The sequence below is a fragment of the Chenopodium quinoa genome, unplaced genomic scaffold (genome assembly GCF_001683475.1).
Source record: "Chenopodium quinoa cultivar QQ74 unplaced genomic scaffold, ASM168347v1, whole genome shotgun sequence".
NCBI classification, from domain to species: domain Eukaryota; kingdom Viridiplantae; phylum Streptophyta; class Magnoliopsida; order Caryophyllales; family Amaranthaceae; genus Chenopodium; species Chenopodium quinoa.
This window is the reverse complement of record NW_018744517.1, coordinates 1,582,816-1,654,904: the sequence shown is the minus strand read 5'-3', so window position 1 is coordinate 1,654,904 and position 72,089 is coordinate 1,582,816. Positions and strand designations below refer to the sequence as shown.

Below are 72,089 nucleotides of genomic sequence, written 5' to 3'. Positions count from 1 at the left end.
AACCGTCGCCCTCCCGCATGGTGACAAGTGTCACAGGTGCCACGTGGCCAGCCACGTGACACCTGTGAGGGGCAAATGATTAGGGTAAATATAACCCCTGCCACGTGGCCCAATGAGGGCCTGACACGTGTCACCCTCGTACAGGCCCAAGGGGATCCTATTTGAGGATGCCACGTGGCATTGAACCCCCAATGGGGGAGCAGATTCTCATCTGCTATAAATAGAGGAGTCATTCTCATTTATTGACATCCATAAATACATACACAAAACCCGAGCAGTACTAATTGCGGAATCTCTCTGAATCAGTGAGAAATACCTATTTACTTTACGCACGTTTACCCATCCGTAATCATACTAACTTGATCGTCGGAGGCGGAACTCCACCCAACCGGAGTTTCGTGGTTTTGCAGGTACAGAAGTCAGGCGCGCATACTCCGTATTGTAACTCTCCCGAGGGACCAAAAACACCCGAAACACTATGAAGGGCTATCTAGAAACCAATCCACCCAAAAACATGTTTTACGAGGGGTTTTTCGTTTTTGACGAAAAATTTTAAATCTTTAAACCTTGATTAATTATTATATATTAATGTTAGATTATGTGTATGGTTACATCATTAATCTACTACAATAATAACCCTTATTAAGCATGTTTATGAAGTCATATTTGGTGCTTTATTTTGTGAGTTCATTTTTCACATAAACTTGCAATTTCACATTTTGCAAAGTAATTGCTTCAAGTGTGAATGTTTATGGTGAATTTTTAATTTTTGACGTCCCTAAAAGTGTTAAAGATCCAATCTTTAATTGTTTATTTGGTTAGAACTTTACTTTCTAAATTCCATGTTGAACTAATTTTGGATTTAATCATTTATTTTAGTTGATTAAAGTCTTGAAAGTTCAAAACTTGTGATTGAAATTTAATTAATCTTCATATTGGAAGATGTAATTTTTCAAGTTTGCACAAGTTATTGTAGGAAATTTTTCATTGGATGATTGTGTTTATTTTTCCAACCCCTTTAATTTTGTCAAATCTCATTATTTATTTATGTATGGTTAAATTAATTGTGAGAATAGCCCTTCAATTTTGTAGCATCAAGATGAACCAAAAATAATTTAAAGAATGGTTCTTGAATTGATTTTGGTTTGTGCGCTAAAATTGAATTTATTTAATTTGGACTTGATTTATTTTAATTACTCAAAATTGTACCTTCAATAAATTTAGAATCAATCTTAATATCACACATAAATCAAGATTAAATCCCGAGCTAAGAGCACGCAAATCGAGGCAAAGACCGACCAAGCACACCCTTTGGCTAGCTGGGCGGGTCACACAGCCCACATGTGGTTGCCAAGGTGCGTGTTTGGGCTACCATGCTATGATGGTGCGCTTGACTGTGATGTGTGCAAGCTCGGTGCACTCTTTGAGGCTGCAATATGCGGCAATGGGCAGCGTGGCTTGCGAGTGCTAGCAGGCCAGCCACACGCTGCCAGCGCCAGCAACGTGCTAGCATATTTAGCATGATGCAAGGCTACTGGTGCTAGCTGGCGTGGCATGCGCTGCTAGCTAGGCATGTAAGCACCCATGCGCGTAATGTCAAGGCACTTGGCTGTTTGGTAAGAAGCACATCCCCGCACACTCTAGGGCCTTTGAGGCCATGTCTTGCTTGCACGCAAGCACACTGTTGTGGCAAGCATCACGCGCAAGCGATGCTGTCAGCCACTCCCACGTGCTTGGTGTAGCAAGGGGTGTGCGAGGGGTAGCAGCCACGCATGACAGTTGCACCTTCGTGCCTAACACACCGAGCCTCGGAGCTTGGTGCCAGGCACTCGGGCATCGAGGGGCTATACAATTTTCCGTTCTTTGCCGTTTTAATTATTTTCTTAAATTTTTCAACGAGGCTAGGCCTCGATTTTGCCGGCACTTGCAAAATAATTTGGCAAAATTTGGGTTAACCTGCCTAATTAATTGGATTAATTAAGTTGGATGCGGAATTTAGTGGGAGCTTTGTTAATTAGTTGAGCTAATTTTATTGCGTTTTAATCACATAATCAGTTAACAACTTTGACTAGTTTTATTAAGGCGCGTTAATCAGATTAACCACCTAAGTTAGTTACTAGTTTCCGCGTGTTATGCATTGTTACTTGTTTTTCATTGTAAAATGCATGGGCCATTCACATATAGTGAATGGATGAATGGAATGTATATTCTATCACAGGTTTTATGAAAATGGCAACTAGTGGGGCCCGATTAGGATAGTAAATACGGATTGCAATTCGTTATGTATTTTTGAAAATCTAAATATAGTCTGCGTACCGTTGCGTAGTTTTGTACCTTAATATTTATATTAGTCCTAGTCGTAATTACTAGTAATTACATATTTGGTAGAGATGTCTCAAAGACGACGTTTGTAAGGAGACAAGCCAAGAGGATGCATGAAGACTTTAAGAACTCATGGGGTCATGCTAGTTGCCAAATGCATCTTTTACTTATGTTTTCTATATATATAATCATGTTTATATATGAATGAATTGAATGGTATGTTAGATGCATGTTTAGGATTTCGAATGTTGCAATGATTAATTAAGTTCACTTAAATCAACCAACATAGAAACCCTAAGTCCTTATAAAATTAAGCTAATTTTGCCCTTTCAAGAACAACACTTACAAACTAATGCGCGTAGTAATTCAAGCATGAATTAAAGAAAAGATGGAACTTTGTTTTACGGCGCATTAGATGCTTAATTATGCCTTAAAAAGTATAATAGTCTAAACACATAAAGAAATGGTTCTTAAAGTTATGAGATGATGTGTGATAAGAAATATAGGAAACAAGGAACAAAGAAAAGGGATAAGATTCCTTTTCTACCCATGAGTTCATGTCATTGTAGTTAACATAATAACTTGTTATTTTCACAAGTATCGGATACTGCTTGAGTGTTCCACTTTGAAAGTGACCTCAAACCATTGAAGTTAAGCTAAGTTATTGACTTATAATCTTAGAATGAAGTAAGTAGTGCTACATCAATTGTAAGGTCATTTGTTCTGTTTAAAGACCTTTTAAGCTAAGGCTGGAACGAATAATGGTTATTATGTTCCATAATTAGCAAGCGATCCATTTACACACGGAAAGAATCACATTCAAAGTAAAAGAGCAATAGTTGCGGGTTTTATTAGAATGGCATGGTTGTCTAAGCCACGAGTCAAGAATGCTAGAATATAAACAAACATTTCCCTAACATAAAAACTCACAAGGTTCAAGTCATGGACATGATTTGTGTTCCAAACATCTTTAGCAATGTCACATCGACAAGAACGTACTCAATGCTCTATTAAATAAACTTTTGATAGTTGATCGATTCAAAATCATTCTGAGATAAGCAAATCTTACTTGTTGAAATCGACAAAGAAAGGAGCTATTGTGCTTGGTATAGACAATTGACTCTGAAAGCTAAAGAGAATTCCATTACTTCAATGTCTCACAAGAATTTTAAAGAATATGGCTATATTCATCAAATGTGAACAAACTGGACCTTGAGTAGCTCAAAAGTTCAATGAAGTATAGAATCGAATTGGCAAGATATAAAAACGTCTAGATTAGATCGAGCGATGTTTGCTTGAGCCAAGAATGATCATATCAAAGTTATGAAATTGGAATTTCATAATTAGCTCCGCAAAGAATATAGTATGTTTTGACGGAGACCTCGATGCCATTTGGAAATGACTCAAATGATGATGGATCACATCACTTCCTATAAAGTTCTTATAGATTTGCACAAATGACTAGTGTTACACTAAATAAAATTGTCAAAGCTAAGAAAGGGCACCATATTTAGTTATGGATAGAAATAGTTTCTAGCGTCTTTTCAGGTATATGTCTAGGGCTCTTAGCTCAGTAGGGGATCACTGGCTTAGTGGGAGCTAAGTGGCTCAATAAGGGCTAAGGTAGCTCAAGTGGGAGTTAACTATTTGTTTCACAACGAACTTTTACCCAAAGACTATATACATGTCTCTTTGTAAGCATTCAAGTAAGACTATGGGCATTACTTCCACAACCTAATTGAGAACATAGTATTTGTTGCTCTAAGTGGTGTCTTTATGGAAAGTAACACATTTCCAAAACGACAAGCGGGAGGAAAGTGAACTCGATGACTATCGAGATTAGCAAAAAACCTAAACTGAGAATCTCCGAAGACTTTAGAAGGGCTTCATGGGAATGATTGATCAAGAATACTCAAAGGACTTCACAAGTGCCTTAAATGAGAATTCAATCCTCACAAAACTTTAATTTAGAAGTGTTGGAGTAAGATCAATACAATCAAGGGCTTTAAAAGCACCTTGAAACTCGGTGCTTGATGCAATTACCCCGTATAGGTATAGAATTCACCAAAGGCTTGGACTGAATCCTGTAAATTTCTATTAAGTTAGAAATAAACCTAAGACTTACAAGAATACTATTTACTATTGGATGGTAAGGGAATAATTTCTTGTAATTTAGCTACGACGAATCCAAAATTCCGAATAATGGTTAGAGGCCATAAAATCCAAAATAGACTCCATGTTTGAAAATCATGTTTGAAATTTGCATGAAGGGTGAAAGACCCATCAATCGCAAATAAGTTTTCGAGGAGAAAACTGACAAATGTGGAAATGTATATGCATACATAGCTAGGATTTGAAAGGATTTTCGACTATGGACCAAGAAAAAGGCGATACTTAGTACATAGTGGGATTAAGATCTATTGGATAGACTTAATAAAATGTTTGAACGAGTAAAGAAATTTACCATGTTAAACATGAAGGACCTGAAAAGGCTTTCGACCCATATGTATAAAACTAAGTAAATGGTTGAACTAAGTATAAGCTAGAAAAATACTAAGTCAAACAAGAAAGACTCTAGTAGATACTTTCAATCGTATCACATAACAAACAGTTTAGCAAGACTTGGTGAAACTAGATGAGCTAAAAGGTTACATGAATGGAATGATATTGGGAATAATTCTGCAATTGAAACCATCATGTATGCTATGATATGGAGTCGTCACACAACTTACATGCTTAGAGCATGAGAAGCATAAAATACCAATCAATTTAAATCTAAGTAATGGATCGTTGGATTATGATCAAGAACATCTAAAGTACTTGGATAAGTAAAAGGGATGGATTCTTGACCCATGGAAAAAAATGTAATTTGAGAATTGATGTTGCAAGCACATCTTTAGCAAGGATCAGATCCTTACCAAGGAAGCCGTTTATAAGCACGAGCTAAAATGTGTCGTGGCTTTAGAATGGTAACATGAACATGCATCCATGTGTAATGTGCGGAAATTTAAGGTAAATTTCCATGATCACAAGTGATTAGGGTATGTGGGGAGCCGGTTTGTGTGGGTTTCTTGGGGAGAAAGGGGTGGATGGTTCACCGCCCCCCCCCCTTGTGGTCCTCACCTAACCTCTTTCTCTCCACTGGACACTTGTTGTTTGTTGATTCACACTCATTTTAATTTGTTTTTGAATTAAAAAAAATTGAACAGTGTGCATTTTAACCAACTCTCCCACATTGGTGGAAGATTAGATTTCAAGGCTCCCTTCCCTATAAATACCCATCATTTGGGATTGGAAAGGGACACTTGAGTTGTGAATTTTTAAGGATTTCCAAGAAGAGAATACCTTAATTCTAATACTCTAAGTTTCTTGGTCTAGCCCCGACTAACCTTCGGGGTAGGGACCGTTTGAGTCGGATCTCGAGGGTGAGAGCCATTGGAGGCTTTTGCATTTGCGGAGCTTACACTTTCAAGTACAAGCTCTATAAGGAGTGAAACACGCGTCAAGGGTATGATTGTCTTTCTCTCTCTCTCTCTCTTAGTTAATTAATTATGTGATTATTATTTAACATGCATGTTTAGTTATATTAATTTATGTGCGGGTCTTGGGAGGGTTTCATTTCGCGTAGTGTCGGACACTACAAACCCAACACTTTTGGAAAAGGAGCATCTTTCCAAAATGAAAAGTTGGAGGAAAATCGAACTTGATGAAGTTCGAGAAGGTGAGCAACAAAATCAACCTGACAAAACTGACAATCAAAGTGCTTTGGAAACAACTGTTGAAAATGGTCGAAGTCAAAATGACAAAGCAAATGCTCAATCTATTAACTGAGAATCAGAAAAATATCTCAGTGTTGTCTTAACCGAGAATCAAGACATCCTAGATATGGATGAAGATGAGCCGGCGACATACAAACAAGCTATGACGAGCCCTGACTCTGCAAAATGGCAAGAAGCCATGAAATCTAAGATAGACTCCATGTTTGAAAATCAAGTCTGGGACTTGGTTGATTTACCCGAAGGTTATACATCTATCAGTTGCAAATGGATTTTCAATTTGAAAACCGACAAAGATGGAAATGTATATGTATACAAAGCTAGATTGGTGGCAAAAGGTTACAAGAAAATTCACGCATTGATTATGATGAAACCTTTTCGCCAGTCTCCATGCTTGAGCCTGTCCGGATTATCCTAGCAATTGTCGCATATTATGATTATGAGATACGGCAAATGGACGTCAAAACTGCCTTCCTTAAAGGGATTTGGAAGAAATTGTGTACATGACACAGCCGGAAGGTTTTGTAGATCCAAACAATGCTGGGAAGGTATGAAAGCTTAAGAAGTCTATTTATGGACTAAAGCAGGCAAGCAGAAGTTGGAATCTGTGATTCAATGAAGCAATTAGTGAGTTTGGTTTTATCAAGAATACAGATGAGTCTTGTGTTTACAAGAAGGTTAGTGGGAGTGACATCGCATTCCTCATCTTATATTTCAATGACATATTACTCATTGGAAACTGCACTAAACTGCATTAATACCCATCTTATGAGCAAGTTAGATCTTGCCCAAGGTGGAGAATGCCCAAAGGTAAACCCTCTCTCTCTCTCTCTCTCTCTCTCTCTCTCTCTCTCTCTCTCTCTCCTCTTATTTTCTCTCTCCTTTAATTTTTCACCCTCCCCTTATAATTTACACACATCACCACACACACACACCACCACCACAGTAGGCCGCCAGCCGGCAGCAGCAGTAGCCGCGGGGAGGTGGCGTCGGCCACTCTCCCTTGCCCCTTGTTGTGCATATGTTTAAAAAATAAAATTCTCTTTTTTTGTTTTAAAATTATTCTAGCCTTGATTCAATTATTATTTTTGGGTTTTGTGATGATCTTTATGATGTTTGATTATAATTATTATGTATATAATTTTCAAATTTGGTTTTTGAATTAAAAATCCCCAAATTGAAAACCCTGGGTTTCTAAATTAATGTATGTTGATGGAAATTGATTGTAGGTGATTGAAACTAATAAATTAGATGTTTTTAAACATAATTACAGTAATTTTACATGTTTTTATAAAGTTGGAATTTTTATATAAAGGTTATAATTATATTTCTTGAAAGAAATTTTAATTACCCACTATTTGGGAATAAAAGTAAGGGTTTTTAATTAATTTTTAGCTTGTTTTAGAGGGATTATAAGTGATTTAAAGAATGTATATATTGCTGGAAATTTATATTGAATAGGTATTAATGTCTCTTTGTAATTTTGGGTTGTAGGATATTTCCAAGTGAATGATTTTGTGTAGTCGTGGCGATTTTGAGATCATATTCAAGGTACGTTCGCGTACTCGATAATTATTTAAGTGTATGAAGCATGCTAGGCTTTGTATAATTAATTCCATGGTAGTATCATGTTAGGTGTGAATTGGAATTGTGATTGGATTGATGTTGGTGATTAATTTATGATGTATGAATTATTTATGATGGATTAATGATTGGAATTAATTATATTGGCATGTTAAATGTGAACTACACTTTTATTATTGGCATGATTGAGAGCATATTTAATTTAACTAAATGTTTAATTTGGTTTGAAATATAAAAAGCGAATTTTATTGTAGTTTATATAATTTTTGTTGATGCTTTAAGCATGGGAATTGAGCTATCAAGTGTCTTAGTACACAGGAATAAAATATTGTGCAATGCCTATGTGCACTTAAGGTGTTCTAAACACTGAGGGATAGGATTTGCGGTGCTTTATGTTGGGTTTCGTAGTGTCCGACACTACGCGAAATGAAACCCTCCTAAAATCCGCACACAAATTAATGTAACTAAACATGCATATTAATTAATTAACAAGGAGAGAGAAAGAAGGAAAGACAATCTTACCCTTAACGCGTGCTTCGCTCTTTCTAGGAGCTCGTACTTGAAAGCATTAGCTCCGCAAATGAGCAAGCCTCCCACGGCTCCCGCCCTGGAGACCCGACCCGAACGGCCCCTACCCCGAAGGATAGTCGAGGCTAGACCAAGAAACTTTGAGTATTAGAATCAAGGTATTCTCTTCTTGGAGATCCCTTAAAATTCACAACTCAAGTGTCCCTTCCCAATCCCAAATGATTGGTATTTATAGGGAAGGGAGCCTTGAAATCCAATCTCCCATAAATGTGGGAGAGTTGGTAAAAATGCACTTTATTCAATTTATTTTAATTCAAAATCAAATTGAAAATTCAAGTGAATCAACAAACGCCAAGTGACAAGAGGTGAGCAAGGGGGTTAGGTGGGGACCACAAGGGGGGGGACCAAACTCCCCTTTCTCCCCAAGCAATCCACCAAAAATCGGGTGCCCACCATGCATGAGCTGGCCACGCATGAGCTGGCTGGCAGCCTGCCTTGGCTGCCAAGGCTGCCTCGCTGGCGCCTAGCACTATGGCTGGGCTTGCCAGCCAGCCCACATATGCATACACACAGCAAGCAGAACTCTAGCTAAAACGGTTAAACGGCAGGGTTATTTTTGGCCTACTCTTGAGGCAGACGCCATGGAATGATAAAAAAGTGTGACAAGTGCCAGAGATCTGGCCGGTTCATACACCATCCGGCTACAGACCTGACGACTATCTACAGCCCGGTTCCATTTGCAAAATGGGGCATGGACATCTTGGGTCCATATATGCCTGCCACAAGCGGGCGGAGGTACATTCTGGTGGCTGTAGATTACTTCACCAAATGGGTTGAGGCAGAGGTGGTCAAGGGCATTAAGACAAAGGATATCATCTCCTTCATTTGGAGAAACATCATCACCCGGTTTGGTCCCATGTGCAATGCACAACTGGGAAACTTCTAAGTGCCATGTGCAATGCACAACCAGGAAACTACCAATTCCCATCTGTGCAATGCACAACTAGGCACTCGTTTGCTCAAATTGAGTATAAGGCTAAAGTACCTAATTTAGTTATTCAAAAGGCCAAAGGCCAACAAATTTTAAACCGCATGCTCTAACCATGATCAGGCATCTGGCGACGCCCATTTGGGAGAATTTGTCGAAGAGAACATCTCCCTTCCGGGTGGTACATTGTTCTACAGGTCATAGACTCAAACGGCTTTAACCGGTTAGGTTAAAGATACCCATCGCCATTAGAATGACCTATCGAAATCAAGACACACTCGCTTATTGCCCCAAGGTAATACAGACGGTGAATTAATTCTTAATCTGCAGTCGACTTTTGCCAAAAAGCACTATATCCAGCTCCAACTTCCATAAACAAGGTCAAAACCTTGTTAAAATCAAGAGACACCCGGTTATTGCCCTAAGGCAATACAGGCGGTGAATTAAATCTTGGTCTTCAGCCGGCTTTTTCCAAAAAGAAATACAACCGACTACCATTTCCATTATCAAGGTCAAAACCTTGTCGCTTAATCCGCAATTGTTTAAAGTGCATACGTTCGGCCACAGGCCGCCTATAGCCAACTAACAGCATTGTTGGATACCCAAGGGGTAATCCTCAGCCGGTTAAGCGCATATTCTAACTTTGTTTTAGTCGACACAACCGACAAATTCAACGGGTTTTATTCTGTTTTAAAACGGTCAAGGACCACCTATTCGTTCATTCGAATGCTTATGGACGGTTGCTTGCTTCAAGTTGGTAACTATTAAGCAAACAATCATTTAGGGGCAGACAAGGCTAATGCATCCGGCATATCAATTCAAATTGCAACAAAGATTTCATTTCAGGAAAAAATTGCAGAAAATTGAAACAAAGTGGCAAAGCAAACCGACACTGTCGGCATATATATATAAATTTTTCAAATTCAAAATGATAACCGGACCCCTGTCCGGAGAAAGTGATACAAAATTACGCGGCACGCAGGCCAGATGAAAGTAACAGTTGAAAATAATAAAGCTATTGTTGTTGCTGCTCAGACGGCTGGTCCTGACCGGCAAGAGGGGCTTCTTGTGCTTCTTGGGTTAGGGCTTCTCCAGCCCCACCCGGCGCATTTTCCTCCGCATGGTCCTCCTCTATGTCGGCTCATTCCTCGAAGGGCGCCGACTTCTCGGTCCCGAGGACTTGAGCGTCAAATACCTCAGTTTTGTATCTTTACCTCAAGTCGAAGAAAGCATAGTCGGTGTCCGGGTGGATCATGGACCATGCCATCTTCATGCGTGCTTCGCAGTCACGCTCATTCTCGGTGACCAGCCGGTTCCGTTCAGCCGACAGTTGGTCTAGATGCTCCTTTTTGGTCTTACCCAGCTCGTCCCTTCAGCCGGGTGACCTCAGCTTTCAACCTAGTATTCTCTTTGTCAGCTTCCCCCAAGGCCTTGACATCTACCTTCAGTTGGTTAACTTGGAGTTGCCAATCTGCAGCATTCTTGTTGGTTGTGTCAGCAGCAGCCATGAGCTCCCGGATGAGTTCCTCCTGTTTCATCTCCCGGGCTTTAGTTTGGATTTCAAGCATAAGGGAGTTATATTGACAGACATCAATTAATTTGGTTGCCCCTCTTTGGGCATCCCTTACCTCCTCTTGCTTCTTCCGCAAGGGGGCTTTTAACCCATCAACCCTCAACATAACCTGCAAAGTCAGCCGGAAAAGAAGTTAGTTTAGTTGTATCACAACCATCCAATTAGCAAAATTGCCCAAAAGTACCCCATCCGGTATATCTGCAAAATTACCCAAAATCAACCCAACCAGTATTTTACCTCAGCCAGCAGTGAGGTTATGCAGTCAATGTTGACCTAGTTGATATCTGGTACCGCCTCTTTCTCGGACCGCGTGAGGGTCCTTAGCATTCTCTTGGCGTAGCTTTGCATGTCCGGCCAACGAGAAGCAGTATCTGCATCATGAGATATATTGGTTAAGTGTTGGGCATAAGCAGCTCCTACATTCAGCCGGCTTCCGGAAGAATCCCCTGACTGAGAAGCTTGGGACTTGACTCGAACCGGCCCAAGCGGCCAGGGGGGGTCAAAAGTGAGAACCGTACCTTGGTTATCAGGCTGAGGGGTGACACCACCCCCAGCCGCATTTAACCCGAGTGCAACAGCAAGCACCCAGTTAGAGGGAACCTCAGCTTCCCTAGTTTTGGCCTCAGCCGGCCCTGAGCTTAAGCCCAGATCGCGCAGACTTTTGCCTGCGAACGTAGGCCTCTTAGGAGCCGGCTGTATTCCGGCTGAGGCAGTAGCAGGGGCAGGCAGAACCCTCCGCCTTTGTGAAGCTGGTTGGGCAGGCTCCTCTCCCAGTCTCTTTAGCATGTTTCTTAGAGACCGAGGGACGTTTTGGCTCCCCGACTGCAAAATAAATCAAACCAACCGGTTATTATCAAGATGGGTTACAAGGCATACAGGCGGTAAAATATCAGCCGGTGCTTACCCCATCACCTTTTGCCTCAAGTTGGGCCTTTTTCTTCTCTAGCTGCTCCTTCCTAATTTCGGCGGTTGACTTAGCCGGCGTTTTTTCGGGAGGAGTCATTTCGTGTCCTTTCTCTAAAAATACAAAAGAAAATAAGTAAGAGCATTCAAACACCATACAGGCGGCATAATACGCCGGTTAAGCAATAAACCTACTTTTGCTCCAAAACGTGCTAAGACCGCAGGCAGAAAGGAACGCCACGTCTATGAACCAGTCCGAATGAGGGACCCAGAACTTGGGGACAATAACTTGTGTCCCTTCATTCAGTGGCATGGTATTCTTCTTAAGGAGCCCCGGCTCCATAATCGCATCCCAAGACCTCTCCGGTATCTTGGGGAGAGCGTATTTCTTTCCCTATAGAGTCGGGTTCTTATTGTACCGGCGCAGCCGGTGGTTAACAGACAAGGATGGAGAAGAGACCATGTAGAATTTGTTTTTCCGGTTGGTTCATTTTGATGGCTTCTCCAAAGTCATCATGTACTCCAGATGCGTTGTTAAGGTGTAACACGCATTCCAGCCGCTTGGGGCACGGCTCAGAAAGTGCATGTGCGAAAACGCCTCCTAGCTAGGCATCACATCCTGCATCTTGCGGGCGACAATGTATCCCAAAATGTTCACCCAAGAGTTGGGTGTGAGCTGCCAGACGCTTAGGTCGTAACCTCTTAGAATGGCCTTGATTGTATTGTGGAGTGGGAACTAGAAGTCGACTTTGAATGCCGCCTCATAACAGCCAAAGTAATTATCAGTGTGATCTAAGTCGTCATCCCAGACGACTGCAACATCAGCCGGTGGCACAATTACCTCCCATCCAGCGCCCACCAGGCGCTTCTCCAAGAAAGCCGGGAGGGTTGCATTTAAGGTCACAACATCCCGGGCGCTCATGTGCGCCTCTGTTGGATTATTTGTTGATGGCCAATTATACGCCTCCTCATCCTCTTGAGGGGCATCCGGCGTCATTGTAGACGCAGTGGAGTCAGATTGCTGGACGGTTTCCTCACAGCCTGAGCTTCTAGACTCTTCTAAAATCTCATCTCCGGGCGTGCTAGGTACGCCCGGTTGGTCAAAAGGAGCATCCTCAACCGGAGTTACGGCTGAATCATCTGATTGGTACTCGGGGTCAACAGCCGTTTTCCGTGTCTGAGCCATTCTATCCTGCACATGAATAGAGACGGTCGGATTCGTAGAAGAATAAGGGTGGTCCAAACACCCCCAGACAGCATCCTCAGTCCTAGACTCAGCCGTATCCGGTGAACGGTTGACATCTGCCCTAGGCTGTGCCGTGTGTGTGTTGGGAGAGTCCATTATTCTCTAACCTATACAACCAGGAAAAACTCAAAAAGTTGCGAAGGGCAGAGACGGTACCTTGAATTTGAGAAGAAGTTTGTAGAAGATTTTACTGTTATCTCAAAATGTGGCTTGCATATGTCACAGGCGGAAGAGTCCGATTGTGTATGTTTTGAAAGCTGAAATACAAAACAAAGCAGTCAGACGTTTGCAAAGAAAATCACTAAAAGATACCACAGACGGAAGTTTCCGGCTGTGGTTATTTAGAAAGTGATAAAGAAAGCAGATGGTCAAGCATTTTTGAAAGAAAATTGCTCAAAGATACCCCCCAGGCGGTATCTATAGAAAGAAGTTTATGAAGATGGCTCAAAGATACCCCAGACGGTATCTATAGAGTGCCTTTTTGAAAATTGCTCAAAGATACCCCAGACGGTATCTATGGGGCACATTTTATGAAGATTGCTCAAAGATAGCCTAGACGGTATAAGACCGACTAAGGGTCCATAAGATGCAGTTTTTGAGGAAAATTGCTCAAAAATACCCCAGATGGCACAAGACCGGCTGAGGGTCTTATGGATGCAAATTAAGAAAGAAATTGCTTGAAAATGCCCCAGACGGTATATTCCCGGCTGTAGGTCAATTGAATGCAATTTTTTAAGACAATTGTTTGAAGATGCCCCCGACGGAATATTCCCGGCTGTGGGTCAATTGAATGCAATTTTTTCAAGACAATTGTTTGAAGATGCCCCAAATGGAATATTTCCGGCTGAGGGTCTATTGACTGCAATTTTGAAGACAATTTTTTGAAGATACCTCAGCCGGTATACTACCGGCTGTGGGTATACTAAATGCAATTTGTGAAAGAAATTGCTTAAAAGTGTCGTAGACGGTATAAGACTGGTTGTGGTTCTATTGAAATCAAGAAAAGGAAATTGACTAAGTCAGATGGTACCTTGGAGAGGATCAAAGAAGTACTCAACCGGTATCCGCATGCGTTTGAAGGGAGAAGCTGGTTGCACGAAAGAGCAGCCGGTGTTAGAGCTTTTTTCTCTCAAGTAATTTTTTGTGAAAATACGCAAAGTAGCAAATGAGAGGAGGGGGTCTCCAATTTATAGGAGGGGGCAGAAGGCGAACCGTCACCTCCCCCTCCAATTCAAATTCGAATCCAAAAAAAATGGAGGGAAGGAGATGAACCGTCACCTTCCCAGAATGTGACACGTGTCACAGGCGCCGCGTGGCAAGCCACGTCACACCTGTGAGGGGCAAATGTTTGGGGTAAACCCCCCCCCCCCATGCCACGTGGCCCAATACCGCGCTGACACTTGGCAGCCCTTCAAAGGCCCAATGAGATCCAATCGGATGCTGACACGTGGCATTGTAACCCTAATGGGGGAGCAGATCTTTATCTGCTATAAATAGAGGAAACTCCTCATTTATTGCACATTCACAAATACTCACAAATACAAACGCAAAAACCGAGCAATATTAATTGCGGAATCTCTCTGAATCAGAGAGAAAAACCTATTTACTTTTCGCACTTTTCCACATCCGGAGACATACTTACTTGATCGTCGGAGGCGGAACTCCACCCAACCGAAGTTTCGTGGTTTTGCAGGTACAGACGGTCGGCGCGCATTCCCAGAATTGTAACTCTCCCGAGGGACTCCAAATACCCCCGAAACAGTAGGGAACATGTCTTTATTGTTTATAAGGCCTCTCGAAGAGCGAGACTGTGAAAATGCATGGTCGTGCTCAGATGGATTTGAGAAATCATCTGCTTATTGACAGTCAAACTCGGAAATCGAGAAACACTTCTAGACGTAAGAAGGATGATGAAAAATCTTACCTTATAGTTCACGAAGAGACATTAAGTGGCATAGGAAACGGGCTATACACAAATAGCACACTTGTATGGAAGGACAAGTGGGAGACTGAAAAGAACAGTGTCCTTCGAACAAGTGTATTATTCCGATATAGGGTTCGGAACTAATTAGGAAAGCTAATTATTCAGTGAGGTCAAGTGATCGAAATGCCTAGAAAGAGACCGCTTTCAATCAGTAATATTAATGTAACATTAATATTACAGCTTGCTCTTGACTGAACCCTTTGGGTCACACCCAATCGTGTAACCGAATCGAAGCGACGAATTGATCCAAAGGATTAAATGAGTCAATAGAGATTTTACGAACTAAGACGTCGGATACAGAGCTCCGAGCGTCGAAAGTCGAGTCGAATTTATGAGTCGACGAACGGAAAAATCAGTAAAACAATAAGTTAACGCGCGTGAAAATCCTAGCCTCAAAATGGCCTAGCCAATCCAGGGCTAGGTGGGCTAGCATGGCTAGCCAAAGCCCTTGTTGTAAGGCAAGGCTCGGTCGCAAGCCCAACATGCCGCATGGTCGAGCAAGCCTTATGGGAAAGGCGAGGCCAGCAAGGCCAGCCGCACATCGCTAGGCATACTAGCAGCGCCAGCTCGCTAACACAGCTAGCTAGCATCGCTAGCGTGCTAGCAAGTTAACAACGCTATCAAGGCGAGCAGCTAGCAAGCAATGTTGGGCCTCGCTAGCTGCTGCTAGCACCATGTGCCCAGCAGCCCGCAAGCACGCAAGGCTTGCTAGACCACGCACACTCGTAAGCCAGGCCAGGCAAGCACCAGGCCGCCAACTTGGCATGCCTTGGTGCCCAAGGCCAGGCGCCAATTGGCGTGCCATGGTTGGTGTGAGTGAGAGCCGGTTTGGAGTGTTTTCTTGGGGAGCAAGGGAAAGGTGGTCCTCCCCTTTTGGTTCTCACCTACTCCCTTGCTCACCTTATGCCACTTGTTATTTGATGGTTGTTTTGGCTTTTGAATTTAATTTAGAATTAAATTAAATCTTATTTTTGCCTTTTTACCAACTATCCCACATTGAAGATGATGGGAATTCATGGGGACATTTCCCTATAAATACCCATCATTGGGTATTGGGAATTTCACTTGAGTTGGTGAACTTTAAGGGATCTCCAAAAGCAAGAAAACCTTTGTTCGTAAACACTAAGTTGTTTTGGTCTAGCCCTGACTAAGCTTCGGGGTAGAGACCGGTTATGGTTCGGTAGTGAGGTTGTGAGCCGTCGAAGGTTCTCTCACTTGCGGAACTTGAAGCTTTCAAGTCTGAGCTCAACGGTTGAGCGAAGCATGCTTCTAGGGTGAGTATTCTTTCTCTCTCTCTCTTCTCTCTCTTCTCTTATATTTATGTTTATTTGCATGCTTTTATTTATGTTGTAATTATTATGCATGTGATCTGGTTATCGGGTTTTGTTTCCGTGCGGTGTCGAACACCGCAAGACCCAACAGATGTACACCATCTTGTTCAGGAACCTCCACCGTAAGAAAAAACAATTAAAGGGTGAGTGTATAGGACAAGAGGGTTGATTATTGCATAAGTTCACAAAGTATACTTGCTGACTTTCTGGCTAATTTTCTGTGTGTTTAAAGCTCGTATTGAACCTTTATTTATAGGGAATTATTGAGATTAGGGTTTTGGAGATTCTATAGCAACAGGTGGCGCACGCAACTTTGAAGGTTGCGCGCGGCTTCCGCGCACAAGTCAAGGAGTTGCGCTGCACAGGTTAGCGCGATTTCTAATCTTGAGCGTGGTTGTATGGTAAGATTCGATTAAGTTTCTTTTTAAAATTCTAAATCTTTCGCGAGCGCATCACTGAGAGTTGCGCTGGCCGCGCGGCTGCCAAGCGTGACTTCATGAGTTACGCCCGGATTTTCTCACGACAGCCCTAGATTTTAACCTAGGCGCTCTAACTCCGTCCGAAATTAGGTTTAATCTTTTGATTAGGCCTAATTTCTTATCCGGCTTAATATTAATGAGCTTTAGTTCATTTTGTTTGGGTCAAGCTAGTTAGTTTTATGTGTTTAGGCTTTAATCAGTAGTCCATTAGCATTCCTTACTCCAATCAAGCACAAAGATGGAATTATTTATCGTCATAGCACTTTTGATCGGGACAGGGGACCAAAAGGAAATGTCTACAGTAGCAACCGCTGACGTCAATATTGTCCACATGGCAATTTCACAAGAAAATTTTTCGCGCCTAAATAAAATATGATGTGATTATATTTTTCTTTGGTTTCAATCCTTTTAAAGCAAGGAAAAATAACATGTTCTCATCTTTGGTCATTGGGAAATAAAAACTGGAATAAATTTCATCTGACTATAGTGCATAGAATATATACTCTCCCAAAAAAATTAAACTTTCATATTTTCAAACAATTCTTTAAACTTCTTTGATCAAATTTCAAATTTAATTTCTTCTCATCTCAATTAATCTGTACTCTTGAATTTATGTATTTTTTTCGTCTACCACCAACTATCTGTATCTAATGCATTTTTCTCTTATACTTCATTGAATAAAATCTTTGACTTAAAAATTGCATCTTGAAGAAGAAATATTGCGAAGAAACCCTCGCTAATTTTAGTTCTGGTGCGGCGGATTCACATTAGTGGTGGTGGAGGTTGCAGTTCTATCTTAATTCAATAACAAATTAAAGGTTTGTTATCATTTATTTTCGCTAATTTTGGGCATATATAGCATGAATTAGATGATTCTATAAGAATTCTTCTTTAAGATTTATGGAGATAGAGATAGTTGGATAATTCATGAAGCTACATTCAAATTGGAGTTTTTCCATTTGGGTAAATGGGTTAATGTCGAAGTAGCCATTTCTCTTCCATTTGTTCATTTGAAAATAATATTTTGATACTTTGTGAGCTCTTTTCTATATGCGAGTATAATAGGTTTAATTTGCTTTTAGATTTAGATATAAATTTTTTGACGAGAATCATATCATACAACTCCATATATATATATATATATATATATATATATATATATATATATATATATATATATATATATATATATATATATATATATATATATATATATATATATATATAGGGTCGGGATCCGGTGAGAACAGGTCCTTATGTGAGAACACTACTAATATATGAGAACAACTCTAGGCCTTAGGATCAAACGTCATCAACGACTCACATCAAATGCGCCTCTATAATGGCAAAATAGTAATAAAACCAAACTTTTCCCCCTTTATAGAAAACTTCTTACTGCTCATCAGAAGAACTTAGGAGGAAGAACTTATGAGCTCCAATCACAATTTCAATGAGATTCAAGGATTTTGAGCACAAATCCATTCAATTTATGTCACATTTCAGCAAAAACAATAATCAACAAGCTTCATTAAACAATAAACAAGTAAGTGATGTTCTTAATTTTGGCTAGTAATTTTCAAATTTCATGCTCTTTATTTTCATATTTTCGTTAAAATTTTCAAATAGAGTGATCTTAATTTAATTTAATAAATTTTTTTAATTTGATGTTCTAACATTCAATTTTAGTGTTCTAAAATTTCGAATATGAATGCTCTTAATTTTGGTTATTCGAGTTTGATATTCTAACTTTTGCTTGATTTTTTACTTTGAGTGTTCTCAATTTAGGGTTTTCGTTAACATGTGCTATTGTTGTTGGCTCGTGTGAGATGGAGGTGGCTGAATTAGGTTGTTTGGAGGGTTGAATTGAGGAATTTGGGTGGTTTGGGATGCTATTATGGGATCGTGATTGGTGGTAATTTGTTAGAGGGTGTTGTTGGTGTGCTACAATGTGTGGCGTGGTTGTGAGGACTGTAGCAACAGCTTAGTGTTGGCTTGGAATGATGGCTGCAAAATTGCTGGTAGTAAGGCATGGTTGGTGGCGCAGATTTTAGGATGTGTGGCCTGCTGTGGTGTTATTGTCGTTGTTGTGCGTGTGATTGGGTAAGGTGAGGGTGGAGTTGTGGTGTAAGATAAGAGCTTTTGTGGAGCTTTCTGGAAAACCTAGGCTTCTGATGAGGGTCTTGATGTGTACAACATTGTATTGCGCTATTTTGACAAGTAATATATCATATATAGGTTGTTTGTCTCCTTTTAACAAGTAATTGCATTTTAAGCAGCCTCACCTTCCAATTTACTTAACATCTACTTTGTGCTTTCTGATAACTGTCTGATGGCTGAGGTTATAACTGCTGCAATGTTGCTTTATGGGGACTGCATTATTGTTAAACAGATATTCAGTGTTTGAAATATATAGTCTCAAACATAAACTTTTACGTTTGTTAAATACTTCATAGTTTTCTTCTTCAATCTGTTGCATCTAGTGTGTGTATCAGATGACTGAGACCTTGATAATTATTTCTCTGTGCAGCATCAAATAAGCAAATAATTAGTTACTCATTTGTAAAATAAGCAAACATTTCTTTGATCATTTGGGAAATGAGCAATCAAATTTTTGATCATTTGGGAAATGAGCAATCAATATTCTACTCATTTAGCAAATGAGCAAATAGTTAGATGCTCATTTGTCAAATGAGCAAATAGTTAGTTGCTCATTTGTCAAATGAGCAAATACTCTGACGCCCAGATGTTCATCTAGGAGAAGAGAAGTCAGAGCATGTCTCAGTCGGCTTCAACATCGACCTACTCAGACAGTTTCTGAAATGCTTCAATGAAGCACTCGGAAACGCAGCAAGGGAGCCAGTCACGCAGTGTGTCTGTGCACGTACTGGCCCTCATGTGATTAAGCAGGATCTGTATGTGCCCCAACAGCCATACACGCCGTATGGATCTCCATTCATGCAGTCGGCTCCTTTTGGGGGTCAGGCGGCGTACCAGGTCCAGCCTATGGACTGGCAGCTCCGGCTGCTAAACCTCGGATAACAGCCTTCGGCTTTCTCCCTAGAAATAACCGAGGCAGCACAGTCGTCCAAGGTTAAAAATGTGTTGGTCGGTACCTACGACGGTACCACCAACCCGGAAGACCACCTCATGGCATACACCAACCTCATGTACCTACAAGGGTTGGATGATGCCGCCTGGTGTAGATGCTTCCCGGCTACATTGAAGGGCATAGCCCAACGATGGTTTGGCAACCTGCCAGATGGGTGCATAAATAATTTCAAGACGCTTGCCTACCTGTTTGCGTCGAATTTCTCAATGAACATCCCTACCAAAAAGACAAGTCTCGACCTAGGGGCTATCCGGTACGGTGACAAGGAGGGACTTTGGTCTTATGTATGGCGGTTCAATCTGATGAGAATTTAGATTCAGGGGCTGTCTGAAGGATGGGTCAACATTTATATTTAACCTAGTCCGCAAGAGGATAGCTACCCTCCAGGAGGCGTTGATGGAGGCCGAAGCTTATATACAGGCGACGGAACTCTGCGCCGTCAAGCACTCGTCGGAACCCAAGAGTTCCGACAAGAGAGACAACCGGCCAACCCAGCCGGCCAAAAAGGAAGAAAAGAAGTCTAGGCAGCAGACCGCTCTGGTCAACCGTCCCAGAAGAAACAAAGAAAGTTGGAACCTTACGTCCCCAAGTACGAGTTCAACAAAGACTGCTCCTCCATCCTCATGGAGATAAGAGACCGGTTGACAATTAAGAAACCGGCTACAATGAAGAGCTCTGTCAAGAACAGAGACAAGAGCAAATACTGTCAGTTCCATGAGGATGTTGACCACGACACCAATGGCTGCTATAGCCTCAAGCGGCTATTGGACCGTCTGGTTGACGAGGGAGATTTGAAATCCTACCTAGTGAAGTCCAAGGGTAACCCAAAATCAGGCGGTGGACAACCGTCCAAAAAACCGGCTGCAAGCTCTGAAACTGATGAAGAGCACATCTTCACCATCGCAGGCGGTTTCGCAGGCAGGGGTCCTACCATCCGGGGTACCAAGGATAACATCCGAAAATTATCCAACCCAGAGGATGAGGGTCAGGCGTCGAAAGACACCCTCCCTGAGGTCTTCATCTCTGAGAAGGATCGGGGTACGGTCAGGCGGCCCCACGATGACCCCATTGTCATCGAATGCAAGGTAGCCAACCATCAAGTTAGCCGGATCTTAATTGATATCGGGAGCTCGTCTAACCTGATCAGCTACCAGTGCTTGACAAAGCTTAAGTACAAGCCTAGTAGTATGCGCAAGGCTCCCCACCCCTTAGTCGGCTTTGGGGGAGGAGTGGTGCATCCGGTGGGAAGGATTGACCTACCCATCTGGCTAGGAGAGAAGGGGGAAGGGAGACACATGGTCGTAAAATTTTTGGTGGTCGAGGAATTGACCGCCTACAATCTCATATTGGGTCGTCCTACCCTCAACGAGTCCAAGTCAATCATCATCCCATCCCTCATGATGATCAAGTTTCAGAGGGATGACGGGTCAGTCGGTGCCCTACACGGGGACCAAAAGACGGCTAGGGAGTGCTACCTCTCAGATGTCAAGACGACTGCTATTGTAGCCGGCCATAATAAGGAGCCCGTCAACCTTGATGATGAGGAAGTCGCGCCTGCTCCAAGGCATTCAGTAAAAAGCGAAAGGTGGACCAAATGGCCCCCGCCAAAAAAACAAAATAGCAATCACTAGCCGGGGTAAGGCCGGATGACTCCCGACCCCAGCTGGCTGGTGAGAGTGTTGATGTCGTCCTGGACGACAGCCGCCCAAACAGAACAGTCAAGGTTAAGACGGTTGCTTTTGAAAAGTTGGGGGCAGACTTGCTCCAACTTCTGAGAGAGTTCAAAGACATATTTGCCTTTGAAGTGGAGGAGATGCCAGGCGTCAGCTCGGATCTAGCCGTCCACAAGTTGGTCGTTGATCCTAAAATGAAGCTGGTTAGGAAAAAGAAGAGGCATCATGGCGAGGAGAGGTCTCAGGCGGCAGCCGCTGAGGTCAAAAAGCTCCTGGATGCCGGGTTCATTCGGCAATGCTACTACCCGGATTGGGTAGCAAATGTTGTTCTTGTCAAGAAGTCGAATGGTACCTGGCGGATGTGTGTAGATTACACAGATCTGAATAAGGCATGTCCGAAGGATTGCTACCCACTTCCTAAGATCGACAGCTTGGTCGACTCTACAGCCGGCCATGCCTTGATGAGCTTCATGGATGCCTACTCAGGCTTCCATCAGATTCCCCTATGGAGGAAGGATCAAGAGAAGATGGCCTTCGTTACTGATCAGGGGTTATACTGCTACACAGTGATGTCGTTTGGGTTGAAAAATGCGCATGCTACCTTCCAACGAATGATCAACACGGTTTTCATCAATCAAATTGGAAGGAACATAGAGGCGTATATTGATGACATGATATTCAAATCCAAGCTATAGGCGGATCACCTAGCAGACCTCCAAGAAACCTTCACCACACTCGGGCGGCACAAGGTCATGCTTAATCCCAAGAAGTATGTCTTTAGTGTTGAGTCTGGGAAGTTCCTCGGATTTCTGATTGATCAAAGAGGCATAGAGGCCAATCCAGAAAAGGTACAGGCGGTGATTGACATGAAGTCACCCCGCACTGTCAAGGAGGCCCAGAAGCTAACCGGTTGCCTTTACTTCTTCCAAGCAATTAGGAAGAGGTCTAAATTTGAATGGGGAGAAGAGGCTGAGGCGGCATTGCAGAGGTTAAAGCCCCCTGCCTAAGGAGGTTCTCTACATGTACCTAGCCGTCTCAGATCACTCCCTTAGTGCTGTTCTCCTTGCTTAGACAGACGGCAAACAGCTCCTGGTGTATTTCATCAGCCATATACTCATAAATGCTGAACTCCGGTACCCAATGATTGAAAAATTTAAGCTGGCTCTTTACAAAGAAGTCAAGCGGTTGAAGCCCTACTTCTTGGCTCATCCGGTGATTGTCTATACTGACCAGCCACTCAAGCGTCCAATGACTACTATAAAGTCATCCGGCAGAATGATCAAGTGGGTTGTTGAAATGCAAAGCCTGGAGATAACTTTCGAACCTAGGCGGTTAGTGAAAGGTCAGGCATTTGCTGACTTCATTGTTGAAATGACTAGGCCGGAACAGCCGGAAAATTCCGATCAGGTTTGGAAGTTATTTGTAGACGGAAGCTCTACCTTAAACGGATTTGGTGCAGGCGTAATTTGCAAATCTCCGGAAAGGGATACGTTTGAATATGCACTACGATTCAAGTTTCAAGCTTCAAAAAATGAAGCTGAATATGAAGCCTTGTTAGGCGGTATACGCATGTGTAAGGTGGCAAGGGCAAGAAAAGTGGACGTATGTTCTAATTCTCAATTAATTATTAACCAATTCAATGGTAACTATGAGGCCACCCATCCGGCAATGATCAAATACCTTCAGGCGGTCAAAGATGAGGCGGGGACACTTGATGAATTCCATCAAAGTCAGGTGACCCGGTCAGAAAATAATCAGGCGGATACTCTGTCCAAACTGGCCTCATCCGCCACTTGTGATACGCCTAGGTCAGTCTTTTGGGAGGCCATGGAAAAAAGAAGTATTGAACATGACCCCATTGGAATTCTTGACCGAAGCTCTACCTGGATGGACCCCATCTGGGATTATTTGGTAGACGGCACTTTGCCGAATGCCTCTTCAGAAGCGGCAGCACTTAAAAAACGAGCTCTGAGCTTCGAAATGTACAAGGGGGAACTCTTCAGAAAGGGTTACCTCCAGCCGTTGTTGAAGTGTGTTACCCCAAAAAGGGGAAAAGAGGTGCTAGAGGACCTGTATGCGGGCTTTTGTGCGTCACATATAGGCGGCAGGACTCTAGCAAAGAGGGTCAGGCGGCAAGGTTACTTTTGGCCCACCCTCGAGGCAGATGCCATGGAATTGGTGAAGAAATGTGACAAGTGCCAGAGGTTTGGCCGGCTCATTCACTGACCGGCAACAGACCTGACGGCTATCTACAGCCCGGTTCCATTTGCAAAATGGGGCATGGACATCTTAGGTCCTTATACGCCTGCCTCAGGCGGCAGAAGATATATTCTGGTGGCTGTAGATTACTTCACCAGATGGGTCGAGGCAGAGGCGGTCAAAGGCATCAAGACAAAGGATGTCATCTCCTTCATTTGGAGGAACATCGTCACCCGGTTTCCTATGTCCATGGTGTTTGACAACAGTCCTCAATTTGAAACATCTACCCTCAAGAGTTGGTTGGAAGATCAGGGGATCTCATACTGTTTTGCATCTGTTGGCCGGCCCCAAGCAAACGGCCAAGTTGAAGCCTTCAACAAGCTCATCTCAAACGGCATAAAAAAGTAGATTGAAAAAGCTGGTGGTCTTTGGGCGGATGAGTTACCTCATGTCCTTTGGGCCATCAGGACAACAGAAAAGGAGGCAACCGGTGAAACCCCATTTCTCATGACATATGGCACTGAAGTCGTCTTGCCTATTGAACTTTATGAGCCTACACTTCAAGTCATGCTCTATGACGAAGAGGCTAATTGGGAGGCCATACATCTAGCATTAGATTCACTCCCGGAGCGCAAGGGCAACGCCGCCTTGCGTCATGAGATATACCATCTGAGAATGACGAGGGCTTACAACAAAAGAGTACACAAGCGGCCCCTCAAAGTGGGGGACTTTGTGTTACGAAAAATGGAGGCAACCGGTAGGGCAAATGAACAAGGAAATCTAACCCTATGTTAGAAACAAGGCCATAACCTTGTCCCATACCTAACAGACTCGAATGGCACGCGTCTGGTCCTAGGCCGCCTGAGTTGAGCCAGGCAATACCGTTATGCAATGATGCGGATGATTGTGGACGGCTGCCTGCTTAGAGTCTGAACTAAGAAACCAACCGCCTAGGGGTAGACATAGCCAACACATCCGACATATCAAAAGAGTATCCAAAGCAAAATTGCAAAATTCAAAAATGGTAAAAATTGAAGAGAATTGAACTAAGGTTGCACAGAAAATCAACTCAGTCGGCATAGATACATCAAATACACGGCACGCAGGCCAGAAAAGTTGAATGACATAAAAGCTCTGGGCTAAGCCGGGTCCTTGGAGGCGGTCTCCGAGGCGGGAAGGGGGGCGATCTCTCCTTGCTCTTCAATTTGGGCCTCATCCCCTCCACTTGAGACGATCTCCGCCTGCATGGCCTCGATCTCTTTCTTGGCCCACTCTTCATAAGGCTCCGGAGCCAGCTGGTTCGACTCTTAGGCCTCAATGGCAAGATCGGCATATTTTTAGGCAAGTTCCCAGACGGCATATTCCGTTTCCGGATGCACCAAGGACCAAGCCAATTGCATTCGGTTGGCACAATCTTGCTCATTCTCCTAAATAAGACGGCTCTGTTCTGCTTCCAGCGTGGCTTGGAAGTTCTGACTGGCTGAAGACGCCTCCTTCTTTAGGCGGACGTTTTCGGTCAGCAGTGTAGAATTCTCCTTCTTGGTTCGTTCTAGGAGTTTAAGAGAATCCGACGCCCTCTTCACCTCCGCCTCAGCATTCTCCTTCTCCGCCTGGAGATTGTGGAGCTTTGTGTTGGCCTCGTAAAGAGACTTTTGGAGCATCTTGATGGAGTCCGCCTATTGCATGATTATGCCTTTAGTATTCAATTCATGCATAATCATGGAATATTGGGCAGCGTTATGAGCATTGGACGCATCCTGTTTAGCCGTCTTACCTCCTCTTGCTTGCGGGGGTAATCTTTCTTGAGCCCTTCCACGCGAAGCAAAGACTGCAAAAGCCTAAGCGGTGTTAGAAGGGGTCAGACGGCATAATAACTTAAACAGTTGGAAGAGCATATACCTCAGCCAGGCATTGAAGGTGTTGATCCCTGGGATCGCCTCCTTCTCTTCTATGGGGATGGCCTTCAGCATGGCCCGGGCGTACTGTTGTTCATCCGGCCAGCGAGGGGAGAGATCTGCACCAGAAAAAGATGGTGAGAAGGCAGCATAATTCCCTCCTATTAACTGTCGGCTTCCAGAAGAGTCTTCTTGCTTGAGCTGGGAGTGCGACTTGACCCGCATGGGCTTGCCAAGCAAAGAAGAAGTGAAAGGATCTATTATACCTTGTGTTATTGGGCGAGGATCATGATTGCCCTCAGCCGGTACCGAGGCACCGGATGCCCTAGGCGGCGCCACCCCCTTGGATGCCTCTGGGACATCCGGCTGCCTGGACGTAAGATCAAATCCCAGGCCTGTGTTTTTTACAGATTTACCCCCAACCGTCAGCCGACTGGGGACTGTCTGGGAGGAAGTCTTCCTCGCCTTATTTTGGGTAGTCGGCTCTTCCCCCGGCCGGGGCCTTATTTGCTTTGTAAGGGAGCGAGGCACCTTGCTCCCATCCTAAAATAGCGCGCAAAAGGTCAGCCGGCAAGTAGTCAAACGGAAGTTAAAGGAAAAAGAAACGAATAGCAATATACCTTCTTTCTTTCCGGCTAGGCAGCAAGTTTCTTCTCCGCATTTGCCTTGCGGATTTCAGCTACGAACTTAGCCGGTGTTTTGTCAGCAGGCAACATGGCTAAAGCTCGCACTGCAAAAAGGAACTCATCCGGTTAGAAGAATGATAGTTAAGCATAAATTATTTACAAACGGCAAAACAGGATCAAGCTCTAGCATGACCTACATTTCTTAGACTGAGTGCTAAGTTTACAAGCGGACAAGAATGCCTCATCACGAAGGTATTCGTGCTTTGGTACCCAGTTCTTGGGCACACTTATTAACTCCCCATTAGAGAGGTTGGTTGTGGTTTGCTCAAAAAGCTTTGCCTCTATTATTCTCTCGTAATCCTCATCCGGGACACGAGGCTTTTTGCATTTGTGCCCTAGAAGGTCTGGCTTCCGGTTGTATATCCTATACTCCCGGTTTTCCTCCTTGGTGGGAGCAGAAACTAGATAAAACCTATTCTTCAAGTCTGACCACTTGGACGGTTTGTCTAGGGTCATCAAGTACTGAGGGTAGGTGGTCAATGTATACCAGGCTCTCCACCCGCCTGGGCTTCTACTCAGATAGTGCATGTGGGCAAAGGCCTCCCAGCCGGGGTTAATGTTCTGAATCTCGTAGGCGGAGATATAACCTAGGATGTTAACCCATGAATTAGGGGTTAACTGCCAAATACCCAGACCATACCCTCGAAGAATTGCCTTGACGGTGTTGTGCAAAGGGAAGCGGAGACCGGCTAGAAACGCCGCCTCGTAACAGCCGAAATACCCGTCTGAATTCGGCTGATCGTCTTTCGAGACGATAGTGCCCATCTCAGCACCACGACTATTTTCCAATTTGCTCCAAGAGGACGTATTTTGACAAAGTCCTCCAAGTTTCTGGCCATGCTGGCCCTATCTTTGGCCGAGACAGCGATAAGGAAAGGGTCGCCCTTATTGTTTCATGTGGGCCTCTCCTCCTCCTCGCTATCCGCATCCGGTGTAAGAAGGTTGCTGCTGCTTCCACTTTGCTCTGAACCGGATGGGGAGGCGGTCTCTCCACTGCTCGCGTTTTTTGAAGGGTTTACTCGTTCAACCCTGGATGGAGAGGCGGCATCTTCACCGCCTTCCTGACCTAACCCCAGTATTCCATCACTAGGAGTGCTTGGGGTGCCATGCGGAGATCCCCTTGTCATCTCAGCCTGATTAGAGTCAGGCGGCAATTCTTCAAAGGTTTCCCCTTTGTACTCTGGATCAACGGTTGTTTTCCTAGTTCGAGCCATTGCGTCCTGCACAGAGACAGAGACGGTCGGTTTTGGAGATGAACAAGGAGAGTCCCAGTACCCAAAGGTGGCACCCCCGGTCCTAGACTCAGCCGTACCAGGAGACCGGCTGACCTTTAAATCGTGGTGTGCCGTGTGTGTGTTGGGTGAACCCATTATTCTAACAATATATACAGCCGGGAAAATTTTAAAAAAAACTCCAAAAAAGCAAGGAACAAAGGCGTTACCTTGTAGTTGAAAGAAGATGTTGGTGAAAGAAGTTGAGATTGTTGACCAAAGATACCCCACACAGTATCACTTTAAACAGACTGCAAATAGGCAAAAGAAAGCAAGGTTAATTACCAATGTTGACCAAAGATACCATAGGCGGAAGAAGTCAGTTGTGGTAGACATACAGAAGTAGTATGGAGTTTTTATAAAAGGTTGTCCAAAGACCCCCCTAGAGGGTATAAACCGGCTAAGGACTATTATATGCAACTTATGAAGAAAATTGTACAGAATTACCACAGGCGGAAGAAAGCCGGTTGCGCATCCGTTAAAACAATAAATCAAGAGGTTGTTCGCAGATACCCCAGACGGTATAAGACCGGTTGAGGTGTCAGCAAAGCAGCTTAGAAAGGAATTGCTCGCACATACCCCAGACGGTGTGAGACCGGCTAAGGTAACCGCAAAGCAATTCAAAAGAAAATTTTATTGAAGATACCCCAGACGGTGAAAACCGGCTGAGGATCTATTGAATGCAACTCACAATGAGATTGCTTGAAGATAACCCAGATGGTGAAAACCGGCTGAGGGTCTATAGAATGCAACTCACAATGCGATTGCTTAAAGACACTCTAGAGGTGTAAACCAGCTAAGGGTCTATTAGGTGCAATTAATCATGAGATTGCTTAAAGAAGCTCCAGACGGCATGAGACCGGCTGCAGCATTATCAAAAATCAAGATTGAAGAAAATGACAAGGTCAGACGGATACCTTAGTGAGACGGGCAAAGAAGTACTCAACCGGTATCCGGATGAATTGAGGTTGGAGGCTGTTTGCACGAAAAAGCAAGCGGGGTCTGGAGCTCTCTTTTTTCTCTCAAATAATTTCTCTCTCAAGTTTGGCAAAGTGAGGAATGAGAGGAGGGAGGTTCCTATTTATAGGAAATCCCAGAAGGTGAACCGTCACCTTCCCCCTCTTCAGTTTCAAATTCAAAAAATGGAGGGAAGGAGGCGAACCGTCGCCCTCCCGCATGGTGACAAGTGTCACAGGTCCCACGTGGCAAGCCACGCCACACCTGTGAGGGGCAAATGATTAGGGTAAAAATTACCCCTGCCACGTGGCCCAATGAGGGCCTGACACGTGTCACCCTCATACAGGCCCAAGGGGATCCAATCAGAGGATGCCACATGGCATTGAACCCCCAATGGTGGAGCAGATTCTCATCTGTTATAAATAGAGGAATCATCCTCATTTATTGGCGTTCATAAATACATACACAAATACCGAGCAATATTAATTGCGGAATCTCCCTGAATCAGAGAGAAACACCCATTTTACTTTCCGCACGCTTACTCATTCGGAATCATACTAACTTGATCTTCAGAGGCGGAACTCCACCCAACCAGAGTTTCGTGGTTTTGCGGGTACAGAAGTCAGGCGCTCATACCCAGTATTGTAACTCTCCCAGGGAACTAAAAACACCCGAAACATATATACTACCTCCGGTTTTTTTATGTGCAACTTTAAGGAATATTTGTGAGACATAAAATATTCCAAAGTTGCGCATAAAAAAAACCAGATGTAGTATATGTGTGTATGTGTGTGTTTATATATATATATATATATATATATATATATATATATATATATATATATATATATATATATATATATATATGTATGTATGTATGTATGTATATGTAGGGTCGGGATCCGGTGAGAACAACCTCCTATGTGAGAACTCATCCCATATGTGAGAACAAATCGCATACATTAGTGACAAGCGCACTTTAGGGCGCGCTTTAGAGCATATTTTAGGATGATTTTGGATGTATTTGGGGCCGCTTTGGCCGATTATTACCTTGTTATGCTTACGTTCCCCATATTACGTGCTTCACGGGTTTTCGGTTTGTTTTTGATGTGTTTTCTGGTAATATCAACCGAGTTTAATCGGATCCCGAGCCCTTGATGCGTAACCGAGCTAGCCTTGACCGGAGTCCGAGGAGTTAAGGAAGTTCAAGTGTCGTGCATTGATTACATAGCACAGGCAGCACGGCCGTGTTACCATAGGCACACCCGTGCTGGCCTATAAGCAAGCAACCCCAGGCAAGGCAGCACGGCCGTGCAAGCCAATAGCACGGCCGTGTCAGTATCCACGCACCCGCACGGTCGTGCAGGCCATTAGCACGGCCGTGCCAGATGTTGCCCGTGCCCGTGTCAGCTTCAGTATGAGCCCCGTGCTAGAGCATATTCAGCACGGTCGTGTCATTTTTAGCACGGCCGTGCCAGGAAGCTGCACGGCCATGCCATATATAGCACGGCCGTGCCAACTTGAAGAAGAAACCCGGTTTACTTACTTACAAGCTAGCACGGCCGTGCCAAATACAGCACGGCCGTGCTGATCCAGGGTTAACTGCGCGCTTGACTTCTCCGAATTAGAAGACGTATATAAGGCCCGACTTTAAGAGGATTAAAAGACAGTTTTTAGAGATAGTTTTGAGAGCCTTTGTAGAGAGTTATTGAAGAACGTTCTTAGTATTAGAGATTCATTAGTTTTCTTAGAGATTATTCTAGCGATTTTAGTTTTCTTGGATTGATTTGAAGCAAGATTTGTGAAGATTCTTTGTGTTATTCATTGACGACAGATATCAAAGTTCTGAACTTTTCCATTGATTCGCATTAATACAATTGGTATTATTCATTCTTGTTTATTAATCAAGCTTTATTATTCCTTAATCAGAATTCATGTTTATATCTATTATGCTTTTGGAATTCATTATTGCTTTGATTATGAATATGTGTGAGTAGTCTCCTAGCTAGGGTTTCGGGATGAAACCCAACCTAGGTAATCTATGTAATTGAGGATTGATTTTGATAAACGGATTGTGATTAAATTGATTATATGCGATTGCATGTTAATTCATTATAATAGGAGTAGCTAACCTAGAATCTTGAATTTGATTGCATGATATCCTTGATTTGAACAAGAGATTGTGAATTGAGTATTTCATTATTGAATGTGGTTTGATTATGTATCGAGTAATGTTAAGTGCATGAGAAATCCAAGCTTAGTATTGCCCGTTGTCTTCCTATCACATGATATTGATCAGACATATAGTCTTTGCATATCCCGTTTGTCTCTGTGATTCCTTGTTGCGTAGTTACCGATGGTTTGGTGAATTCCCGTTCTCCCTAGTGTCTTAGTTTATTGATTTATTCCATCTTATTAGTAGTATTTTAGAACACCATTTTCCATTGATTTCGAACTAGCTTAGGTTTAAGATTGATTTGCAATTACTCTCGTTCCTCGTGGACCGAACCTTTATTTGCCATTGTACTTGGTTATAGGGTGTTCGTATAAGTATTGTTTGATTGAGAGTTAGATTATAGCGACCGATTTAACCCTTGTCAAAATGGCGCCGTTGCCGGGGAGCGGTGTTTGTTAATTGCTTTTTGATTTCTTGAGTCTAGTTCATCGTAAAAATCACAAAAAGATTTTTCCCTTTTGGCTACACTTGTAGCCCTGCTATTTAATTGGTTTGGTTAGTGTGTATGCGCAGGTCTAAACAGAGAGAATTAATACCCTTCGATCCAGAAATCGAAAGAACTTTGAAGAGAAATCGTAAATCTCGATTGACGTCATCAAACTCTCAAGGAAAGGAACACAACACACAACAGGTTCCAATGGCAGACATACCGCGCCAACCCAATCGGCCAGCACCACGACCCCTTAAGGAGTTGGGAACTCCTGGGGCGTATAGAGCTTCAAGTGGGATTGCTCCACCCACTACTGAGGCCAATGATTTCGAGATCCGGCCGGCTATGATCACCCTCATCGAGAGAAGGCAGTTTAGTGGTGCCAAGCATGAGAGCCCTTTGGCTCATTTGAACGAATTTGAGAAGTACTGCAATACCATCAAGGTTAATGGGGTGAATCAAGAGTTCGTGAGATTGAAGCTTTTCCCCTTTTCACTTATTGGGAGAGCTCTCGAATGGTTAGAGAAGGAGGTGAAGCCGAACTCTCTACACACTTGGGATGATGTCACGACAGCATTCTTGGGAAGATTTTATTCCCAAAAGAAGACGGCCGATGCTAGAGCTTTGATCCAGGGATTTCGGCAAAGGAGTGGGGAGTCAATCTACGAAGCCTGGGAAAGGTACAAGGAGTATCAAAGAGAGTGCCCACACCACGGAATCCCAACATATCAAGTTTTACAGATTTTCTATGGAGGATTGAGTCCTCAAGGGAAGACCAGTTTGGATGCGGGAGCAGGTGGCCCCATTATGAACAAAACCGAAGAAGAAGTCATTGATATCATAGAAGATGTGGTACGACACCACATGGATTGGCAAGATGGAGAGCGAGAGGCCATGAGCAAGAGTGGAGGAGCGGTCTATTCGGTAGACCATCTTAATGCAATCGGGAATTTGACATCGCAAATTGTAAATCTAGGTAAGGAAATGTCAATTATCAAAGAGAAGCTCAACGATCCACCGCATCAAAATCTTCCATCCTATTCTAAGGGAGCAGGTATGCACTCTAACTCTAATAATATGCCTGCTGGATGTATATTCTGTGAAAACTGTGGGTCTTATGACCATGATACCTCTGCCTGTAACGTAGACTCCCAATTTCAATCCAACTATAATGATGGTAATGAGTGTGATAATGAACAAGTCAATGCCTTGTCTTATGATAATAGACCTAGGAATGACAATAACAGATATTTACCACCTAATCAAAGAGGGAACAATTATAATCAACAGGGTAATAATTCTGACTACCAACAGCAAAACCAGTGGGGAAACAGGAACCAAAGGGACCAAAATCCCCAAGGGTCTTATAATCAACATGGTAATTTTGGTAATCAGAATAATTACCAACAAAATGCAGGTAATCAAGGGCAATACAATCAAAGCATGAATGCCAATAACAGGGGAAATTGGAATAACAATGGTAACAGGAACAACTTCCAAAATCAAAATCCCCAACAGTCTAATGCGCGTGGCTCCCGAACCTCTAATGACAACTACAATGCTCAAGGACCATCGCAAAGGACTAGTTTGGAGGAGATGATGGAAGCACAGACCAAAATGTTCAACACTTTCATGGCCACCAGTGACAAAAAGTTTAATGAAGTGATGACACATAATAAAATGCTTGAAACCCAGATTTCTCAGTTGGCTAGTGCTATAAAGGATGGGGTTGGAGTGTCAAAACTCCCACCTCAAGGTATTGACCCTAAAAACTCTGTAAATGCTATCACCACTAGGAGTGGAAAGACATTGAGGGGGAGCGATGAAGTAGTACCCCCTAGGAGTCAATCTGTGACTACACCTACCACTAATACTGTTATAGAGAGTGAGGAGGAGAGGACCGGAGAGAATGATAAAACTGTAGAGGTCTTAAATGAAAAGGAAGTAACACAAGTCAAAGAGCCCAATCTATTGCAAAAACTTCCTTACCCCCATAAGTTTGTGAGACATAAGTTGGATGTTCAATTCGGTAAGTTTTTAGATACTTTGAAGCAAATTCACCTTTCCATACCATTCACCGACGCTATAAAACAAATGCCTAACTATGCTAGGTTTTTGAAAGATATTTTGAGTGGCAGGAGGAATTGTGATGGGATGGAAACTGTTAACCTCACCGCGAATTGTAGTGCAATCATTATGAACAAGATGCCTCCCAAATTGGGAGACCTAGGTAATTTCTCAATCCCTTGTGCTATTAATAAAATGAAAATTGATAATGCATTATGTGATCTTGGGGCTAGTGTTAGTCTTATGCCATATTCTGTATATCAAAGATTAGGGGTAGGAGAACTTCTTCCTACCAACATTACCCTACAGTTAGTTGATCGTTCGATCAAATTTCCTAAGGGTAAGGTAGAAGATGTTCCCCTACGAGTTGGGAAATTTGTGATACCTGTGGATTTTGTAGTTTTGGAAATGGATGAAGATAATCATATACCTATTATTCTTGGGCGACCTTTCCTACCTACCTCTGGTGCTCTCATTGATGTGAAGAGTGCCAAGATTTCTTTAAAGGTAGGAGAGGAGGTCCTTGAATTTGATCTAAACAAAAGCATGCAATATCCTTTGTCTACTTCCGAAAACTGCATGATGATTGACACTATTGATTCGATTGTCTCTAGTATGCATACACTATTGCTTTCTACTAACCATGATCTTGAGCCAAGTGATACCGATGAGAGCAGGTACATAGAGGAGCAAATGCTAGAGGAAGATGATGGTGATAACGGTTTTAAGGAAATTACACCCATGTATGCACTTGCTGAGGCCACCACAAAAGAGGTAAACGAGGCCCCTAAAATAGAATTGAAACCTCTACCATTACATCTAAGGTACGAATTTCTTGGCCCTAATTCAACTTATCCTGTCATTGTGAATTCTTCTTTAGATGCGGATCAAACTCGGAAGTTGTGTGATGTATTGAGAGAGCATCAAAGTGCCATAGGTTATACCATTGATAACCTCAAGGGTATTAGCCCCGCTATATGTATGCATCACATAACTCTCGAGGATGGTGCGAGGCCTTCTATTGAGAGGCAGAGGAAACTCAATCCTCAAATGGGGGAGGTGGTGAAGAAAGAGATCACCAAACTTCTTGATGCAGGTATCATCTTCCCCATTTCAAGCTCTAGATGGGTTTCCCCTGTGCATGTTGTCCCTAAGAAGGGGGGAATGACAGTAGTTGAGAATGAGAATGGTGAGCTCATCTCAACTAGAACGGTGACCGGCTGGCGGATGTGCATAGACTATAGACGTCTAAACGCATCTACCAAAAGGGACCATTTTCCCCTCCCTTTTATTGATCAAATGCTCGAAAGACTAACTAGGCACAAGTATTATTGCTTTCTTGACGGTTATTCGGGGTTTTTCCAAATACCTATAAACCCGGATGACCAAGAGAAGACGACTTTTACTTGTCCATATGGTACTTTTGCCTACAGGAGAATGCCTTTTGGACTTTGCAATGCACCGGGCACCTTTCAACGGTGTATGATGAGCATTTTTGGGGACATGTTGGAGGTCGAGATGGAGGTTTTCATGGACGATTTTTCTGTTGGGGGAGCCTCCTTTGATGATTGCCTAGTGAACTTGGGGAAGTGCCTACAACGGTGTGAGAGAGTGAATTTAGTCCTGAACTGGGAGAAGTGTCACTTCATGGTTGAAGAAGGTATTGTTCTCGGTCACAAGATCTCAAATGCAGGCATAGAGGTGGACAAAGCAAAGGTTGAAGTTATAGCAAAGCTACCACCACCGGTCAATGCAAAAGGGGTAAGACAATTCCTAGGGCATGCGGGGTTCTACCGGCGATTCATAAAAGATTTCTCTCTTATAGCCAAGCCTTTGACTGCCTTATTGCAAAAGGAAGTCGACTTCAAGTTCGACAAAGAGTGCCTACAAGCTTTTAACACACTTAAGAAAGCTTTGATTTCGGCACCGATTGTGCAAGGACCACGGTGGGACCTACCTTTTGAGTTGATGTGCGATGCTAGTGATACGACTATTGGAGGTGTTCTTGGGCAACGAGTTGAGAAGAGGGTTCACGTGATCTATTACATGTCCAAGACCTTAAATGAAGCACAAAGGAACTACACCACTACAGAGAAAGAGTTCCTAGCCATTGTTCATGCATTTGAGAAATTTTGGGACTACCTCATTGGTTCCAAAACGATTGTTTATACCGACCATGCTGCCATTAAGTACCTAATTTCGAAGAAGGAATCCAAACCACGCCTCCTCCGATGGGTCCTCTCTTTACAACAATTTCATATGGAGATCCGGGACAAGAAGGGAGCCGAGAATGTGGTTGCGGATCACCTTTCGCGCATGGAGAGGGAGCAACAAGAAGATGATGGGCTGCCCATTTGTGATGAGTTGAAGGATGATGTTTTATACCTCCTCAAGGAGAAGATTCTACCATGGTTTGCGGATTTGGTAAACTACTTAGCTTGTGCGGAGTTTCCCCCCGATTACTCCAAGCACCAACGGAAGAAGATTAGGAGAGATGCAAGGCATTACATATGGGATGATCCAATTTTGTTCAAGAGAGGTGTAGATGGTCTCCTAAGAAGGTGCGTTCCAGAGGAAGAAGTTCATAGTGTGCTGAAAATGTGCCACTCCGACCCTTGCGGAGGTCACATGGGGGCTAATAAGACAGCCCAAAAGGTTTTGCAATGTGGGCTATGGTGGCCCCATATCTTCAGGGACGCGTGGGCATTTGTGAAGACTTGCGATGCTTGCCAACGGAGTGGAAACATTTCCAAGAAGAATGAAATGCCTCAAAAACCCATACTTGAACTTGAGATCTTTGATGTGTGGGGCATTGACTTTATGGGACCCTTCCCTTCCTCCCGTGGGAACCAATACATACTTGTGGCTGTGGATTACGTGTCTAAGTGGGTGGAAGCAATTGCCTCCCCTACAAATGATCACAAGGTGGTAGTAAAACTCTTCAAGAAGATTATATTTCCAAGGTTCGGGGTTCCTAGGGCGGTTATAAGTGACAACGGGTCACACTTTGTGCATGGGGCCTTTCAAAGGATGCTTCGAAAGAATGGAGTACATCAACGGTTCGGGACAACCTATCACCCTCAATCTAGTGGGCAAGCGGAAGTCTCCAATCAACAGATAAAGTCCATCCTTGAGAAGACAGTGGCGAAGAATAGGAAAGATTGGTCCGATAAGCTTGATGATGCACTTTGGGCATACCGGACTGCTTTCAAGACCCCAATAGGCACCACCCCATACCGTTTGATCTACGGGAAAGCATGTCACCTCCCGGTCGAACTAGAGCACCGCGCTCAATGGGCTATCAAGAAGATAAATTTTGATCTAGCAAGCGCGGGAGAGCAACGGATGTTGGACCTTCATGAATTGGAGGAGCTTCGGATGGACGCATATGACAGTGCGAACCTATACAAGTCCCGATCTAAGGAGTTCCATGACCGGAAAATAGAGCGGAAGGTGTTCAATGTTGGTGACAAAGTCCTCTTATATAACTCTAGGATGAAGCTCTTCCCCGGTAAGTTGATGTCAAGATGGAGGGGTCCATTCACTGTCAAAGATGTTTTCCCTTCCGGTGCGGTTGAGCTTTATGATTCTAGTGGGTTGCAATCCTTCGTGGTTAATGGGCAACGGTTGAAGACATACTATGAGGGAGCCCATGTTGGTGTGATAGGTGTGTTCGAATGCGGTCACAAGAGTTGAATGTGACCACGTCAAGCTATCGACGTTAAACTTAGCGCTTCCGGGAGGCAACCCGATTTTCTTGCTTTTACTAGAGTAGTTTCTTTTGTTTTGTAGTTGGTTTAGCTCCTTTTTTGTGTGAGTTTTGTGTGCTCTTGTGTGTTTTTGTGCAGGTAGAAGATTGGTTAGAGGTCGGAATGAAGAGAGTGATGAGTGCCTTGAAGGAAAAGAAAACCTACATACTGCAGCAGACAGCATGGCCGTGCCATCAGACAGCACGGCCGTGCCATAATCCTGCACGGCCGTGCCAAACCTCAAAAGCCCACTGACATTCTAGCACGGCCGTGCCATTTTCAGCACGGCCGTGTCAAGTACTAGCACGGCCGTGCTAATTTTAACACAGTCGTTCCATCTGAAATTCAATTTCGCAAAAAGCCTGCCAAGCCAACACGACCGTACCAAATTCGGCACGGCCGTTCCAAACTTCAGCACGGCCGTGCCAGTTATAGCACGGTCGTGCCATCTGAAATTCAATTTCGCAAAAAGCCTGCCAAGCCAACACGGCCGTGCCAAATTTGGCACGGCCGTGCCAAACCTCAGCACGGCCGTGCCAGTTATAGCACGGCCGTGCAGCGCGGGTTCCGGATAGTTTTTCGTGTTTTTTAACACGATTTCACTCACACTCTCTCATTATTCTCCAACTCTCCTACCCTTTTTCTCTCTAAACTAACCCAAACCCCCAACCTCCTCCCTCAATTCCTCAAATCAAACCCTAATTCCCCATACTCTTCTTTCAAGATCTCGGCACCCTCCTTGCATTAGAGCATTTTTCAAGTGATTGGACGCAAAATTCGGCCCTCTTTGAGCTCGCCACAACTTTACTTCGTGGAGTCCTCGGTGAATTCGTTCTTAAACTCATTGATTTCCGCAATTTTTGTCCAATTTCATTCGTTTTATTGAATATTTGTTGTTGAATTGTGCTTTATTGTTGCAAGTTTGGGTGAACTAGTAGTGTTAGGGTAGTACATTGCATGCTAGGATAGTTTCTTGCTTGTTAATTGGTACATTGTGCTTAATTTCTTGAATCAAACATGCCTAGAACAAAGACATCGACTAGGAGACCGGGTCGGGACGATGCATCCTCACCCATGGTTCCACCCACGGTGGACACCATGGGTATTGTTTTTAATAACCCGTCCTTTTTGGACAAATTTGTAGGATTATCCCACCGACCGATCCGGCCTACCAAGTTCTACGACCCTTTAGCCGCTAGGGCTCTAGGGATCGAAAGCGACATGGTTCAACTATTTTCATTTACCAATTTTGATTCTTTCCTTACCATGCATGCTCTCACTTACAAGAGGCTTACCCTCGAGTTTTTGTCTTCTTTGTACGTGCATAGGGATGAGAATAACTCACCCCGGTACTTGTCCTTTCAACTAATGAACTCGGGCACCATTCAAATGTCGGTGGCCCAAGTTAATGCCGCCTTTGGGTGGACATCCGACCTGAAATGTGGTCCTAAGGATGGCCACTCAAAACACTACAACTCCGGGTTGTTTTGGCGGCAAATCACGGGGAAAATGGATAGAGATCCCCGTAGGGATAAGGCGACTTCCATCGTCAATCCCGCCTTTCGGTTGTCCCATAGGACCTTCTCCTCTACTATCTTTGCTAGAGGAGATAGTTCGGGTGTAGTCTCCATTAGGGAGTTACAGTTTATTTGGCACCTCACCCGTGGGGACGGGCGTCTAGACATGGGAGCGTGGTTACTAGACCACCTCGACGGTGTAGCCCGGGGTAGGGGTGATATTACTATCGGTGGCATGATCACCATTCTTGCGCAATATAATGGGATTGATTTTTCTGAATTGCAGGCTATCCCAGGCACTACGAGGCTTGATATGCGCACCTTGAGAGCCATGCAGTGGCTTGAAGGGACATCCCAGCCGGATTGCTATTTGTGGCTCGTAGCAGGCAAGCCATACGCCTACTTGCCCGATCCGGAGAGGACGGTGGTTTACAACAAAGACAACTGGATCTTCGACCCCGACTTCGCCTGGAACGAGGACGGAGGCACGGAGTATGTAGACCGCAATCCCCAGCCTCACCAGGGGGATGAGCAGGCCCACGGGGGCCAAGGAGGTGACGATGCTGATGATGATGATGATGACGAGGAGGGTGGCCCGGATGCGGCCCAGCAGATCCCGGCGCAAGACTTCGCCTGGCTCCGCCAAGGAATGGAAGATTTGAGGCTCGAGGTAGCGGATTGGCGCCGGTCGAACGAGGATATGACCTCCGCCTTCAGAGACCTGAAGAGGAGTGTTGATGATATGGCCTCCCGTTTCCCTTATGGCTCGGGCGGGCCTAGCTCGTGATCCCTTTCCCTTTCCCTTTAGTTACCTCCCTCTCCTTACTATTGTAAGTCCTTGATGTGTAAACATTGAGGACAATGTTTGATTCTAGCTTGGGGGGGTCTTACTTGTATTTAGGGATTTGGATTTTTGGTAGTTTAGTTTTTATTTGCTTTTGAAAAAAAAAAAAATAGAAAAACAAAAACAAAAACAAAAAGATTTACTGCTTTCCTAGACTAACCTTAAATTGTTTGCTAGTATGTCTTTCCTTTTTGCAGATTGGGAACATTCGAGACGCGGCATGAGTTTGAAGAACGATGCTATGGCCGTTAATTGAAGCTCCCGGGAAGCAAATTTGGTGAGATCTTTTCTTTTTTTTGTGTGCTTAGGATAGTTTAGTTTAGGAAGAAGTTGAATGGTTCGAGGATGTTTGATCGGTTCTAAGTAACCTGGGATCGTTGATGTTGATATCATTCGATCACTTGTTTGTCGATTGGGATTATTATGTGATTTTCATGCCTCTTTATGAGCCATTTAGCTTGTTTAGATTACTTAGTTGTTTATATATGTGTGCAATATAGGAAAAGCTTCTGTTATGAGAATGTGTAGTCTAGTTTATATGATTTGCCTCATAGTCTTTTCCTATATTTTTGGATCGTGATAAACTTGTCTAATTGCATAAACTTTTGGAATAATGCTCATATTTGGATTCGAAACGTGAATGAATGTGTGTGGAATATCTATTTCTACTTAAGCCAGTAATGAATGCACAGTTTGAGTCTATTGTTGATCAATGTAGACGAGTCTAGGCGAAGGTAGTTGGTTAGAACACTTTTGTCATGTGAAACTCTATGCCTTTGGGCTGTGGTAAGATGGAGTCGCTTCCCATTTGTGGATTTGATCCCCTTAATTGGTAGTTGCTTTGTTTTTTAGATCCCGTGAGGTTTATTTGTTCTAGCCTTCATCATTCTTGTTGAGTGGCATATTTGGATCCTTGATTACGCATTTTTCGATCTTTGTGTTGACTAGTAGCTCCCGAGACCGACTTGACACTTTTAAGGGAGGAAGAGGGCACCTTTTTCATTTTTCTTATTTTGTTCCTTTTGTTTTGTTACAAATTAATTTTCTTTTTACATCATATTACTTGCTAACCATGTTGAGCCTTTAATTCCATTCTTGGTTACCCATGTTACAAACCCGATGGCCGATGTTTTACCAACCCTTAGTTGTGAAGCGTTTACCTCGCAAGGTTTGTTTGAGCTTATTGTGTATAAATCAAGAATAATGATCGATAGTTGGTTTGAGCAAGTTTGAAAGTGAGCTTAATTGTAAAGATGTAATATGAAAATTTGTTTTTGAAAAAAAAAGGAAAAGAAAATCAAAAAAAAAAAAAAGGAGAAAAGCCGTCCGAATTGTGAAAAAAGGCAAGGACACATAAATAAAGTTTTAAAGTTTGAAAGAGGTCATTTGAGTGTGTATTATATGGATAATTCAGGATGTGTAAGAATGTGAATCAATGAGATTGTGGAAAGTGAATTACATCTTTTGAACTATTGTTTTTGAGAATTGTGATTCTTGCGCTTCATTTAGGAATTAACCCCACTTTTTTAAATTGTTTTCACCTACCTTACCCATTGCCAATACATTACAACCCTTTTAAGACCCTTAGACTTTAGAGGTGTTCGGTTCTCAAACGGTGGAGGGAGATACCTTTCAACCCTATGGAAAGATTATGCGTAATCGAGATGTCGGGATACCTTTGTTATTTCCTCAAAATATCACTTTTTCCGGTTCCTTCGAGGAATCACGAGGGGCCAATTAGGGTAGTGATTTGAAGCAAAAGGGGAGGACGTGGCCGGTTTGGTTGGGTTTAGAGGGAAGCATGACTTCTTTGTTCTCTATGCTTGGTTTGGGTTTTGTTTGCATTTTGATCAACGATACCTTGGATTGTGTGTCTCGTTGCTTGTTTGAGTGAGTTTTCATTCCGTGCATGGTTGTTCTAAGTAGGATCCATTGACTTCATTCCGTGCTAAATTGGATTTATATGTAATGGCAATAGTTTATTTGATCCTGTGTGTGTGTGTATCCCTTGGTTTTTGCTCGAGGACTAGCAAAAGTGTAGCTTGGGGGGTTTTGACAAGCGCACTTTAGGGCGCGCTTTAGAGCATATTTTAGGATGATTTTGGATGTATTTGGGGCCGCTTTGGCCGATTATTACCTTGTTATGCTTACGTTCCCCATATTACGTGCTTCACGGGTTTTCGGTTTGTTTTTGATGTGTTTTCAGGTAATATCAACCGAGTTTAATCGGATCCCGAGCCCTTGATGCGTAACCGAGCTAGCCTTGACCGGAGTCCGAGGAGTTAAGGAAGTTCAAGTGCCGTGCATTGATTACATAGCACAGGCAGCACGGCCGTGTTACCATAGGCACACCCGTGCTGGCCTATAAGCAAGCAACCCCAGGCAAGGCAGCACGGCCGTGCAAGCCAATAGCACGGCCGTGTCAGTATCCACGCACCCGCACGGCCGTGCAGGCCATTAGAACGGCCGTGCCAGATGTTGCCCGTGCCCGTGTCAGCTTCAGTATGAGCCCCGTGCTAGAGCATATTCAGCACGGCCGTGTCATTTTTAGCACGGCCGTGCCAGGAAGCTGCATGGTCGTGCCATATATAGCACGGCCGTGCCAACTTGAAGAAGAAACCCGGTTTACTTACTGACAAGCTAGCACGGCCGTGCCAAATACAGCACGACCGTGCTGATCCAGGGTTAACTGCGCGCTTGACTTCTCCGAATTAGAAGACGTATATAAGGCCCGACTTTAAGAGGATTAAAAGACAGTTTTTAGAGATAGTTTTGAGAGCCTTTGTAGAGAGTTATTGAAGAACGTTCTTAGTATTAGAGATTCATTAGTTTTCTTAGAGATTATTCTAGCGATTTAAGTTTTCTTGGATTGATTTGAAGCAAGATTTGTGAAGATTCTTTGTATTATTCATTGACGACGGATATCAAAGTTCTGAACTTTTCCATTGATTCGCATCAATACAATTGGTATTATTCATTCTTGTTTATTAATCAAGCTTTATTATTCCTTAATCAGAATTCATGTTTATATCTATTATGCTTTTGGAATTCATTATTGCTTTGATTATTAATATGTGTGAGTAGTCTCCTAGCTAGGGTTTCGGGATGAAACCCAGCCTAGGTAATCTATGTAATTGAGGATTGATTTTGATAAACGGATTGTGATTAAATTGATTATATGCGATTGCATGTTAATTCATTATAATAGGAGTAGCTAACCTAGAATCTTGAATTTGATTGCATGATATCCTTGATTTGAACAAGAGATTGTGAATTGAGTATTTCATTATTGAATGTGGTTTGATTATGTATCGAGTAATGTTAAGTGCATGAGAAATCCAATCTTAGTATTGCCCGTTGTCTTCCTATCACATGATATTGATCAGACATATAGTCTTTGCATATCCCGTTTGTCTCTGTGATTCCTTGTTGCGTAGTTACCGATGGTTTGGTGAATTCCCGTTCTCCCTAGTGTCTTAGTTTATTGATTTATTCCATCTTATTAGTAGTATTTTAGAACACCATTTTCCATTGATTTCGAACTAGCTTAGGTTTAAGATTGATTTGCAATTACTCTCGTTCCTCGTGGACTGAACCTTTATTTGCCATTGTACTTAGTTATAGGGTGTTCGTATAAGTATTGTTTGATTGAGAGTTAGATTGTAGCGACCGATTTAACCCTTGTCAATTAGATTGTAGTAATCCACCACGTGAGATTGCTCCACTAATAATGGCAATAATGTAATTCTCAAAATAAACAAATCAGCCTCAAATCCCGTACAATTTTGTATACTCCTCTTTCTCTCTCTTCAAAGCTTGAAGGTGGGATTTCTCTATCCTCTTTTTCGCTGCTGCATAATTTCAAGTAGTATTTGATTTCTCTTATCTTAATTTCTCTTAATTTGATTTTAATTTTGATAATTTCAATTGAATTCCCAAACTTCTTGTTCTGATTTTTATAGTTTTGATAATTTTAAATCATCTTCTTCCAATTTTGATAAGTTCAATTATAATTTCGATTTTACCGACCTCACTTGCCTTGCTCGTGAATCTCAATGTAAGTTTCAGGAGTTTGATGAATTTTCATTTAACAATTTTAATTTTTTGTGGATCTAGTTTTCGAATTTGTTACGGTGAATGAAATTAAAGCATTATTTGAGTTATTCAAAGAATGGAGTTGTACAATCATTGACAATGGCTTAATTTTTATTCCGAATTAAATTCAGTACTATATTTATGGTCAGAATATTCATTACAATGTTCTTATTATGTTCTTATTTACGAATGATGTTATTATGCTCCTATGTTATTAGGTTCTTATTTGCAATCAAATTTAAGATGAACAAATAAATTGAAAATGAGGAAACCTAAATATGTGTAATAATATAGAAAAAATATAATGAGCATGTCTTCTTTCAACTTACAAGTTGTCAGACACTTGAAATTCTAATAATAAACCAATTAGAGAGTACTATTGTCGGTTTGGTGCTACGTCTGGTGCTTTATTATAGATGTACTACTGTCGGTTTCTATTGCTATGATTTCATATGGATACATTGCAAATACCTATAATCTTTGTTTTCGCATTCATGTTTAATAGTAGTGATTAAAGATTGTATTTGATGGAGGTGGTATAGGCAGTCATGTCCAATGGTATTTGATATAGTAATATCATTGTTGCATCTTATTGTTAGGGTTGTGCTTCCTAAATACTTATTTGCTCATTTCACAAATGAGCACTTAGTTATTTGCTCATTTGATAAATGAGCATTCAATTATTTGTTCATTTCCTAAATATGTGAAATGATATAGAAAAAATATAATGACCAAACATAATTAAAATGAGCAAATACCAAAAAAATATTAGCAAATACAAAAATGAGCAAATGAGGAAAATAAGCTAGTGATGGTAGGGTGCAAGGAACAGTGGCGGTGGCAGGGGAGTGAGAGTGACACAGGTTTTGGTGATGTTGCTGGTGGTGGTAGGGTGCAGAGGCAGAGAAAGGAGACAGAGTTTGGTGGTGGTGGTGATGGTATGGTGTAAAGAAGATCGTGAGAAATGACAAAAATCAAATATATCATAGTCAGCAAAAATCAAATTGGAAGCTCTTACATGTCATACTTTGTAGTATAGAACATAGTCTACCTTCTGCTATTCAATCCCTTATTCTGCCCCCCTGCCACTGCTCCCTAACTGCTGCCACCCTTCTACTGCTCCCCCTCTTCTCTTATTTAGTTTTCTATTTTACTATGTTATTGACTTGCTATATTTCCTACTTTATTATGTTCTTAACTTTATTTTTGTAATTCTGCGGAAATGATTAGCAACAACAAACAGTGAAATAGTGATTCTAGTGCGAATGGCAATGTGCCATTTACTCCTACAGTAGTAGTTACTCCAAAAGTAGCACCTTTGTTAACTCCTGGAGGAACAAAAGAATGGATTCCATTATTCTCCAAAGAGTTAAAACCAGCTTTAGGGATGAAGTTTAATAACGTTGATGAGGGTCTTGCATTTTATAAAGCTTATGCATATGCTGCGGGATTCAACACAAGGAAGTCTACCACTAGAACGGAAAAAATAAGCAAAAAATTGACAATGCAATATATATTTTGCGATAAAGAGGGTTACAAAGAGAAGAGAAAGCCTAATGTTGAGATAAATTTAGATGACAAAGAAGAAGAAAACAACGAAAAAAAGGCTTCAATCACAAGGAAGAGACTAGTCACCCGTGTTGGATGCAAAGCACACGTGGTACTAAATTAAAGCATTGTGATGATGAAAAATACATGGTGACACAATTCCATGAGGGACACACGCATCCACTTTATACACCTAGCTACAATCTATTTCAAAAAGAGGGGAGAAAAATGAACATTTTGCACAAAAAATAATTGTGAATAATTCTAAGGTAACACTTTCAAAAACTTTTATATTTATATAAACTTTTTTGTTCTAAATAGACACTCTTATGTTTCATGAATTCTCTATGTTTTAATAAAAGTTGTTTGTTCATTAGAAAAATAAGAATTAAATTGTTTGCTCTTTTGACAAACTGTTTTGTTCTTTAAATAGGTGAATATTGGTCCCGTTACAACTTTTCGAATGATGAAGGAAATTGTTGGAGGATATGATAACATTGGTGCATCTAAGCAAGATTTCAAAAAAATTCATAGAGATTTAAAAGCATACATTCAAGGAAGTGATGCTCAAATGTTCGTGGATAATTTTACTAACAAAAAGCTAATGTGCAGTGCTTTTTTCTTTGATTTTGAGATGGATGAAGATAATTGCCTTTGCAGAGCATTGTGAGCAGACCCCCTTTGTAAAAAGAGTTATGCTCTATTTGGTGATATGGTATCCTTTGATACCACATACCAAACCAATAGGTAATATATAATAATCACAATTCATTTCTATGTTAACTATAGCTTAACTTAATGACTTTGTTCTTAATGAACTTAGTATAATTATTTGCTTACTTCAATGTGAAAAGTAAATATCCCCATAAGTCTAATTTTATTTGATAAGAGTATGTATATGGGCATTGAATTGCATGTTCATTTGACAAATGAGCATTAAATTATTTTGTCATTTGACAAATGAGCAAAGAATTGTTTGCTTATTTCACAAATGAGCATTGAGTTATTTGCTCTTTTGACAAGTGAGCATTCAATTATTTGTTCATTTGACAAATGAGCATTGAGTTATTTGATCATTTGACAAATAAGTATTCAATTATTTGCTCATTTGACAAAAGAGCAAAGAATTGTTTGTTTATTTCACAAATGAGCATTGCATTATTTACTCATCTAAAATTTAATCTGTATGTATAAATAGGTACAACATGGTGTTTACTCCATTTACAGGGGTTAACCATCATAAGAGCTGCATTACTTTTGCTGCTGGTTTCATGGAAAAGGAAGATATTGTGTCATTTGAGTGGTTGTTCAGATCATTTCTCAAGGCAATGGGTGGGAATGAACCTAATTGTATGATCACGGATCAGGATCCAGCAATGAAAATAGCTGTTAAAAGTGTGTTTAAGAAGACTGAACATCGGTTCTGTATGTGGCACATAATGAAAAAGTTACCAGATAAGGTGGAGAAATCAATCATGCAAAAAGAAACTAGTTTCCTAAAAATATGTGCTTGCGTTTGACATCTTGAAATTGAACCCGCTGAGTTTGAAGAAAGGTGGAACAAGGTGATGGTTGAATACCACTTGGAATATCATGAGTGGTTAGGTTATATGTACAAGATAAGGGACAAGTGGATTCCGGCGTATTTCAGTGATGTGTGGAGGAATAATGCATATAACATCAAGATCTGATAGTGAAAACAACTTTTTCTGCTCCTTTATCAATCCTTATGTGTCACTTGTTGAGTTTTACTTGAGATATGAAGCTGCAATTGATGCCTAGAGACACACTCAAGGTCAGAATGATAATGATTCAAAGCACAAATATCCTGAGTGCAAAACACCACTAGGGATAGAAAAGCATGCCTCACATTTATATACTAACTTTGTCTTTTATGAATTTCAATGAGGTTGAAATTGCTTGTTTTTCTTGTGGTGTTGATGAATTGAAGAAAGAAAATGGATTGGAAGTTGCAAAAGTAAGTGAAGGAAATCGGATTAGAACATTTGATGTTGTGTTTAATCCCACTAACTATGACACTACATGTTCTTGCAAGCTATTTTGTAGACAAGGAATTCCATGTAGACATATGATTTGGGTTTGGAAAGCAAAAAGGTTTGAAACCATTCCTGAGCAGTATATGCTACATAGATGGACTACTATGGCACTGAAAAAACCAATTTTTGACTTGGGTGGAAACCTGTTGGAGCAATGTGCTAATTTAATTGATAAGAAAAAAAATTGTTAAATGATTTATGGTCAGAGATACACACTTGTGTAAGTTTGGCAGAAGGCAAAGATGAAGATATTCAAGATCTTGTGACAAATCTTCAAGGAATAAGAAAGGATTTGGAGGCTAAGAGGATTGCAAGAAATAATGAAACAGCAGCTGGAAGTGCAAACAACAAATTACAAGACATTGAGCTATTAATTGGAGCTAGTGTGCCAACTGAAATAATTGTCAAACCTCCAAAAATTTCAAAGAATAAAGGGGCTGGAGTTCATGTATCAAATGAAGAGACTTCAAAAAAGAAAGAGGCTGAGATTGATGTGTCAAATGTTGAAACAAGAGGTAGAAGTGCAAAAAGGCTGAAGGGAGAAAAAGAAAAGGCTATAGAACAAAACCAGAAAAAGAAGAGATTATGTAGAGGTTGTGGTGAATTAAGTCATCATGATATTAGAAATTGTCTAGAAAAAGTGTAATGATAACTTTATATAAATACAAGATTTAATATTTTTAGCACATCTCCTCATTATTTATTAAACATTTATAAATTTTGTGTTTTAAATTTTGTTAATATTTTGTTGATTTTATATTTCTTAACAGAATCAATTACTTACTGATTTGGAAAATGAGCAATCAATTTTTTGCTCATTTAGCAAATGAGCAAATAGTTATTTTCTCATTTGTCAAATGAGCAAATACTTAGTTGCTAATTTAACAAATGAGCAAAAACTTAGTTGCTCATTTATCAATTGAGCAAATAGTTAGTTGCTCATTTATCAAATGAGCAAATAGTTAGTTGCTCATTTGTCAAATGAACAAAAAAATTTTTAATCATTCATTAAATAAACAAGCATTTCTTTGCTCATTTGTCAAATGAGAAATTTGTTCTTTGTTTCAAATGAGTTAATTATTCTTTGCTCATTTATCAAATGAGCAGATTGTTCTTTGTTCATTTTTCAAATAAGCAAAAACTTAGTTGCTCATTTGTCAATTGAGCAAATAGTTACTTGCTCATTTGTCAAATGAGCAAAGAATAATTTGCTCTACCCTTGAGCAAATAATTGTTCTTTGATTATTTGCTCAAATAAGCAAATATTTATTTACTCATTTGTCAGTTGAGCAAATAGTTCGTTGCTCATTTGTAAATCAACAAATAGTTCAAATAAACGGTAGGTATAAATGACAAAGTATTTCAGGTAAACACAAAAGATCCAATTTAAATATAACCCACACAAAAGTCACCATAATCAAAAGTCACCATTTTTACATCATTCAAAAAGTAACACTACTAAACAATTTACAAGTTGATTAAATCATTGTTTCTCTACTTCCCTAAACTTAGAAAGCTATATCAGCACCACCAAGTATCTTAATCAACACTACACCAAGCAAAATATTGAGGTTACACTAACAAGTAGCCTTTTCTTCTTAAGCTTTTTCTTCTTCACCCTTTTCTTCAACTTTTTCTTCTTCAGTCGTAACAGAAACTTTCTTCTGCTTTTTCTTCTTTTGAGGAATTTATTTAACGGATTGAATTGTGTTTATTTCACTTGAAATTATTCTATGATTATCACCTGTAAGAAATAGAAAAGGAAAAATAAAACAAGAAAATTTACAAAATATAAATGCATGAAGGAGGGTGAAGCACGAAGCAGAAGAATAGAATAAGTAATAAGAAACCCAAATTCTAATTTCCTTTACAATTATTTTAAAAGAAAAGTAGCTTAAAATCTTGCTAATGAGCAATCAATTACTTGATATGCAGCATACTTGATATGTAAGCCAAGACTATTTAAAGGTTCACTGGGTTCACTGAACTTTGGCTCAATTGCTCTACAGTTTATAATCCAAGTTTCAGCCGGGTTGGAAAAGGGAAGGTGGATGACTGGTGTGCAAGGTCACTCAGAACCATCTACTACTTATATTGGCCATAAACAGAATTCAATGAAAGAGGAAAATGTCATCATTTAAGCAAAGAATAATTTACTCATTTCAAAAATGAGCAAAGAACAATTTGCTCATTTGACAAATGAGCAAAGAATAATTTGCTCATTTGAAAAATTAGCAAATAATTGCTTGCTCATTTGAAAAATGAGTAAATTATTTGCTCATGGGGATAGTGTATTGCAAATTATTTGCAATTTAACTGTCTTTTCTTCTTGAATAGTGTATTGTGATCTAATGGTAATATTAGAAGTTGTGGAAATTATGTCCTGTTTTTTTAATTGTTGACATGTTAGTGCAAAGCCTCTACTTCAAGAGAAAATAAACCAGAGCAGGAAGCTGCCTTAGTGTGCTACCTTCTCTGCTATGCATAAGCAGATGGAAGCTTGGAAGATTTCACTAATCAAGGATGCATAATCCACAGCCTAGAGCACTAGTTTAGTTCTTCTCTTTAACCACTTAAATGAGCTTACCAACTTTAACATTGAAACTGTAGCGCTTCCTAAAGACCTTATATTTAACAGATGGAAACTTTACAATTTGCTCCTTTCTTGGTTAACTATCAAATAACAGTGCAGGAACTTTCACAAGAAGTCCAAGCACATGGAATCACTTATATAAGGAACTTGCAAAAAATGGTTAAGGGTGATTGTTATCCAGCTACTCTATCAATTGTGTCATTTTGTGAGCAAATATGTTCAAGCACAGAGATGCCAGTTTAAGCCTTATATTTAATCATATTAATTCAGTCAAATAATTGCTTGCTCATTTGAAAACTAAGCAAATAATTGCTTGCTCATTTGACAAATGAGCAAATTATTGGCTGCTAATTTGACAAATGAGCAAGATTTATTTAAACTTCTATTTAAGAATAATCAAAAAAATAACTTGGTGGTGCATATAAACATACTAATATCCTTTTATTATCATGAATTTTCTTTATCATTCAAATTTTCAAATACTACCCCCCTTAAAATACAAATATGCATGTGAGTAACACGTGAAGTGGCTACTGTAGATAAGTTAAAGTAGGTCCACTCCCACTTTTAAAAGGGTTTTATAAATTCATGAGCTATCAATGCTGTTCTAAATATCACATAGACACATAATCACAAGGTAGTGAAGGTACCCCTTATACTACAGTGTAATTGAAAAAGTTCCTTAGCTGCTACTGTAATGGCTATTGAAGTAAATTTACACTTTACATGTCCATATTCCTATAAACTCAGAGAGTACTAGAAATTAACAAGTAAAAATTGTAGGCCTTGTAGCCAACCTTTTTTAGGCTTGGCACACACAAAATTTAATCAAGTCCAGCAATCAAGTATCTAAGGACATTCCATATAAGATGAAAGACTTACATTATTCTTCTTCAAACGTGAAGGCCACTTTGACAAACCCATGTATGTTTCCATAATCCTCATCAATGCAATTCCACAGTGCAACTGATTAATAACTGTAGACTTCCAAGGAGAATCAATTGCAACATGCTCCATGCGATTGATATCGCTTGACAACACAGAGCTCTATACATTTCCTCCATATTGCATAAAATTCCAAAATGCACTTCTCTGAAAATAAACATGTCAAATGAGAAAAGATAATAGATACTTATAAAATCTAATCATTTTACTGAAATAAGCAAACATAATGTTAATAAACTTTTAAACCGTACCAAATGTTTTAAAAGCTATGTGTGATCTCCGGAATCTTCACTATAATCAATAACCTCGATATTACCATGCTATGTGGTAGTGTTGAAACATACCAAATAATAGTGATCTCTTTCGTAAACTGGGAAGAAGAAAAGTTGAATGTCCTTCTTTGGGACAACGGTTTGGCTGTATAACTTCTCAGCAACCTCATGAAACATAGCATTCCGATGACTAACAGAATCAATCTCATAATGAACAAGACAATCCTACATGTTTAAGAAAAATAAATTAAATTAAATACAACAGGAATACTGTAAAATACTTCAATAAAACAAAATAAATTAAAGAATATGAACTTACAGTAGCAGCAAGATTAAAAAAGAAACGAGCAGGAGAACTTGAGTCTCTAAATTGCTCATTATAATTCAAAATACTACATTAAGCATTAATGATTTCTGACTCAATTTTATGGTGAGTATAAAGCTTTCCAAGTTGAAATCTCATGATTTCAACATCATCCTCTCCATTAACTTTGGATAAAAATACTTGTTCACTGCATAAAGGAATTAAGAAAGTTAATATCACTAAAGCAAATGTGAGTTAGTGTATAAGATGAAAATTCTATAATAAAAAAAAATACTTACAAACGATTTTTATCATCATCAAACAGAGCTTCCAAGACACTTTTCTGAACTTCTGATAATGTAGAGTAAATGTTGATAATCCGTGTCTTAAAAGGTGATCTAAGCAGCATTGATGGTTGAACTTTACGCTTCTTTAAAATAGGAACATTAGCAGCACCTACAGCACAAGGAACATCAGCATCAGCAGCAACTGAAGGTCGTACAGGAACATCAGCATCAACAGCTACTAAAGGTTATACAATAGTTGGGGAGTTCTCCAGATCATCAATATTTTGAGAATCAAATCCTAAACTGAAAGTAGGAGTTCCAAATCCTTTTTTAACTGAAGATCTCAAACTAGATCGAATACTTTAACCTCCTTCAACTTTTTCAATTTCAACTACAATAGCAGGACCTTCATTTTCAGAAAGACTATTTGCTATCTGAACACTTTCAGCAGCAATCTTTGTAACATTAATGGCTCCTGTTACGGTTGGACAATCAGCCCTAGCAAAGACTGAGGATTTAACATTCTTCTCATTAGCTGAAATCTTGGAAAATCTATCCCAAGCTTCAATGACAGCTAGATCTTGCCAATACTCATCGTCTTGGCTAAAAGAAAAGTTATGATTTTCTGGCATAGCTTGGGAACTCAATCTTTGCTCGTCACAAATACCCATTGCATCTTCCTTTAGCTTCGGTATTTTCTCATTGTGAGAAAAATGCTTGACAGCTAGTTCATGTTTTTCATGAAAGTCCATGTATGCCAACACCAGCTTAGTCGAAGCTGCTACAAGATCCATTAGGCATTTCTAAAAAAAAAACACAAATAACATAAATATAAATCAAAAGACTAAATGAGAAAAAAACAAATCAATAGTAAAATATTTGCTCATTTGTCAAATGAGCAATTAATTTTTTGCTGATTTAGGAACTCCATTGATGCGCCATAATAGAGTGCCACATTGCATCATTATTCAACTGATGCTAATACTCCACAAACCCAATTTTTCCAACCAAACTTCATATGAGTCAAAACGGATGTCATTAAAAAAACAAAATATATATTAGATCTACATTGAAATATTAAAAATCATATAAATACCTTATTTGGATCTACTTCAACATCTTCGTTAGTTTGAGGAACAGTTGGAACGGAAAAAAAAAAAGTCAGAATAGGTTGGGACCATTTGCAATGAGATCTAACAAGATTTGTTCCAATTTTCAATTCTAAAAGGCAGAAAAGCTAAGTATTGATTGAAAGTGAAATACCATTTTTAGTTGTTTGCTGCCAAAAGGACTAACAACCTTCAGATTTTTATCAAAAATTCCAAGCCTCCCCTTAAAAATTTTCAATTTCTCACGACTAGACAACATATTGGTTGTCCAACCTTTGAGAACAGGAGTTTCTCGTTTGGCTCTAACTTCCTCAATGACAAACTGATCAACATATAAAAGCTACAAACAAGTAAGATAGAAAAAATTAGTACATTAATATTAAACAAATAAATAACAGTTAATACATAAAACATTAAAAAAAAAAAAACCTTAGAAAATACCAGCCCCACCCCCTACTGCCACCTACCCACACATTTCAATTCGGTAACTGATCACAATTCTGATTTCAGAAACTAATTTCAAAATCTAATTTCTGAATCTAATTATAAAATCTGATTTCAGATTCTATTACAGGTTGTGAGTGCGTGTATGTATGTGTATCTGTCTGTGTGTGTGTGTCTGTGTGTGTGTGTCTGTGTGTGTGTGTATGCATATATATGTGTCTGTGTGCGTGTGTATGTGTGTGTGTTCTTGTTTAAGGGAGGAAGGGGGTTGCAGGTGATCCTGCTATTTCAAACAATAAAATGCAACACATAAAAAAAACCATAAGAAATAAGAAAGATCCTGGAAAGTAGCGAGTAGGAAGCTCATCCCATTTGATCTTTGCCTTCACAAGAGAATCAAGGATAAACTTCAACCAATTTAAATCCTTGATTTTAGCAACACTAGTCAAATATCTGAGAATATCATGATTAACATTCTTGTTTTGTCCTCCTAACATAAAATAACAAAATTAAAATAAAATGATCAAACAAAAACTAAAATGAGCAAAATGAAAGTAAAATGAACAAAATGAAATTAAAATGATCAAAATGAAAGTAAAATAAGAAATATGAAATGAAAAGACTACCTGACATTAAAGTGGAAACACAAAGAACTACGAAATTGCGTTTGAACATTGGCCGAGCTGATTTATGGTCCTTCAAATACATTGAAAGCTCCCCAAAGTTCATAGATAATGAGTTCTTTGGGAACTGTTTTTTCCATTGGTTAATAACTTTATCATCCTTTGAAAAAACATTAGCATCCATCTCTATGCCTCCAGCTGTCAGCCCTAGGACCTCATGTACATGTTGTTCCGTAATTTTGAAAGGTTCGGAATCAGGAATATTCAACATACAACTATGAGCATCAAAGTGCTTGAACAACCAAAAACCCAATTGCAAAGGCAGTTGGGACACTTTCAAAAACTCCAAGGACCCAAATCCTATAGCTCTAATCGCAATCAACTGATCTTCAAAAAACTCCTTAAAAACATTAACGACAGATGAAGGTGACATCCTATTACGCAACGTCCCATAAACAACACATTTTGATCCCTGCACTTCATCAACAGCATCTTCACCGTCTAGATCCTCAAACTTCACATTATGCTTTTCTTTCACTCTTTTTTCAACCTTTTTTCCTTTACCCTTAGTAGCAACTACTTTTATTTTCTTTTTCTTCTTTTCACTGATCTTCTCTTCTGCCACTAGAGCCCCTGATGAATCAACATCAGTAGTAGCCCCTGATGAACCAGCATCGGCAGCAGCCCCTGATGAACCAGCATCGGCAGCAGCCCCTGATGAACCAGCATCGACAGCAGCCGCCCCTGATGAACCAGCATTGGCAGCAGACTCCTTTTCAATAGAGTTCCTGCTGATACAAAATCATAAAAAAAAGTCAAATATCACATAGATTTAACGAATAAGAAAAAACATAGATACTCATTTGTCAAATGAACAAATAGTTAGTTGCTCATTTGTCAAATGAGCAAATAATTTGTTACTTATTTGTAAAATAAGCAAAATAAATAGTTGCTCATTTGTCAAATGAGCAAATACTTAGTTGCTAATTTAACAAATGAGCAAAAACTTAGATGCTCATTTATCAAATGAGCAAATAGTTAGTTGCTCATTTGTCAAATGAGCAAATATTTAGTTGCTAATTTTACACAAATGAGCAAACACACACATGTTCATTTGTGAAATGAGCAAATAGTTAGTTGCTCATTTGTGAAATGAGCAAACATTAGTTTGCTCATTTGTGAAATGAGCAAACATTAGTTTGCTCATTTGAGAAATGAGCAATCAGTTTTTTGCTCATTTAGAAAATAAGCAAATAGTTATTTGCTCATATGTCAAATGAGCAAGCATTTCTTTAATAATTCATTAAATCAGCAAGCATTTAATAAGAAAACATAAAATAAGGAAATAAAAAAACACGTACATTATCCTTTCCAAATGTACATCTGTATAATCTTTAGCATTGTTAAGATCAGTAGCAACTGAAGAATCCATAGCACTATTACAAAAAAAAACCAAAAAAAAAAAATGTAAGCTAACTAAATCGCAGATTATAACATCCCCCATTCATGGTGAGAATCCATTGTAATAGCCTCGGCGAATGGTATGTGACTAGATTCATATATATCAAGCCAATCTCTTGTTACTCAGTCAATAAGAGCAACCAGACATCAACTATTACTTAATGACTCAAAATATAGGATATTGATCAGAGATCAGAGCAATTCTCATTAATAATGAACAATCCTTATAAATGCAGTAAGCATGCCTACAATGCATACTGCGCATCTAATAATAACTAAAGTCTGGAATCATCTATTCTTTGATTCTTTCTGGAGTCAGAACTAAAATTAGCAGTTTTTGTCTCACTGAAATTTAGTACCAGGTAATTACCAGCCCCAACATTCAAATGACTTAAGGACTCAGCCACCCTCTAGGCAGAAAATCATGTTACCCAAGACTCTTTTACAACAATATAACTCACCTAATTTCCCGAGTAAGGCATTTGAAAGTCCAATGTAGATATAGACTTTGACCACACTATTCCAAGCCAAAAACATACAAAGTTTTCCTAAAATTAACCAAATTTGGCACCAAAATATATAACCATCCCTGAGTCTAATAGATGAGTTTGTTTAACACAGTGAAATTCACATCTACTACTTCATTAAGAAATATTGATAATAGATTTGTGGTAATATTAAGCTACTACATCTTCACCTACTAATACATATCATTAAAGCAAAGCCCTATTAGCATAGCAAATCCAACCCCTCCTTCAAACATTGTTGCACACATCACAGCCACGACATAGTCGCCTCACATTTTACCAAAGACACGAGGAACAACGAAATTTAACCAAAGGGATCTTACTCCCTCACACAAATGCTTGAACTAATTACACTCACACTATCAAAAACAACCACTCGGGGCGTTTTATCCCTAGTCGCGACTCTTAATACTTCACACCTTCATCATACAAACATTTGCATTACACAGTTACACCCTTGATATAAAAAACAAAACCCTACTTGAGCACGGTATAATCCTAGGTACAAAACCTTAACCCCTTCCAAAAAATTCTATAGTCCTGTCATACTATAAGCCATATAAGAACAAGAAAACCTAATCAACCATCACAATCGAAACCAATCGAACAAAAATAAATACACCGCGAAATAAACATTAAATCACAATCAACAAACCATCCATAAGATACTATAAGAAGAAAATCGAACAACAAAAAGACTAAATATCATGACAAATACCTGGTCTAGTAACAATCACAATGCTCCACCTAAAGAACCAAGAACAACGGATAGATAAAAACAACAATTCTAAACAGATCCAATCCACAAAACCATTCTAATTCACAAGCAAACTAGATCTATCAATGTCATCAATAATCAAACGAAACGATACGAAATAAAATAAAATAGAATAAAACCCTAATTAAATAATATAGAACAAAATAAAAAATTACACAAAAAAAATCAATAATTAAATTCTACAAATTAGACACCTAATCGTGAGAAATATCAACAAAAATCGGCAAAAACATCTCAACAATAATAATCGAAATCATAAATCGCTAAGCAAAAAAGAGCAAATTCATAAACTTAAAAAAAAATTGAATAAATAACAACAAAAAAAGAAAACTCAAATACCTTAATTATCCAGAATCAAGGTATATGAAGAGCGAATTGAAGAAGATTAAAGCAAGATCGATGCAACAATGCGAAGAAGATTAAGCTCATAAATGAATTCGTAGAGAGAGAATATGAAGGAGGAGAGAGAAAATGTAATAAAGAGAGAGAAAGTGAAAATGAAAAATGAGAAGATTAAGGGTAGTCATTCAAGCTGTGAAATTACCCGGTTACCCTTAATTAGGTGGGTTGAATAAGAGCCGTCAGATGAATCTAATTCAAGGGTCTAGATTTGTTCTCACATAAGTTGATATTCTCACATAAGGGATGTGTTCTCACATGATCCCATTTAATATATATATATATATATATATATATATATATATATATATATATATATATATATATATATATATATATATATATATATATATATATATATATACACACACACGGGGTGCCCCTCTATCACAGGATGAGTTTACGTATCTTTTGCTTTGGGCACTTATTGAGTATATTAAATAGTTTTTGGAATTTTTGATGAAGTCTAAAATTACAACCTCTTGATAAGGGATGACTTATTTCGGGTCAATCCTTATATATAACAATTAATTGTTTTGTTAGTTAGGTCCTAAACTTTAGCTTTGTATATATTCTGTAATAACTTCCTCCTAGAATTACTATAGTTGCCAATATCATATACTTCCTCCTTTCTAGTAATATTACAATAACTGGAATTTTACACTATTTATCACACTTGTTTGACCACATATTATGATTTATACGTAAATTAAAATATAGTCATGTTGGGTCTTGTTAGATTCGTCTCATAAAATACTTTCACAATATCAACTTTTTATAATTTATACTTTTATATAATTATAGATATTTAGCATATAAAATGTGTTTTGAGATGCATAATTTCATTCTTGTTGCAATATTTGTGGAACAAAGAAAGTACTCTGGTAATCACCATAAATATGCTGCTTATAATCAATGCAAATTAACAACTTCCCTCAATATATTCTCTCCATTTTCTATATGGTATCGAATTCCTTGATCCTAAAGAACTATTCTTCTTCTATTTTCACGACTTCTCTAATGGCACCACAAGTACTGGCTGCAAATGCTACTATCTATAAATTAGAAAAAAAATGATTTGAAATAAGTTTAAAATCATTTAAAAGTACATAGCAAATAAATGAGCATAATTTTTGTAAAAACCGTGCGATGAACGGGTCTAACTTAGTAAGAATAATAAAATAATGACATACTTGACACGTGTACAATTTTAAAATAGGATGATGTCATCAGTTGCTATTTTAGTATTAATTATAAATTATAGATTTTCAGTTTATTAAATGTTAGTCGAAATTTTGATTATGCATAAATAATTTTGAAAATTGTTATTTATCCTTACTAACCTTTAAGACTAAAAAAAAAATATCCTACCTTCGCCTATTATATCTTCTCTTTATACTTCCAAGTAACTCTAGATGATTCTAGAACTCGGTTTCCAAAAAAAAAAAAAAATGATTTTATAACTTGAATTTAGCCCGATCCACATTCTATTGCTTAACCTAAACCTAATGAAAGTGAAAAGATAATTTTAGCATTAAGGAAAGGGAAAGGGGAGAGGAAAAAAGTTAGTAACAATACTTAAGTAAATTTACTATTAATTCCAATTTAATTCCAAATTCATAGCAAATTACTCCTTCTGTCTCATAATACAATGTTTTTTTTAGCTTTTTACGCGAGAATTAAAAAAGTTGTAAATTTTTTAAAATTAATGATTAGAACTAGAGTAATTGAAGAGAGAGAGAAAGTGATGGAAATTGATGTTAAAAAAAATGACAATTCATCAAGAAGTGGGTAATAATGTCAAAAAAAAAAGACGACAATTCATCAAGAAGCGGGTAATAATGTCAAAAAGTGCAACCTTTAAATAAAAAAAACATTATATTTTGATTTATTCGAAAAAGAAGAAGTATCCAACAACAGATAACATCATTTTTTATATTTATTCTAACTGCTAATTTCTCAACCTTATCTCACTTTTTTAATTCTCGTTATCTCTATCCCTTTTGCCAAACACCCATAAATTAGAGAAATTAACATATTTTCCCAATTTCTTCTTGTTATTATTATTATTATAATTATTTCTTATAAAAAAAAATTCCAGTTAGTATTATTAATATTTTTAAACGTAATTATAAATTTTTATTAAATTATTTTTAAACGTAATTAAAAAATAAATTAAAAAATAGTGGAGGAGAAAGTGATGAGAGGTTTTTTTTCTCCTCATTACTGTGGTGAAAAAAACATTTGATGAGAGAAATTGTATGGGAGGAGTGAGAAAGTGGGTAGAGAGAGATTGAGAGGTTTTTTTTTTCCTCACTGCTGAGAATGGTCTAATAGTATTACGAGGACTAAACCGCTTTTAAACTCTAAACTCTACCGCAAGATACAACTGGCAAAATCTAATTAATCCTGGCTAAGACCCCCTTAACAAAAGGACACGAATGGGTCCTCACTCTTCACACAATAAAAATATCCATTCAATCTCCCCACCTTAAACGTGGGGTCCGCTCAAGGTTATTTTCGTCAACTTCTTTTAAATTTAAATAAAACCAAAAAAATAAAAATCAATTCCCCCGAAACGTCCAGTCTTTTGGAGACACCATCGAATCAATCTTCACTCTCTCTCCAAATCTCAACCGTCAATTTTCTCATCCAACGGCTCTCTTTTAGTCAGGTAGTAGTTTATTCGACAGTAGTTTTCTTTCTTCTTCCACCACTACTAAACCCTAAAAAATGGATATTTCTCTTTCAGCCTCCTCTTCTCCCCTGTTCTTCTTCTTCCCCCTTTTTTCTCCCTCACAACAAATCCCTCAAAATTAATTTCGTAAATTCTAAAAAATATTTCAGGTTGTCCCATTTCTGTTGACAAAATCCCGATCCCATCTTTAAAAAAATTATCTTTTTTCGAACAATTTTCGTTCACTAATTTCTGGGTTATTTAATTTTTTTTTTGATAATTTATTGTGAGTGTTATGATCTAGATGACCGATTTGGAAATTTTTCGTCGCAAATTTTGGTGTTAATTGAAGTGAATTTATCTGGGTTGTTAGTTGTTACATGACCCATGTGCTGAAAAAAGCGTCAGAATCAAAGGGTTGGTTGATCGAATCGTTGATTTGACTCGGTGTAATTGAGTGAGTTAACTCGGAGAGAACGAAGTTTGAAATCTGGCGCCGATGCCGTCAGTAGAGATGCGGCGTTCGACGAGGGTGTTTGTTCCGAAGGCGAAAGACGGTGAATTGGTTAGGGTTTTAAGGTCAGGGCGTCGATTGTGGGTTGAATCTGCTGATGTTAAGCACAGAGGAGTTAAAAATGGGGACGATTGGTTTCCGTTGATTTCCAATGATAGTGGTAAGTTTAAGCAACAGAAGATTAATGGTTGGCATGATAGGTCTGATCCAATGGATGTTGATGATGCAAAACCGTTTCCGATACCGAGACCGCAGCCTGAGCCGGAGCCGGAAATTAGTCATAGAGTGCCCAGTTTAAGAAATGGGAGTTATTATTCTAATAGCAGAATATTTAGGAATGTTTATAGTAGGAAAAGAAAGCGTTATAATGTGAGGAATTTGAAGGGTTTTGGTGAATCTGATAGTAAGAAGTTTGGTTTGCATTTTGTGAGAAGGCAAAGGAGAAAAAGTGGGCAAACTGAAAAGAAGCAGGCAGATGATGTAATTAAAGGGTATTATGATCAAGGGTTGTTATCGGTTTTCGTCGATTCTTCTTGTGATGGATGTTTGTTGTTTTCAAGTGTTTTGAGTTCACTTCTTAAGTATTTGAGTAAAGAAAGAGTTGGTTTAAGTGAAATTTCGACGTTCCTGCTTTTGAGTCCGGTTTCGCCTGTTTTTGCCTCGTCTGGCATTCATTTCTTGTGGGTATGTTCTGCATTTTTGTTTTTGTTTTTGTTATGATTTTGAGGATTTTGAGGATTTTGTGAATGCTTGACTTTATGATTGGTGTTAAAACTGTGGAAATATAGTTGCTACTTCATTTTAGCGTTGGTTGGATGTGTATAGTGATGTTTAAAATGTTTAATTTTCTGCCTGTGTAATTGTTGTTGTCTTTCAGAATTGTGTGTCAAACAAGAGCAAAGGTTTATGCCGAATTTCCGGGGTGAGGCAGTTTATAGCAATGTTTACACTTGACTATACGGCTGCTCCCTTGTGTTTTCTGCACCTACATGCAACAATGTTGTTTAGGTCGGTGCGCCTGTCTTGTCTATGTTGGTACGATTTTGACCGAAAAAATGAGAGTTCTGATGAAACCCTTACATTCGTCAATGACCAGAGTGAGAGTCCCCCTGACAGATTAGTTGCCCCTGCTAAAGATGAGTCCAAGGGTATGAAGTCTGTAAATTTGTCTCCTGGGGCTAGTAAGTTATCCAGTCGAAATGTGCAAGGTAGGATTGGGGTTCTTACACGAAGTGCTTCAAAGAGGCGGAGGCGGTCGTTAAGGAGTCGGAGGGCTAGAAACCCGTTACCTTTTGTTTTGCAGAAATCACCTGGACCATCAGTATCTAATCATGTTTCCAAGAAAAAAGCCCACCCTGCATTACCTTTAGCTTGTAAACAGGAGCTTCGTAGGTCTCTTCGAAAGAGTTCTGTGAGTGAAATTCCTGTGCAAAAGTCCGACCTATCAAGCTGGAATGTGGATCCTGATTCACAGTTTTGTACTGCTAATGTCCTGATTGTAGAAGCAGACAAGTGTTACAGAGTTGAGGGGGCAGAGGTCAGATTAGACACCTCTGCATCAAATGAGTGGCTTCTTGCCATTAAAACAGATGGGACAACAAAATATTCCTTAAAGATTCAAAAAGAAATGAGACCCTGTACAACCAACCGTTTTACTCATGCTGTGATTTGGGCATCGGAGAATGGGTGGAAACTAGAGTTTCCTGTCCGGAAGGATTGGGCAGTGTTTAAAGAACTTTATAAGGTATGTGGGGAAAGGAACATTGTACCAACGTCCCCGGGTGTTAAAATTATCCCTGTACCTTGGGTATGTGAAGTGACCAATTCATGGGATCCCCCTGGTGCCTTTGTTAGACCAGAGTCATACATTCGAACAGCCAATGATGAACTATCTAGAACTTTATCTAGGAAGACAGCGAACTATGATATGGATTCTGAGGATGAAGAGTGGCTAAGCAAGCTCAATAGTGAGCTGGAAGCATCAAATCATCTTTCTGAAGAGAGCTTTGAATTAGCAATTGATTCTTTCGAGAAAGCTTCTTATTGTAAACGGGATGATGTCAATGATGAAATAGAAGCTGCTAAATTGTGTATGGATGTAGTAATTATTTCGGATGTAGTTGAGCAGGTACATAGATATTGGATGAAGAAGAGGAAGCAGAAACGTGCCCCGCTGATTAGAGTTTTCCAGGTACATGCTTTAATGCAATATTTCTTTGTACATGTATTTTGACAAGTATGTGCTCAATACAGGTTTCTTCCCTTTATACACTGAGTCAAAGCTATTTAGTTGTTCAGATTGTGTTGAATTTTAAATATCTAGCTAATTGTTCAGTTGTTTATGGTTATTTGTTTCGTCTACACTAGCAACTATGTCATTCCGTAGTTTCAGATACTCCCTTTTCATTTTGTTTTTTTTTTTTTTAAATTTTTTATTTTTTGTTTGTGTGTGTGCTTTATTCCACCAGGCGCAAATTATGTTGATCATCCCAAAAGCAATTAGAGTAAACCTGTATCTGCGTTATTTAACCTAAGATTATCACTTCAGTGCAGTTCTTGCTCAAAATGTAAACATTGGATGCAGCACATAGCAATTTTTCTGTCTATAGAGGATACTCTGCTGTTTGAATATATTTCTGCAAACTAATATTTTATCCATAAACATGCTAGTGATTTTGGCTACCCCCCTCTGGCCCTCTGTAGTGTCTGTATCCTTAGGGAATTATAAAGACGAGAAAGGGAAAAAACTTACATACATTCATGCTTGTTACATCGTCAGTTTGGCTTACCCCTCTCTACACTGCATCCACTGCCCCGCAGCCCATCTCCCCCCCTGGTCCCGCGTGAATTAAAATACAAAAGTGAAACGTTGATGCGTCAGTTTGGCTACGCGATTGATGAGTAGGTAGGTAAGTTAGGCCCTCCTCCCTCCCTAATTCATAAAGATTAAAAAAAAATGAGTTTGATGTGAAACCTCTCTGGACTGTTAGTCAGATAAACAACTGCGAGCTGCTACAAATTAGCAACTTTCATCTCCGGATGTATCTTCTGTTCTGTGTTTTCTTACATGGAATTTCGTTTTGACAGTTAAACCAACCCACGAAAACGCAATTGATTACAAAACCTGTGTTACGCAAGAAAAGATCTCTGAAACGGCAGACTGTTCAGCCTATGCATCGAGGTCGAGGCAAGGATAGTAATGTTCTTCAAGGTATTAAAATCCTTTCATCGCTATTGTCTGTCAAATTTTCTAGCTTTTGTATTAGAACTCTATTAATCTATTCATTGTTTAAATTTGATTAGTGATAGCTGCTGAGCATAATGCTGCAGAGGAACAAAGCGCAGTCCTTAGAATACAGGAAGCAATAGCTTCGGCAGACAAATCTGTGGAGCTAGCCATACTTAAACGTCAGAGAGCACAGCTCCTGATGGAAAATGCAGATCTAGCAATGTATAGAGCCACAATGGCTCTAAGAATTGCCGATGCTGCTGCTGAAATTTTAGACACCCAGCAAGCTGCTGATCATTTCCTCGAGTGAAGGATAACAAGATTATAGGTCTTAGAGATGCTAATTTTAGAGGGCATTTTTTACTTTTTAATTTTCTTTTATTTGCATAAAAGAATTGCAGCCTTCGACTGTGGCTGTGTTTTTTGAGGCATTTGGATGGCCTTTGGAAAATGTATTGTATTTTTGTATAGTATCCATTTTTTTGTTGGGGGGCTGTTTTTTCATCTTCTTATGTACATTGTGTATCTTTGTGATGGCGCCCTGTAGTCTCTTATGTACAATGGATTCAGTTGGTGTCTTTGAAAAAAAAGAAGGTAATGATCATCGAAAAAGTTAAAAAGTTGGGGGGAAAGTGTGATTGGTTTCTTTGTATATTTTCATCTAGGTTTAGAAAAAATAATAATTCAGCTAATCTTCAGCGAGCCTATGACTATGTTTAGTTCACCTTATTTACAAACTTTGCGAATCATATAAATTACTCTGTATAAGTTATGTTTAGACTTTATTGATTTATTTGTGGTTTTTTAGTACCAATATATCGATAAATTTATAATTAAAAAATTATTTAAATCAAATATTGAAAAATATATATTAATACAATTTAAATAAGCCTTTAATTGTTATACTAGTAATTTTTTTCCTTGCGGATTATCGTGCATATAATCAAATATGGCTATTCATTAATAATATTATTCTTCTTGCCAAAAAAAAAAAAAAAAATATCAAATCAAACTAATAATAAGTTCAAATTAAATATTCCCTCTATTTTTTTAAGTGTTATACTTATGAAATGCAGCCGTTTTTTTAAGTGTTACACACCCTTTTTTTGGTAAAAAAAAACTACTCATGATTTTGAATACTCCCTCCGTGTTTTTTTTTAAGTGTTATACTTTGACCGATACATTGTTTTAGACAACTTAATTGACTTAAATAAAATAAGATAAGTGGGTTAGTTGAAATATTAAAAAATTGTAAAAGAAAGATAGTAGGGTTAATAGTTTATTGAAAAGTAATGAATATGAGAGAAGAAATAATAAAATTAGTAGCAGTGAATTTGAGTGGGGATCACGAGAAGATGTAGTTTTTTGACAAAAAAAGAATTGTAACATTTAAAAAAACAAGGCTGCATTTGGTAAGTATAACACTTACAAAATCATTTAGGGAGTATTATATTTCTCTCATCTCATGATTCTCACTAGACCTATTTAATAGGCCGGACCAGGCTTCAATTAAATAGGTCGGGCTAGGGTTAAAGCTAGTCCAGAAGGGGCCGGGTCGGATCACGGGTCATTGGGCCCGGCTAGGCCCGACCCATTCAATTATATAGATCAATAATTCTCGTGAGCAAATAAAAGCACAAATTTCAGACTACAAAGCTTGAGAATTCTCATATTATTGTCCATATCAAACTGTTTGTAGGTGCTCATGGCTTCTTGCTCAATTTCATCTCTTCAACCTCAATTATTGATGAAATCTAGAAATTCTGCTCAAATTCATGTGCCCCTTGTTAACCCTAAAGACCCCTTTGTTAAGAAACTTGATTCGGTTGCTTCTAATTCTCCTAAAACATTTTTTAATAGACCTCTTGATTCGGGTTCCCCTCCTTATTTGGATCAAGGATACATAGGAAATCAAACAGAAACGAAAATTGCAGCATTAGAAATTGCAATCAGACCTAATAAATTCAATTACAAATCCATGATTTTTTTTAGATTTGCTGATGAATAAAACTAATAAATACCTTGTAAATTTAAAGGTAATTTACAAACAAAAACAAAGATTAATGAAGTAGTGAGATTTTGAGAGGAGAGAGAAAGTATGTTTGATTTTTAGGTGATCAAGGATATATCAAAAATTTTAAGGTTTATAATATGAGGAAAATTTGGGAATTTTTTTTTTAGGATTTATAATTTGAGTGAAGAGAGACAGAGAGAATTAGAATGAGATTATCAGAGATAAAGAGGATATTAGGATTAAGACCTCATAAGGATAACCCTTTTTCAGCCCTCTATATAAGCCTGACCAACCATTTAAGGGTCCATGATTTAAAGGCCCTTTAAAAGCCCGCCCCATTTACATGTTTGACTAGCAAAACCATTATATAAACTACAAATTTTTCCCTAAACTCTAGTGTATGCATCTTTGCCTACACCCCCCTTCTATACTACGTCGTTTCATCTAGCATCACCTTTTGCATGGTTTTTTTTGTTCCCCACCCCCCACACCTTTTTTTCCCCTTTCCTTCTTTACTTTCCATTCAAGCTAGTATATAAATATATTTACAAACCTAATTTGCTTCATTTTCCCTTTCCTCTTTTTCACCAATTTCATTTTTTATCTTCATTGTTTTTTTGATTGTTTTTCAGTTTTCTCTCTTCTTCCATGGAGATTTCTAGCTCAATTCCATGGAATGAGTTATATAGATGTATTTGCTCTGTTTTCTTATTATTCTATTTTTATTTTGATTATTATTTAGTTTTAATTTCGGTTTGATTGCAATTTATTCTATTCGATTGATTTATGTATATGTGTTTTTTGATTTGATTGTAATTTTTTCGATTCCATTGATTTGAATTTAATTTAATTTTTCCTATTCATTTAAATTTGTTATATGTGATTTTTAATTTTGTATTACTTGTTATTTCTGTATTTTAAATGATTGTTATTATGTTCAATTTTGTAATAATTGATTATTTTTTATTTTTAAAGCACTCATGTAGTCGTGATTATTGCGATTGTTGTATTGACGATAGAGGAGGAAGGCTTTCATCATATGGTGCAGCTTAAGATACAGGAGATGATATTCCGTCACATCACCGCTCCACCACCACCACCATGGATCAATCAGAAGAAGCACATCGGCTTGAGCTGATTTGAGATGGAAATCGAGGCACGAAAATCGAATAGGAGAAATTGTTGGAAAACTTTTATGCACCGTGATTGAACATGTACTATTTTATAAATGAACATATACTTTTTTTAATGATTGTAAATAACATTTAATTATTTATAATTGGACATCTAATTATGGAACATTAAAATTCACCTATTACGGTTAACGTATCAGTTGCAAATTAATTATTTGATCAATAAAACAAACAACCTTCAAAAGTTATTATTGAACAAATAAGTACTCTGTATCTAAAAGTTAATAACATACAAGTAATAAGATATGTTATAGACTATTCATTAATATGCAAATGAACATATATAAGTATAAATATGTACTATTACGTTTATTTTTATATGCGTAAATGTTTATTATTACATGATGGAATATATTTTATAAAAAATTTAAAAAATTCATGACATAATAGGTGTTTTAGTATCAAAATGAACATATAAGTTTATGTATATTTTTTATTCAAAATAAATGTATTTACTTGTTCAGAATAAAATGATAATGAATCGTAACGATGATGTGCATTTATCAATATAAAAATGAACATTTTTATATAATTTTTTTTTGAAAAGTTAGTAGCTTTATAATTACATGCATGTGATGCATGTATATTATGGAAGGGTGACTATTTTATTGGTATTGTTGAGTAGTTTGATTGAGTGTCTTTCAATCTTCTTCACAAAATAATAACACTTGTATTAAATTGAAAATGAACATATATACATTAATATGTGAATAACCATGTGTATTAATATCGTACTTTGTAATTAATATCTATCAAAATGAAAATAGATGTCTATAAATATGAACATATAATTATTTAAAAGTGAACATACGTGTCTTGTAAAATGAACATCTTTATGTATGAGAACGAATAAATATTCAAATTTAATTGTACATTTTTCAAAATGATAATAAAATATATTAAAACTTAAACAAACATCTTTTAATTTGAGAGTAAACAAGTATTAAAATAAATAAACATCTTATGTCATTAGTAGTGCAATGTACATCTATTAAAATGAAATGATCAGAATGAAAATAAATATCTATTAATATGAAAATAAATATTAAAATATATAATATAATTCCACACATTATCAAACACAATAAACTTCTTGATCCAAATTCGAAAAATTCAAGCTCGTGTTATTGGTTCATATTGTTTGACGAATCCATGCCTTCTTGATTTCATTATTTATGTTCTTCCTTTTTTCCTTGCTATTGTGTGGTCTAACTCACTATATCTACGATTCTTTGTTTAACTAATAGACAAAATATATAAATTAATGTATTAGATTCGAGGAAGATCAGAATAAGTGTTAAAATAAACCAATTTTTATATGAATATGAACATAGGTGAATATAACAATTGACATGATCGATATGGGAATGAACATCTATCATTATATAAATGAACATATATGAATATATATTAGTATGGAAATGACCATCTATCGATATAGAAATGAACAACTATTAATACATTAATGAACATATTTACGTAATTCAATATGAAAGTGAACATCTATTACTTTATAAATGAGCATATATTAGTTTGAAAATGATCATGCATGAAAGATAACAATCGATGAACATGAAATATATACGTGAGTAAACTCTTGAAGCTATCAATATGTGATTGGCCATATATTCATATGAGAAAAGACATATATTAAAATAATTCAAAATTGAAATGTACATGAAATGTAGATAACAAAAAAATATGAACATTTATCAAAATTCTAATAACTGTATGTTAATATGTGAAATTGTGAATGACCATGTAGTATTATGTGATTGAACATTTACCAAAATAAAAATGAACATACTTCAACATAATTTTCCACTTCAATCTATGAAAAAATGAATGACTGTGGACTAATAAATAAATGAGCATTTATATTAATCATCTATTAATATGTGAATGATAGTTAATTAAAAAAAAAAAAATTAAATAAAAGACATGTAAATGATAGTATACTAATGTATAAATGAGCATTTATCAAAATGGAAATGAACATTTATCAAAAGATAAAATTCACTACGAATCAATTTTATTAATGCTTACATCTTTCCAGAATCTTTGTTTTCCATCTCTGAAACTATTTTCTTCGCTGTACAAACAAAAAAAAGAAAAAAAAAGTGAAAAATATACTGATTTAACTTACTCCCTCCGTTTTTAAGTACTTGCTCAACTTTTCATTTTTGGTCGTTTTTCTATTTCCTTATTTGGAAAGTTTTTTACAATATTTAATTCATTTCTTTCAACTAGTGGACCCAACATAAATCATATCTTATTAATTTCATATTCTCTTTCCTCCAATTCTCTCAACTACTTTTGCTTTTTACAATTTTTTTTATTCTTCCACCTACCCCACTGCCTCCATATTATATTACTTTTTTCAATTTCTCCTAAAACTCTGCACATGGAGAAATTGAGCAATTATTTAAAAACGGAGGGAGTACGTGTTTTTGAACAAAAATTACTAAAATTATAGTAAAGACTTATGTTGATGCATTTCCCTAGTTGATGTTTCGATTACGTTCCCGAAATACAATCGCAACAAAAAAATTAGTAAAACCTAGGGTTTATACTCTTTTTCGAACCAAATATGAACAAAATCATTAACTCTTTCGAATTGCGACCTTGTTTTGTCGCATTTGGTAGTGATTGAACAATGTTATTAATAGTTTGTCACAAATTTGTAGAAATTTTTTAGATTAGAAAATATAGATCAATGGGTTTGGAGAGAGAAAATGGGTGTAAAAAGAGAAATTGGAGAAAAATGGGTAAGGAGAGAGAAAATGAAATGAAATGGTGGTTTGATTTGATTTTGGGTAAAAAGTGTTGTTACTGCACAGTAGCAGAAAGTGGGGTAATTGGGGTTGTTTAACGCATCGTTTAGGGAGGGGGTGTAGGAATAGATAGCAACACTAGAGTCTAGGAGTAAATAATTACAATTATTTCACCAAATTGCCTTGAGTAATTTGCTTATTCATGATATACCCATGAAACTTTTGAAATACACCATATACACCCGAGTCTATTAAAAATGTCACCAAATACCCAAATGACTAACAGACGTCAACTTCGTAGTCATTTAGGCTTATTTGTGCCACGTGACATCATGTGGTTGGTTCCCTTATGAATTTACTTAATAAATTATTAAAATTTTAAAAAAAAATTCAGAAAAAAATCCGGCCAGCCACCATCCCCCACGCACCACCGCCGCTAGCCCCCAGCCCGTCGGCGCCGAGACGCAGCTCCCCTCCCCTTGTTGTCGCCCCTCTCCCTTCCCCCTTGAAAGGAATGGTGTCCTTTGAACAAGTGTATTATTCTGATAAAGGGTTCAGAATTAATTATAAAGCTAATTATTCAGTGAGGTCAAGTGATCGGAATGCCTAGCTGGAAGCTGCTTTCGATCAGTAATATTAATGAATATTAATATTACATCTTAATCTTGACTGAACTCTTCATGTAACTAAACCAAAGTGACGAATTAATTCAAAGGATTAAATGAGTCAATAGAGATTTTACGAACTAAGATGTCGGAGCTTCGAAATTTGAGTCGAATTTATGAGTCGACAAGACGGAAAAATCAGTCAAACAAAAAGTCAACGCGCGTGAAAATCCTAGCCTCCAAATGGCCTAGCCAATCAAGGGCTAGGTAGGCTAGTATGGCTAGCTGGGCTCCTTTCCGCAAGGCAAGGCTTGGCCACAAGCCCAGCATGCATCGCATGCACTGGCTGGGCGAGCTGCGATGCAAGGAAGGCTCGCCAGCATGGCCGAGCAAACCATGCGTGGCTGGGCTGGCAGGCCATGCCGCAAGCAAGTAGCAGCCTGCCAGCATGCAAGAGCTAGTAGTGAGGTGCGCCAGGCACAGGCTACTAGCACCAAAATTGGTGCGTAGCAGCAGCAGCGCCCAGCAACAAAGCAGCCCGCATTTGCGAGGCTTGCTGGTGCGGGAAGGCCTAGTTGGCAGGCCCAGCCGAGAGACGAGGCGCCAGCATGGCTGCTTTGGTGTTCAAGGAGGGCTGCCACTTGGCGCCATCCTATTGCACCCGTTTTGTGAAGGGGTGGCTTGGGGAGCAAGGGGAAGGTGGTCCTCCCCTTGTGGTTCACCTACTCCCTAGCTCTCCTTGCACCACTTGTCGTTTGATGATTGTTTTGGCTTTCTAATTTAATTTTGAATTAAATTAAATCTTATTTTGCCTTTTACCAACTATCCCACATTGAAAGATTATGGGAATTCTTGGTTTGATTTCCCTATAAATACCCATCATTGGGTATTGGGAACTTCGCTTAAGTTGATGAACTCTAAGGGATCTCCAAAAGCAAGAAAACCTTTGTTCGTAAACTCTAAGTTTTTTTTGGTTTAGCCCTAACTAAGCTTCGGGGTAGGGACCGGTTACGGTTCGGTAGCGAGGGTGTGAGCCGTTAGAGGTTCTCGCACTTGTGGAACTTGAAGCCTTCAAGTCCGAGCTCAACGGTTGAGCGAAGCACGCTACTAGGGTGAGCATTCTTTCTCTCTCTTCTCTTATATTTATGTTTTTTTTGCATGCTTTTATTTATGTTGTAATTATTATGCATGCGATCCGATTATCAGGTTTTGTTTCCGCGCGGTGTCGGACACCGCAAAACCCAACACCCCTTCCCTCTAAACCACCAAACAACCACCTGTTAAACCCTCCTGAAAGACCCGAAATTGACGACAAACACCAACAACAACCCACGACAGTCCAGCCAATCAAACCGGCTACAATTAATTGTGACATTGAGGAACAACGGTGATCGTGCTATTGAGAGTTTTTGAGGGTGATGGAGGGGTGATTAGGGTTTTTTACGGGTGGGGGGAGGTTTTTTTGGGAGATTTGGAGTTTTAAGGGTGTTTCCGAAGGGTTGTTTTGTGACACCCCAATAATTCTCACCTTTTTACTTGTAAATACTTTAAATAAAATACTGGAGAATTATTAACGTGCTACCGCCACGTGTTCAAACGTTAAGGCAAAATAAGAATTTATCAGCGGAAAAACTAGTTCAATTAAAATAAAGTTTCAAAACCAATACGCAAAACCAAATTAAGTCTTACAAGTTGGAACCATCAATGCCCTTATTCAAAACCCAAGTATCGAAATAAGAACTAAATCAAACCAAAGTTTAAGAAAGATCAATAGTCATGCAAGGAAATAAACTACGAGTAGTAACTAACTCTCCACTCAATTCCCACCATCTTGATGCAAGTCCAAACTATGCAAACACCTGTGATAAATCTGCTCCCCAATATTACAAGTGTAAAAATTGGATCATCACAGGGTCATTGAAAGGCGAAGGCCATGACCAAGAAAACACACACAAAAGCATGCAATCAGCAACGCTGAGTACATACAAGCTACGAAGTATCAAAAAAAAAAAATCCTAGCATGCTACTAAATTTTCAAAAAACACACATTCAATTTATAATTAACTCAAACGCATGATTTAACTATTAACATTACTAAAACTTCTCTAATAAATACTAATTGTTTTATTTTGTTTTATTCATTGGATTAAGCAATAGACAAGGTTGTCTCCCCATGCTCCAATTAGGAACATCGACATGTAATAACCCCATGCCTTCTTTTGGAAACATCAATAAATATCCAATGGCAGACGAGCGCGACTCCGTGGCCATAGCTAGTATGAGATCTCATCTAA

The 72,089-nt window shown here is 39.1% G+C and overlaps 1 protein-coding gene across 3 annotated transcripts; it reads left to right on the top strand.

Annotated features, from left to right (window-relative positions):
* The first annotated feature begins 58,824 nt into the window (after positions 1-58,824).
* On the top strand, positions 58,825-63,916 carry LOC110698367. 3 transcript variants are annotated; one of them, XM_021875782.1, is made up of 4 exons: positions 58,825-60,664; positions 60,858-62,171; positions 62,760-62,889; positions 63,068-63,191. In XM_021875782.1, the coding sequence occupies exons 1-3, from the start codon at positions 59,966-59,968 to the stop codon at positions 62,883-62,885; spliced, it is 2,139 nt and encodes a 712-aa protein (XP_021731474.1). In that variant the 5' UTR covers positions 58,825-59,965; the 3' UTR covers positions 62,886-62,889; positions 63,068-63,191. The 3 variants fall into 3 exon arrangements, with proteins under 3 accessions (XP_021731474.1, XP_021731475.1, XP_021731473.1); XM_021875781.1 differs by lacking the exon at positions 62,760-62,889 and adding an exon at positions 63,284-63,916 and having other exon boundaries at positions 58,874-60,664; XM_021875783.1 differs by lacking the exons at positions 62,760-62,889; positions 63,068-63,191 and adding an exon at positions 62,651-62,753 and having other exon boundaries at positions 58,827-60,664.
* The last annotated feature ends 8,173 nt before the right edge of the window (positions 63,917-72,089 follow it).

Bases quoted from the DNA above. Each gene is read 5' to 3' on its own strand.
- LOC110698367 (XM_021875781.1), top strand. From the start codon at position 59,966: ATGCCGTCAGTAGAGATGCGGCGTTCGACGAGGGTGTTTGTTCCGAAG. The intron at 60,665-60,857 runs GTATGTTCTGCA...GTTGTCTTTCAG, and splicing joins CTGGCATTCATTTCTTGTGG to AATTGTGTGTCAAACAAGAG. The intron at 63,192-63,283 runs GTATTAAAATCC...AAATTTGATTAG, and splicing joins GGATAGTAATGTTCTTCAAG to TGATAGCTGCTGAGCATAAT.